The 72089-nt window shown below is 40.9% G+C and overlaps 1 protein-coding gene across 3 annotated transcripts; it reads right to left on the bottom strand.

Moving 5' to 3' along the window:
* Positions 1 to 1535: 1535 nt before the first annotated feature.
* Positions 1536 to 37213, bottom strand: tp53bp2.L (tumor protein p53 binding protein 2 L homeolog). Of its 3 annotated transcripts, none has more exon segments than NM_001093615.1 (18): positions 1536 to 2189; positions 3038 to 3237; positions 5393 to 5559; positions 5687 to 5820; positions 6083 to 6220; positions 6987 to 7774; positions 8702 to 9128; positions 9245 to 9378; positions 9696 to 9803; positions 11684 to 11918; positions 13041 to 13205; positions 14687 to 14868; positions 14994 to 15165; positions 17727 to 17828; positions 17917 to 17996; positions 24737 to 24850; positions 27588 to 27735; positions 37112 to 37213. In NM_001093615.1, coding segments are annotated over 17 exon segments (3336 nt in total). In that variant the 5' UTR covers positions 37112 to 37213; the 3' UTR covers positions 1536 to 2147.
* Between the last annotated feature and the right edge of the window lie 34876 nt (positions 37214 to 72089).

Raw genomic sequence — 72089 nt, forward strand, 5'->3', positions numbered from 1 at the left:
TATTTTGATTGGCCTGCCAGACCTGGGTTTTACAGCAACTGTGCCTGTGGCCTTCCATTTCCTGATTCCATTCCTTACAGTTGAAACCTCTGAGATAGCTTTTTGTACCCTTATGCTAAACCATGATACTGAACAGTCTTCGTTTTCAGATCTTTTGAGGATCCCATGCTGTCATTATTCAGAGCAGAATCAAACAGAAGTACAACTTGCAATTGGTCACCTTAAATACATTTTCTCATGATTGGACACACCTACCTATGAAGTTCAAGATTTAACAAGATAATCCAACCAATTTGGTGTTGCCAGTAATCAGTATCGAGCAGTTACATGCATTCAAATTAGCAAAATTACCCACATTTTTGCACAGCCAGTTTTTCACATTTGATTTAATTCCATACAACTGAATACTGCTTCACTAAAAATCTTTGTTCAGAAAACACCCCAGTACTCAGGTGTTCCTGGGAAATGAAAGGCCTACCACTGTTATCTTTTTTGTTGAAAGTGGAGTAAATTATTATGCAGTGTGAGAGGGGTTCCTAAACTTTTTCATATGACTGTATGTAAAGGATACAGTGCTGCCCTCTGCTGGTCAAAGTGCAGATCCCAGCAATAATAAGCGACCAACCTGTGTATTTGAAAAATTTGTCTTTAAAAGGGTGTGATCATTTGGGAGCATGTGTATGAGTAGCAAAAGGCAGCAATTGCTGGGCACTAGGCAAGAAGGTAGGAGTCCATGTTATATAAGGGATACTCTAGCTTGCCTTATGCATCCCAGCGGGCTCCTGATCAACCTCTTTAAAAGATCAAGAAAAATTTAAATCTCGCTGTGCTTTCTACTGACATTTTTCATACACTGTAAACAAAGCCCCATCCAGTCTTCTGCTTAGGAATATTAAATATGCCCAGAGTAAACCAAGTAAACATATTGTATTAATTCAAAAACAGTGAATTGTTTATGATCCTAGTACTGTTACTAGTACTTTATCTGTTATATTCCAGTACAGGAATCAGTTATATTACAGTACAGTTACAGTAAGGGATAGATTTGGATTGAGCACTTGCTCCTCCAGTTAGGAGGAGATTTGGGGTGAGTGCTTATTTGTGCCCTGGGTACCACTGGAACTATAGCAGGGTGACTGTTACCCCAATGTTTCTATATATCTGTAACCTTGTTATGAGCTAAGGGGGCCCAGGCTGAAGGTCAGTTAGGGGGAGATTTGGGGTGAGTATTTATTTCTGCCCTGGGTACCCCTGGAACTATAGCAGGGTGACTGTTACCCCAATGTTTCTATATATCTGTAACATTGTTATGAGCTAAGAGGGCCCAGCCTGAAGGCCAGTTAGGGGGAGATTTGGGGTGAGTGTTTATTTGTACCCTGGGTACCCCTGGAACTATAGCAGGGTGACTGTTACCCCAATGTTTCTATATATCTGTAACCTTGTTATGAGCTAAGGGGGTCCAGCCTGAAGGCCAGTTAGGGGGAGATTCGGAGCGAGTTCTTCAGCAGATTAAAGAAATAAAAGTGACCAGATAGAAACATTAACTATATTTATTTTTTCCCACCCTATAAGTGATACATTCACTAACTATATGAAAATAACAAAATAAATATGATATTTTAGTAAAATATTAGGATTCGAAATTCCTAAATCTACACGGTAATGCTGGGTAAAGGCTGCGCTTTATGTTAATGAAAAAAAAAAAAAAAGAAATCCTTTTCAATGGATAAATCCGTTCTGGCCAAATAGATCCATTTCAGCAGATGACTTCACTTCATACGATGCAGCAAAAACATCGGCAACGTGAAACAAAGAACTAGAAAAATGGGCTGAGAATGCGGTTAGTGATCAGTCAGGTGTCCAAGATGGACGTATAAAGTGTCTTGAATAAACCGCAAAGGGTTAAATAAAGGGTGCCACCTCATCAGTTCAGGTTCAGAGATCCTTCAGGCGTTTGCGAATGAATCTAAATGGCGGTTACACTCCGCTCGCAGGTATAAGACTTCCTCTATCTTAAAGCACCAATCAAAATCCTTCATATGGAAAAGACGCTGTTGCTTTCAAGTCATGCGGATCTGGAGATCTTGTGAAATTATTAGACCTAGTTTCTTCTGTGAAAAGTTTAATACTTCATATATGCAGGATCTTTACGCCAGAGATCTTTGCCTTGGCTTGATCCTTGGGTACAGCTGAAAAAAAAAAAAAATGTATTTGTGTTATAGCAAAATCCATTCTTTAACATCTGCTTAAAACAGGATACAACTATGCCTGCATCCCTATACAGAGGTAATGTATACATACAGAGGGCTGCTCCTGCTCAATTGTGCCAAGTACATAGAACTACAAAAAGCTGGTGTAGCCTAGTGCTGTTTCGCTGTAAGGTCTGAGGGCTGTTCCTGCTTAAACTATTTAAATTGATACATTTTGCCATCATGGCACTCAGCATTGGGAAATATGGCACAGGCTACCCTGCGATTAAAGGAGAACTAAACCCTAAAAATGAATAGGGCTAAAAATGCCATGTTTTATATACTGCACCAGCCTAAAGTTTCAGCTTGTCAATAGCAGCAATGATCCAGGGCTTCAAACTTGTCACAGGGGGTCACCATCTTGGAAAGTGTCTGTGACACTCACATGCTCAGTGGGCTCTGAGCAGCTGTTGAGAAGCTAAGCTTAGGGGTTGTCACTAATTATCCAGCAGAAATAAGCTTCCCTGGCTGTAATATAAGCTGATGCTACAGGTTTGCTGATTATTAAATTCTGATGCTAATTGCACTGGTTTCTGTGCTGCCATGTAGTAATTATCTGTATTAATTACTAATCAGCCTTATATTGTGACATTTCTATTCTATGTGTACTGTGTATTGTGAGTGGGTCCCTAAGCTCAGTAAGTGACAGCAGCACAGAACATGTGCAGTGAATCAGCAGAAAAGAAGATGGGGAGCTACTGGGGCATCTTTGGAGACACAGATCTTTACTTCTAAAGGGCTTTGGTTGCCTGGGGCTGGTACAGAAGCTCAAAACAATGTTCACATACCCCAAGCAGGTTGCGGGGGACGTATCCCTCCTTGTCATTTAACCGGGCCCACCACCACTCCGTCTCATCTTCATCTTCCCTGCGCAGGATGGTCATACAGTCTCCTTCCTTCAGAGCCATCTCATCGTCACTCTCTGCTTCATAGTCCCACAAGGTGTAGAGCACCCCCCGGTTCATAATGCCCATCTTCTCTTGGACACCTTGGGAAATACAAGACTTTGTTAATATACGGACCCTAGGAAATTCATTGGTTACATCCTTTCAATGGAAGTTGTAGTCGCAATTTCAACTTCAGGGTTTAAATCCCCCCTTTAAAAGCGTAACCGTTAGTATCTGCTAGGAAGTATTTTGCTGATCATTTTTCAGCTTAAAGCCAACAGAAAAAAACAGCAGCAACTCCCAGTGTGCCCAGATTCCAGGAACTCGCTGTGACAACTGCCTGCAGCTTCTGGCACAAACACGGGAACAACAACAATTGCCCTGAAATGCCCAACAGGCACTAGCTAGGAAAAAAAACATGCTAAATAAATTAACAACCTCTTATTTAATAGTGTTATTTACTTTTAGTCAATACACACAGCAGGCAAAGTTACAAGAGGCTCTTTATATCAAGCACTTCACTAGCCCTTTAAAGGAGAAACAAACCCTTAATAAAAAAACCCTACCCCCCTACCCTACATAGAGCCCCCCTCTTCCCCCCCCCCAGCCTAGCTGCTACCCTGGGCAAATGCCCCTAATTCTTTACTTACCCCTCCATGCAGCTTCTGTCCAGTGGAGTTCACGGCAGCCATCTTCTTCTCTTCGGCAATCTTCAGAATGAGACCGGCGTATCGGCGCATGCGCAGTTGGAGCAAATTTCTGTTCAGCGACAACTGCGCATATGCCGATAACATTTCCGAAGCACCGGTCTCATTCCAAAGATTACCAAATCAGCTAAAGATGGCTGCCGTGAACTCCGCTGGACAGAATCTGCACGGAGGGGTAAGTAAAGAGTTAGGTGGCTATAGACGTAGAGATCCACTCATTTGGCAACATCGCTCCTCAATATGCACACATTGAAGTGGGCGATATTGGGCTGATGTGATCATGGGCCCTAGGGCCCAACGATTGGATCATAATGGACCCGATACGGGCAGCGGGTTGCATACACGCATAGACGCAACCGCAATCCGATGGGATTTTTTAACTTGCCAGTTGAGATCTGCCCGAATTTCGGCCAGAGCCCGTCGGATGGCCCCACACATGGGCCAATAAACTGCCTACTTGGTCTGCCGGCAGCTTTTATCGGCCCGTGTATGGGGGCCTCAAGGGGCATTTGCCTATGGTAGCAGCTAGTCGGGGGGGGGGGTCTATGCAGGGTAGGGTTTTGTTTTTTTTAAGGGTTTGTTTCTCCTTTAAGAATTATGCAATTTTGTTTTGTTTGACTTGAGACGGTTGAAGTACAAAGAGGCTCAGGAATGTGGCCCCCAGCTTGAGAGGTCACTGAGCTCCCTGTGTGTTTCTGGGGCTGCTGCCAGAAAGGCAAAAAAGAGCATCGTTTCAGCACTTGAGATTCTCAGATTAAATTCCGTCCCGGGGCCGCTCAGTAACAGAACGTGTTTATTGGTGCATGTGTAGGGAATTTATAATATGCATGTGAGGTAAGAATTCATACTAAACACTAGCAGCCACCCAATCAAAACCCTCATTTCAATGTGATGGGACAAGGGAACATCACTGAACCAAATCACAGAGATGAACAAAGCAGGTGCCACAGACAGCAACATTGCAGCTCCTATTTAAACTAATAGCAATGAAAGATGATGTCTGTAAGCTGCATATAGTAGCATTACTATGCAGGAAATAATGATGTTATTAGAGTAGCAAAGGTGACACTATCTGCCAGATACAGCCATTTTTACATGTAAGTGGAAAGTCTTGCCCTTTAACTGAATCACAGAAAACTTGAGATCTTCTGCTTGTAAAATTTCAAACTGTTATCTTCGCCCCTGTAACACTGTATCTCATTTTACAATAAAGAAACTAGAATCAAAGGCTGACCATCTCCCTCCGTAATACTTTATCACTAGCCATAAAGATACTGGGAGTGATAGTTGTAGTCCCCCTCCATCATGTCCCCATATCTCAGAACTACCATAGAGAAACTAGGAACAAAGGCTGACCATCTCTATCCTTGTAACACACACCAGCCATAGAGATACTGGGAGTGCTTCCTGTAGTCCTCCATCTTTTTTCCCATATATACAAGAACCACCATAGATAAACTAGGAGCAAAGGCTGACGATCTCTATCCTTGTAACACACACCAGACTTAGAAATCTTCTTGTAGTCTGAAACATTGTATCTCACACCTACCATAAAGAAACTGGGAGCACTGGCTGTAGCCCTCCTCCATCTCCTCGCACTTGTCCGCAGCAGTCTGTCGATCACTGTAGGTTGTAGCAAACACAGCCGCTCCAGACTCTACCAGGAACTTACACACTTGCACGTTATTGCACGACGCGGCGCAGTGTAACGGGGTCCTGTAGAAAAGACAAAATATGGCCATTACAAATCTGTGTCAAAGTTTAATGATGAGAATATTCTAAGAAGAACCAGAGGTCAGGAGAAGAACCAGGTCAGGAGAAGAACTGAGCTTTTGCTGCTTACCAGCCATCACTGTCTGCTGCATTTACATTCACCCCAAACTGGACCAAGAACTTCACAATCTCGGTGTGACCGGCACACACTGCGTTATGCAGGGCTGTGATACCTTCATCATTAGGCTGGCTGGGATCATCAACCTGAAAGCAGAATTGAAATGATATTATTTACTCATATATTGAATATTATACAATCTGACATCCCATCACCTACATAAACATACAGAGCTCAGCAAGTGACTGCAAGTGAGCCAGATGCCTGGGTCTGACCCTGTATTAGCATCAGGCAATTCCTTGCTTCCTTGATCAGTTTAATCTAAGCGGGAAGGGTGGTGCCAAGCACTTTGTGGGGATAGGAGTAGGTACTTGGCAAGAAAACAGAGCTTCGATGTTGGCACCTTACCTCATAGATTATTCTCTGTACAAGGTCGAATTCACCTTCTAAAGATGAATCAAGGAGCAAAGCCAGTGGGTTAAATTTCACTCTCATTCCATGACTAATTCGCTCAGATCCATTCTTCCTCAGGTTCGTCCTTTTACCCTGGGAGAAGAAACACTATTAATGACCACACTCCATGCTGTGCAAATACAAACTGAGACTGGGGGGTGGAACACAGATTTTGTGACACAAAGCCCTTTGAATGAAAAAGGAACTCTTTATACAGGGTGCACACGCTTGGTTATTGGTTTACTAGAATAAACCCAACCTTCCATAGATCAAAATGACATGTTCATTAATGAGAACCCAGGGACAGACAGCCAGTATTACATCCACTTTCATAAATATTAAACTCTTTATGTTTATTAAAGAACTAAAGCTCAAAGGTTTTGCTACAAGTGATCTTATGTATTTCTGCATAATGCAGACTTTTAATGAAGATTTGTGCCTCTGAAGATGCCCTGTAGCCTCCCCATGTTTTCGGATGACTTACAGCACGGGCTCTGGGCTGCTCCAGGCTGATTAGTAATTAGTTTAGGGTCTCATTACATGGCACAATAGAAACCAGTGCATTCAGTATATTTATCAACAATGAGCCCCGTGTCATCAGCTACAATAAAGGGAGTATCCAAAAGGGACCTACTGTAATTTTAACTCCAATAATACAGAGAGCATTCTACACTTGTACTGCAGATCCTATTTATTCTTTGAGTTGAGAGAATAATATACCCAACTGGTGGTTTTCCTACTGCAAAGAGTCCCAGCATCCTTTGCTAGCCAGTTACTACATATATCAGGCATTAACAGGTCATGAAAAATTGCAGAGTGTTGGCTAATAAAGCCTAAATGAGCCTCAAGTAGTACTTACAGGAGGAAGAGAGAAATGGCCAGTGATCTCTGGAGGTCGCATGTTGGATAGATCTTCAACCAGACTGTCTTGTTCCCCAGAGGTGGGATAAGGAGGGGGAGGATATGGGGGGTACTCCTCTATGAATGCGTCAGGGGGCTGGGGTGTAACTACATTCAGCTCTTCCGGAGGAGGTGGAGGGGGGAGAATATCCCCAGGGATCCCCTCAGGTACACAGTCAGGACCCAGCACTGGCGACAATAATTCGATTTCTTCCGGAATCACAATTGGATCTCTTGTTTCAGGCTCAAGAACCTGTAGGGAAGTAGCACTTTCCTCATGAAATTCTACTTCCTCGTCTGCAGTCACATGTACCTCTTGGCCCTCCCCAGAGTTCTCAGAGATGGGTTCCACAGGGCTTTGCTTAGGGGCAGATATAGTCTCCATTGCAGCCAGAGTAGTCCTCTGGTACAAAAGCTTCTGAATATTTGGTCCATTGGGGCCCTCGGGCTCCGTGATAGAGCTCCTCTTCTTTAGTGGTCTGGGTGCATTATAAAGTTTCTTTCTTAATGCTTCCAAGTCAGCATCACTCTGGTTCCGGTAGGGATTGGAAAGGAATGGTAAGAGTTTTGTAGGGCTAAGTGGGCGAGGAATTCTCTCAGTCTCTTGGCTTTCCTGGCCAGTCACTGGGGTATCACCCTCTGGCTCAGGGCTGTTTGATTTAACTCGCCCATCTATACAAGTGCTGTCTGCCAATTGGTTCATTGTCTGCTGGCTCTGGGATCCATTAAGGACTGGTTTGCCATACACTACAATTAAAGAAAACAGTGGATATTTTATTTATATACTAAAGCCTGAGATATACACAAGACAATCAAAGCAATACTTTTACTCCAAAATGTCAATGTTTCCAATACTTCCATTTAGTCATGCTGTTATGTAATAAGTGGGGTTCAGAGAGATCAGTCACACCACAGAAGTAGGGGATTTTATCTTATAGCTAGAATCTCAGCCATAAAGCAAGGCAGGGCTTGCTGCTAACAATGGGGATCAGATAGGATCTGTACAGCCACTGGGACAGAATGTTCTGTTATACAGATAGCTAGAATCTCAGCTGCCATAAAGCAGGGCAGGACTGCTGCTTACAATGGGGATCAGATAGGATCTGTGCAGCCACTGGGACAGAATGTTCTGTTATACAGATAGCTAGAATCTCAGCTGCCATAAAGCAGGACAGGACTGCTGCTTACAATGGGGATCAGATAGGATCTGTGCAGCCACTGGGACAGAATGCTCTGTTATACAGATAGTTAGAATCTCAGCTGCCATAAAGCAGGACAGGACTGTTGCTTCCAATGGGGATCAGATAGGATCTGTGCAGCCACTGGGACAGAATGCTCTGTTATACAGATAGCTAGAATCTCAGCCATAAAGCAGGGCAGGACTGCTGCTTAAGTCCAAGGGTTGCCAGCACTCTCGATAAAGTTGCTTGAATTTGCCTGGGTGCAGTGCCAATAAATTATCCATAACTACTACAAGAAGGTCCGCACTCTCAGGACTTATAAAAATGATAATATTTATTATAAATGACTAACGTTTCAGCTAGGTCCCTAGCCGTACTTTGAGAAAGGCTAGGGACCTAGCCGAAACGTTAGTCATTTATAAAAAATATTATGATTTCTATAGTCTTATATACAATATTTATACTCTGATAATTTAGAAAAGCAATACTGTACCACTGGAGAAGGGTTGTCTCGTCTGGGATCGGGAGAGGGCGCCTTGCACAGTGTAATTCTTCCCGGGGTTTTGTTGCTGTGTGTACATGGAGTAAATGGAGCTTGCAGCGACTGTCTGGGGCTTGCGGAAGGGTGGAGGAGGGGGTTCCTTAACAGGTTGAGGGGTAAAAGGACGTACTGCTACAGCTGGTGGGTTATCCACTTTGGGTGCAGGGACAGACTCAGGGTTTATTGGGTTGGGAACTCTTGCTTGCTGGGCTGCCCTTTGCTTGTTTCCTTGTAGTGAAGCAGGAGGCTTCTGGGAACTGATATCAGACTTGGGATCAGTTACAGGGGGCTGGCCGGGAGGGCCATATTGATTAAGGCTGATCTGTTTTGGTTTAGATGGTACAGGTGGAGGTACTTTTGTCACTCCTTTTGTCACAGCCTGAAAAGTAAGCAAACAATGTTTCATTACTTGAGGATTAATTAAGTTTAAATCAACTACAATCATTTTATGAGCTTCACACATTCAATCATTAGGATCTGTATTTCCCAGGATACCTGTGGGTCTCTCAGGAGGTCCTCGCTACTCTGATTTTTACGCAGCGTTCCATAATTTGGAGGCCCAGGAGGAGGCACGACAGAATCAAACATTGAACATGGTCGAGTCTTCTTATCTTTTTCTGCACTCCCAGCTGGAAATAAAATATTGGACTCAATCAACAGAAATTCCTAAATGCAGAATTGTTTCTAGTTCTTTCTAAAACATATTCTATGCAAAAGCAGCCCCTATAAGATATATTGGATCATTCATCTGACACCCAACTCCTGCATGAAGAGAAACAGATGCCGAGAGAGGAATAGTGAAGATAAACGTGATTATTTCAGAAACAGTCGAGAATATTTAGTTTCTTCTTTCAGTATGCTGAAGCTTTTATTACATTTTTACATAGTTCCCCTTTAAAATCATCTAAGGAAGGATGCTGCAATGGACTCCCACCTGCACACTTACCCTGTCCAGCAGTGCCGAGAGCGCCTTTGGCTGTTCCCCGGATATCACCATTTGCATCACTCCAATTAGTGCCGCCAGGCTGGGGTTTGATACTGTACCCACCTGAACCTAGTTAATGTAAATGACAGAAACAAACATTACAAAAAGGCCAGTTTATTCCTAAATGAGCACATTTCTGGCTACATTCCACATAAAAAAACAAAAAAAAAAAACATTTGCTTCAAACTGAAGCCAGCATAAATCCCCTGAGGTTGTACAAGCAGCAGCAGCAGCAGTTGGGATCACAATGAAGTGATGCTCCAGTTTCTTCACTAGAAGTGAATGAAAGGGCTCATATACAATACAACTACACGTTTATCAGTTTATAAGGTAAATGCCCAGAGGAGCTCCACCAAGGGGATTTTAATAAAAGCTTGTGTAGGTTAAGCTTTCAAAACCAAAATAAAAGCATTTGGTTGGTTCATTGTTCTCTCGTAATTGTTTTATTTCTTCAGGATATTGTGTCAGCTCTTCCCAGTCATAACAGGATTTATAAGCTAAAGTACCAGTAAAAGTCAGATGATGGCACATTGCAGCGCATATTTATTGGGCAAGTTGTTCTGGGGTATTATACATGGAATTGGCACTGTATTTATCCTGCCATGTGTTCTGGGGTATTATACATGGAATTGGCACTGTATTTATCCTGCCATGTGTTCTGGGGTATTATACATGGAATTAGCACTGTATTTATCCTGCCATGTGTTCTGGGGTATTATACATGGAATTACCACTGTATTTATCCTGCCGTGTGTTCTGGGTTATTATACATGGAATTGGCACTGTATTTATCCTGCCATGTGTTCTGGAGTATTATACATGGAATTAGCACTGTATTTATCCTGTCGTGTGTTCTGGGGTATTATACATGGAATTGGCACTGTATTTATCCTGCCATGTGTTCTGGGGTATTATACATGGAATTGGCACTGTATTTATCCTGTCGTTTGTTCTGGGGTATTATATATGGAATTAGCACTGTATTTATCCTGCCATGTGTTCTGGGGTATTATACATGGAATTAGCACTGTATTTATCCTGTCATGTGTTCTGGGGTATTATACATGGAATTGGCACTGTATTTATCCTGCCATGTGTTCTGGGGTATTATACATGGAATTGGCACTGTATTTATCCTGTCGTTTGTTCTGGGGTATTATACATGGAATTGGCACTGTATTCATCCTGCCATGTGTTCTGGGGTATTATACATGGAATTGGCACTGTATTTATCCTGCCATGTGTTCTGGGGTATTATACATGGAATTGGCACTGTATTTATCCTGTCGTGTGTTCTGGGGTATTATACATGGAATTAGCACTGTATTTATCCTGTCATGTGTTCTGGGGTATTATACATGGAATTGGCAATATTATCCTGCTGTGTGTTCTGGGGTATTATACATAGAACTGGCACTGTATTTATCTGCCATATGTTCTGGGGTATTATACATGGAATGGGCACTGTATTTATCTGCCATATGTTCTGGAAATTATACATGGCAATAGATGTATCCTGCCACGTGTTTTGTGTAAATCATATGCACGAGTTACTTTAATTAGTTTTCCCAAAGACTTAAATCACCCTCTGCCTATGAACACTGCCAATAATGACAACATGAAGCACTAATGAACCGTATAAAGATGGCCACAACCAAGGTAATATTTTAACATACATATTATGGCAGATAATTATAGCAGAAATTAAAAAAAAAAAAAAAATAATACCTAAAAGTGCTGAAAAGAACAAGAGAAGTCATTTTACAATAGCAGATTTAAATTACATTTAATTTAGGGTGATGTAGTTATGTTCTAAAGCAATTTGCACATTAAAACAGTGCTCCAATTTAAAATGTAAACTTGTTGCTATGGACCTACAGGCCCTAGTAGTCAGGCAGTGGACTGAATGACAAACTGGTAGAGAAGCAAGAGAGGAGCTGAATACCTACCCTGTGAATTTTTGCCCTGGGATGCAGTCCTCATGTTGGGCAGCGTTTGGGATTTCAGTGGCACATCAGGTACTTGCGTAGTGCTGGTCCCTTCAGGGAACGCTGGCTTAACAACCAGCTCCGGCCTGGTGGAGGGGCCCCTGGGCATTGTGGCCGACTGAATGTAAGGGCCCACAGCAGCCACTCTGCTGAGAGTGCTCACTACCTGCTGAGGTAGATTCCCATCAGATGAAATCTAAATTAAAGAAAGGTTGCAAGCTTTTCAACACAAAAATGCAATAAAATAGAAGAAATGCAAAAAAATAAAAAATCAGCAAAAAATAAATAAAAAAAAGCAGAGCAAGGGACAGAACCCATAACCAAAAGTACTGGAATCTATAAAGCTGAAATCCAGCAAACCCCCCAAAATGATACTGGAAGCACAGAGCTAATACCATGCTTTAAGCATGACAAGACTGTAATCTTCCATGATATATATCTATCTATATAAATTCAGATACAGCTCATACAGCGCATGTACAGAAGGCTGAACAACAAGGAGCAAATACTATTCTTTCATAGCTGTGAAACATTATAATACATACTATGTTACTGCTAATTCATTAAGAACACCCTGACTAATAAAGATATGCAGGTCATTCACCTAAAGGGCCCCATGCCCTCAAATTGAGATTTAGAGCATTTACAGAAGCAGGCTGTTGCTCCAGAATTTAATTTGTACCTATTTCACAATAGTTTTATGGTATCTCTATGTACAGGCTATGATCAAACTTAGGGGCTGTCTCTGCTGAATTGTGCTTAGAACAGGGGAATACCTATGCTGCCATAGTTTTATGGGTTATCTCTGTACAGACTATGAGCAAACTTAGGGGGCTGTTCCTACTGAATTGTGCTTAGTACAGGGGAATACCTATGCTGCTATAGTTTTATGGTACCTCTCTGTAGATTATGAGCACACTTAGGGGCTGTTCCTGCTGAATCATGCTTAGCACATCCTTCATGCTACCTATGCTAACCAAATTTTGTTCTATGTGACTGTACAGCTTTTGAAAAAAACCTAGTGAGCTGCTCGTTGTTGGGGAGGAGTATTAAAACCCTTGGAAAAACAAACGCACCAGTGTTGTCCTGGCTAGCCTGCAAGTTAAGAAATGGCTGTGAGGTTATTAAATTAGCCCCATAATAAGACTACAACTACCAGTATCCCCAGGCAAACATATCTGCTCAGCAGATGCTAAAAGTTGCAGTTGAACAGCAGCTACAAAGCTGTACATATATTTTTGTAGAGCGCCCCCACGATGCACAGACCACTCTAAAGCAGCCACTCCCCATAAGAACTCAGCTAGGGTGTTGCACTTACCGGTACGTTTTCCTTTTGTTGCAGGGCCACCTTCTTCTTCCACAGGCGCTCACGCAGCTCATTCACACGTTTGTCCATGGCTGCGACCTCGGCGTTGCGCTTGTTCAGATTCTCCCTGTGCTGCTGCAGCTTGGCATTCTGCTCCTGATTCAGCTTGTTCCTCAGCTGGGGGAAACAAAAATGACTTGAGGACTAACGCTGCCAAGGCTGAAGCAGACAAAGCTACGCATGCTAATCTGGGCCCTCCGCACACACACACACAGGGACTCTTTATTCCTGCATTACAGAGAACACTGGGAGGTTTCTCGTGCAAGGAGCGCTCATCCAGAGCTTCCTCTCTATAAAGGGCCCTGTGCTGGGCCTTACCCACAATGCACTGGGAGCACTACGCTGCTAACAAAAAGGCAACTATAATTCTATGTGACAGCACAGAGGGCAGGCTTGCAGTTGGCAACTCAGTCACGAGGGGACAGATATTAAAGGGGAAATTAAGGGCATATTTACAAGGTTATAGTGATTCTATCATGACTTCTATGGTGTCGTTTCTATTTCTAAATGACACTGTTTACACTGCAAATAATTCACGCTACAATATAAAATGTAATTCCTGAACCAGCAAGTGTATTTTTTTAGTTGTAATATTGGTGTGTAGGTGCATCTCAGATCATTTTACCTGGTCATGTGCTTTCAGAAAGAGCCAGCACTTTAGGATGGAACTGCTTTCTGGCAGGCTGTTGTTTCTCCTACTCAATGTAACTGAATGTGTCGCAGTGGGACCTGGATTTTACTATTGAGTGCTGTTTTTAGATCTACCAGGCAGCTGTTATCTTGTGTTAGGGAGCTGCTATCTGGTTACCTTCCCATTGTTCTGTTGTTAGGCTGCTGGGGGGGGGGGGTAAAATCACTCCAACTTGCAGTACAGCAGTAAAGAGTGAAGTTTATCAGAGCCCAAGTCACATGACTGGGGGCAGCTGGGAAACTGACAATATGTCTAGCCCCATGTCAGATTTCAAAATTAAATATATAAAAAAAGAAATCTGTTTGCTCTTTTGAGAAACGGATTTCAGTGCAGAAGTCTGCTGGAGCAGCACTATTAACTGATGCATTTGAAAAAAATAATTCAAGTTTCAAACTGGAAAAACTAAGCACAAACAAAACTTCAGAAACAGATAACATCACTCCTTAGTATAAATGATATGTTTCACTATTCCATTATGTTGGATATTTCAAAAAGAAAAGGAGAGACTTAACCCTACGTAGAAATGCATTATATTTTCTCTTTAATTTATTATTATATGTCCCCCCCATCCCAGCTCTTCTGGACTGCATCTTCCTTTAGACATTGGCTCAAGCAGATGCTATTGAACTAGGAAACTCTCAGGGTTTTTGGGAGTTGTAGTCCAAAAGCATCTGTGGTAATGCATAAATTCCTTGAGCCTGTGCAGCTCTTACTTTTAAGCTATTACCACAAACCGGATTGATTTATAAATATGTGCCACACTTGTCAAGCATCACTGTACTGCTGTATCTCCACCCAAACCCGCAACGGATTCACGTAAAGTTCATTTGCCCCCAATAACACCCCCCGCCAATCACTATGAAAAACATGTGCAAAGCAAAAAAAATATATAGTTTTCCCTGGGTACCTGAAGTTCTTTATACAGTCTATCGAGCTCAGAAACGGCCGTCTGGTTGTCATGGTAACCCTCAATCCGTCCATTCTTCAGCATTTCCAACTGGCGGCTAAGCTCTTCCACCTTGGACACGGCTGCCGTAAGCTCCTTCTGTTTCTGCTGGAACAGGTTACTTATCTGCTCAATTTCCTCCACTGGCACAAGAGAGAAAAAAAAAAGGGGGGGGTGTAAACTGCACTGCTGATTGGTTGCATTTTTGTGTCATTTGGGGAATTAAAAGCAAAAGAAACAGAGAATGAAGAAGCAGCCAATTACTTACCCAGTCTCCCGTTACTGATGCGTTTCCGCTCCACGTGGCCCTTCAGGGCTCGCACTTTCTTCAGCTTGGCCTCTTGGTTCTCTGCAATATCTCGGAGCCTCTTTAGCTTCTCCTGCTCGTTGGCTTGCTGCTGCTTCTGGTCTTGCTGCTTCAGATACTTCAGCCTCTGCTCCTACATTATTAAAAAAAACTCAGTCCAATCCATTGCAACAGTCTTATATTAAACTGCCACTTTAAACATCTGAACTGCTCTCCTTCACAAAGATGGCTGCTAACTTCCTCTTGAGTTCAGGAACCAACCAGGTCTCAGATTCCAAAAACATGGCTGGTGGTACTTTATCTATGGTCTGAAGTTCTGAGGGATTACAGTGTCCCAGCTCAAAGGACTGTTGCACTGGAGGAGCTGCTGTCTCCCCAATAAAAGAACCCTCTTAGTTTAAAGGAACAACAACACCAAAAAAGAAAGTGTTTTAAAGTAATGAAAATATCATGTGCTGTTGCCCTGCACTGATAAAACTGATGTGTTTGCTTCAGAAACACTACTATAGTTCATATAAACAAGCTGCTGTGTAGCAATGGCGGAAATTGAAAAAAGTCTACATGGCACAGGTTAAATAGTGTATAACAGATAACACCATTATGTTCTACAGAGCTTATCTGCTGTATAACCTGAGCCTTTTCTCCTTTAAATGGCTCCCTCATTGCTATACAGCAGCTTATTTATATAAACAATAGTAATGTTTCTGAAGCAAACACACCAGTTTTACCAGTGCAGGGCAACACTGCATTATATTTTTATTACTTTAAAAATGGGGTCCCCAACCTTTTTTAACCGTGAGCCGCATTCAAATGTAAAAAGAGTTGGGGAGCAACACAAACATGAAAAAGTCTCTTTGGATGATAAGTAAGGGCTGTGATTGGCTAGCTGGTAGCCCCTATGTGGACTGGCAGCCTACAGGAGACTCTACTTGCCACTTTACTTAGTTGCTATGTGATTAAAACTCGCTTTCAAGCTTGGAATTCAAAAATAGCACCTGCTTTGAGGACCCTGAGAGCAACATTCAAGGGGTTGGAGAGCAACATGTTGTTCACGAGCTACTGGTTGGGGATCACTGCTTAAACACTCATTTTTTGACGTGACTGTCCCTTTAAAGGCAGCGACAGGACTGCAACCCAGTGATAACCCATGTCCTTGAGGCTGAAGTCAATGGGCAGAAGTTCTTTTTGTGGGGCTAAATATGGTTATGTGGGCCCCTCATCTGCAGAGCGTATTTGTGGTTTTAAAAGCCAACTATTAATCTAAGTTCCACCTATACAGCTCTGTAAATAATCAAATTCATTATATAGGCAGAATGCCAAAGCAGATGGTTCTATTCTTACCTGCTGTGATAAGGAATTAATTATGAAACTATCAACGGTGTCCTAGAGCTGACAAACACATGCTTCTTTCCTACAAGCTGAGCTGGAGATATAAAAGATCTGCCATGGACAGTTCAACCCAACTTAAAGGGGAACTATCGCAAAAATGAAAATTTAATAACAGCTTCCTCATACTGAAACATTCTAAATACAATCAATTAAATATTCTAACATTCCCAACATTTTGGAAATAAAAAGAATGACAAAAAAAAGTTGGTGCACAATTTTTTGGATTATGCCAATTTTTGTGGCCACACCCCTAATTACCATGTTCATTTTACAAAATTTGGCAGGTTATGAAAGTTTGAACATATTTCTGTGGTTTTTTTTTTCCAGTTATTCCAGTTTTGATAATGAAGTGAATTGCCCTTTAAGCTGTGAGTCTTAAGTTTTCCCAAGGGACCTGTTATCTTATATTGTTACAATTACTTATTTGCTTATCTTGAAATTGTTACAAAAGTATCTTATCTGTTGCTCTGGCTTTTGGCAGAGAGCCCAGAACAGCCAATTAAGTTAGAAACTGTTTATTTTTCTGGCTGTTGTGCACAGAAAAAACAGGACTTTCCAGAGGGACTGTGGGTTGAGCTGTCAAAAGAGGGAATGTTCCTCTAAAAACAGGACAGTTGGGAGGTATGCATTGTTTTTGAAATAATCAGGTTTATATTCACTATTCCTCTCTCAGCATCTGTTTCTCTTCATTCTGTCTTCATGCAGCAGTTGAGTGTCAGATGAATGATCCAATATATCTTATAGGGGGGCTTCCTTTCCTAGCAGATGTATTAGAGCTCACTCAAATAACGGATACCAGAACGAACAAAGTAACTGCCTTTTGCACAGATTCTGCATGTAGAGAGACAGGATTTCTGGTGATTTTAATAGAGGGTGCTCTAATACATCTTCAAGGCAAAGGGAGCCCCCCCCCCTCCTTTAAGATATATTCATTCATCGGACACCCAACTCCGGAATGATGACAGAATGAGGAGAAACAGACGCTAAGAGGGGAATAGTGAAGATAAATGATTATTTCAGAAACGGTACAGAATTTGATTGTATTTAGAAAGTTTATTATTTCAGCATGCTGAAGCGAACATTACATTTTCACGATTGTTCCCCTTTAAGATCTTTGGCCAACCAGGTCACAGGCACTTGTGGTGGGCAACAATGTTCACATCTGGCTATTGATACTATTAATAATTATCAGTGAAAATTGGCCAAAGAAGCAACCCTGCTGATCACTGCAGATTCTTGCTAGACACGAGCACAAGATGACGAAAGCAAAAGCAAACAAACATGGCTGAATGAGGAAACACTAACCTTGGTGGCCAACATCCGTTGCTGAGCTTCAATCTGCTGCTGCTGCCTGGCAGCCATCTCCTGCAGCTCTGCTAGAGTCATGTCCATCCTAGGGCCATTTACCTGCAATTAAATCAAAAGTGTAAAGAGTATTGAGATTTGTTCTTATCCCAATAATTATGAAGTAGGCCTCCCTCTCGCATGTACCTACCCCGTTCTCCATTTTTCGCTCGCTAGGCATCTTCACACCGTTCCTTTTAGCATTCGGGTCGTGGACTCTCTGAACATTCACTGTAATAGAAGAATGGAATGGACTGGTCATTTAAAAAAAATCTTTTTATGGGTTATAGCAGGAGTGCCTATAAGTTACTAATGCAAGGTCTACTTTTAATGATGTCTTATTAGGATCTACATCCATAAAAGCATTGTTAGTATTCTGTTCCATGGAAAATATTACTAAAATACTGATTAATGGGAAAATGTATATTGCTATATTTAACAAACAAATATTTCTTAGGTAACCACATAATAAATATCTGAATGAAAAGCATGAAAACAGGAGGGTGATATAGACAAGCGGTTTGCTGACAGTGTCTTGAGATCTACTGATCACCAGCTAAAGGTTTACTGGTAGATCCCAATCTTTCTTTTGGGCACCCCTGGTTTATAGTTTTATTGGTTTGGGCAGAGTCAGACTGAACCGGCAGGACACAGAGAAAAAAAAAAAAAAAAAAAAGTGGGCCTCTTCGACCATGATCAGCTCCCTACTCAGACTATGGGTGCTGCCCTCTTACCTCTCACCCAGGCCCAATTACGACCACAAAAAGAATAAGGATCATGGGGTGGGGGGGTTTTTGTGTCCCAGAGGCAGCAGCCTTAGTGGGCAAGGACCCCCCCAGCCTGATGCTGGGTTTGGGTTTACATTGCCTTTAAATCACTATATAAGAAATTATGAGCGTAGACTCAAGGTTGGGGTTGTTTTCTCTGGAAAAAAGGCACTTGTGAGGGGACATGATTACACTTTACAAGTACATTAGAGGACATTATAGACAAATAGCAGGGGAACCTTTTACCCATAAAGTGGATCACCGTACCAAAGGCCTCCCCTTTAGACTAGAAGAAAAGAACTTTCATTTGAAGCAACGTAGGGGGTTCTTCACAGTGAGGACAGTGCAGGGCCGGAACTAGGGGTAGGCAGAGTAGGCACATGCCTAGGGCGCAAAGCTGGGGGGGCGCCAGGCACGTACCTGCGCGCACACCATTTGTTTAGTACTGACCCACTTAGGGTATTAATAATCCTCTACAATGAATTTGACAATGAGAAGTAACTTGTACATATATTCATATAAAGGGAACGAGGAATGAAAGGTCTGAGAAACCCGAATTTCTGTTAATCTTTCCACAAGCACATGGATCAATCAGTTATCTAGAAAGGTGGAGCATTTACTGTAATGCACAAATAGGTTTTAATTGCTTGCAAAGGCTGCTCCACCCAATAAACACATCCCACCTTGCCTTAAAGAGAACATATACTCAATTGCCCTTCTGTTTGCCTTACAGTACAGTATGTAGGTACAGCTATGGGATTTGTTATCTGGAAACCCGTTATCCAGAAAGCTCCAAATTACAGAAAAGTCTCCAATAAACTCAGTTTTATCCAAATAATCCAATTTTTAAAAAAGTTTTTCCCGAGCATTCTGTATTAGAGGTTCTATAGCTGTATATATTTTTATTTATACATAGAAGGGACCTGCCATATTGTTTTCCTTAGAGAGTGCAGTATAGCTTTTGCATATCCAGAACACTCCTCTGCTTGCACACTATTAACATCTGTTGAAGTGGTCTACATAATGTTCTATATAGAATTGCACCATTCAGTGTTAATAACAAGCACACGTGTTTCTCTTCTATTGGGAAGACTGTTTCACGGGAACAAGTTTGGCTCCCATGAGGACCTGTGACAACACCTTATGCAGTGATCCCCAACCAGTAGCTCGCGAGCAACATGTTGCTCTCCAACCCCTTGGATGTTGCTCTCTGTGTCCTCAAAGCAGAAGCTTATTTTTGAATTCCAGGCTTGGAAGTAAGTTTTAATTGCATAAAAACTAAGTATAGTACCAAGTAGAGCCTCTTGTATACTGCCAGTCCACATAGGGGCAACCAAAGAGCCAATCACAGCCCTTATTTGGCACCCAAGGGACTATTTTATGCTTGTGTTGCTCTCCAACTCTTTTTACATTTGAATGTGGCTCACGGGTAAAAAAAGGTTGGGGACCCCTGCCTTATTGCCTTAGGGCCAGGGTTGTAATGTAATGTAATGTAATATGGGACCCTCTTTGCAGGCTTGGCCTTGCCTCTGATTAACAGAACCCCTGCCCTTGCTTTAGGAAGCTCCACTCATTTCAGGCACGCAGGCACTGGACAGGACTCTTGCCCGACACCCGTCAGACGGTGGCATAGAATTTCAAATTTTTGGTGTAGACCCAACTGTTTGGTACATACTTCAAGTACACAAATAAGAAGAACTGCATTAAAGGAGAATTCAACCCTAAACTTAAAAAAACACTACCCCCTTCCCTACATAGACCCCCTCCTCCCGCCAGCCTAAGCATTACCCTGGGAAAATACCCCTAACATTTTACTTACCCCCTCGGTGAAGATTCAGGCATCAGAGTTTACGGGCGCCATCTTCTTCTCTTTCGAAATCTTCGGAATGAGACCAGCATGTCGTCGATGCGCAGTTGGAGCAATTTTCTGTTTTGCGATAACTGCGCCTGCGCAAAAACTGACGAAAATTGTCAAAGCGACGGTCTCATTGCGAAGATTAAACGTCTGAAGATGGCGTCCGTGAACTCCAATGCCTCAATCTGCACCGAGGGGTAAGTAAAACGTTATGGGCATTTGCCCGGGGTAACGCTTAGGCTGGCGGGAGGAGGGATGGGGGTCTATGTAGGGAAGGGGGTAGGGGTTTTTTAGGGTTGAATTCTCCTTTAAGGAGTATGATCTGGTAAGGAGCCAGCTACATGGCAGCTAAATGTGTAGCAATAAACGACACTGCACTATTACAGTTCAACCTATTGCTGCAGTGCCCTGTGGCCATTAATAAAGCTTAGGTGGGGCAGCACCCCCTAGACTACACCTCCGCCTGCAGTAACTCACGCTTGTCTGGCTGCACTGCTGCAGGCACTTAAAGGGCAAGTCAACGGCAAAATAAAAATTTGCCTAATAAAAGAATACACAATTATTGACAGCGGCAGCATTTGCACAGCTTGGTTCCCCAGCAAAGACAGATCTGTTTATCAGCTGCCTTGTCTTACATTGTATCAAAAGTCTGAGCCACCAGTGCAGAGAACACACACACACACAGACCTTGAAACCAAGGAAATTTTGGAATTACGCTGTATTGCTAAATTGCTTAGAATTAGGATTCCTTTGATGATCTGTATTAAATGCAGTTACTGCTGATGCCATTCTATCTCTTTCTTCTTTTCTCCTCTTTACTGTTACTTTTCTTAAGTCAAGTATCAGAAAATTCTTTAATAAAAAACTATAAGTTACAAAAAAATAATTAGGATTCCTTTTATTAAGCAAAAGGTTAACAGACCCCCGTCTAGCCCTTACACCAAAGGCAACAAACACTGTTCTCTGTACAGGGAATGCCTCATAGGTATAACAGTACAACATGCTCATACATGGCCAATAACAGCTGCCAAATCTGGTTGTTGGGGACAAGTATTTATTGGCCTATATATGATCCTCTTTGCCAGTCCAACAGATATCTGGAACAAGCCCACATGGAAGAAGCAAGCCCACACTAATTAATCTACAAAATATACTGCGCAAACAAACCCAATAGCGACAGGTATTTAGCTTGCTGTGTTCATTCATTATTGAACTTTTGCTGTCAAAGAAAATCAATAAAAAATAAAAAAAAGAAAGATTAAGGAGAAAAGGAATGAAAATGCAGACAGTTTTGTAAATTGAATATAGATTGAAATTGAATATGATTTGAAATTGAAAGCCTGGGGAGCAGGAGGGAGAATGAAGGGTAGCTGAGCCTGAGCGAGGGGGGAGTGGAGAGAAAGGAAATTATAATGAAGGTGCCTGGTTGGTCCTCGGCACTTGGTGAAACCTGTCACTTGACACCTTTACTGGGATCTACAACAGAAACTACAGCCCGAGACAGTTCTGCAAGTGATACTGGGACTGGGCTCATGAGTACTCACAAGCCAACAGTGGGCAAACATTAGCCACAATGTCTAGTCAGGGAATAATGGTCAGTGCGCAGAGCTGTTGTACAAGGGGACTCCTAGAGCAGCTGTGTGTGGTCTAATAGAGATCAGAAAATAATAACACAATGATTTATATACACATAGCCCACCATTTCTTGCATCCACCCTAGATAGGATAAATGTAGGGGGTTGCAATGGTCTAACCTATAACTCATACATCTGGCTCAACCTGCTTTTTCCCCCCACCAACCCTTTCTCGGAGACGCCTTTCACCCATGGATACCCTATACATTCTCACCTCATGAGAGTCTGGAAGGAGGCAGTGTGGTGGCAGCCTCTCCCGTGTGTTTGTATCCTCTATATTCCACTGGGTCTAATGATCAGCCTGCCTTGTCTCTCCCGATAAGCACCCTTCTCCCTCCCCTTCTCCCAGCCATACAGAGCAGCCCACTCCCCCTGCTCCGTATTGTTATGCTAACAGTACAGCCCTACGGCTTGAGGGGATTAAACCACCCAGTTTACTTTTCCATTATCTTGACCCTCCAAGGCCCCCATAGCAACAGTCAGATTAATAGCTAGAATGGGCATTGTTCCCTTGAGTCTGCTTCCAAAAACATTTTGACCCTTCCCACTACTCTAAAGGGATATTAAACTGTACTGAGTATGGCAATTAAAAACCAAGCAATAAATAAATTACATTTATTGTACCGAGCAGTGATTGTGCCTCTCCTTTACTCTCCAACTGCTGAACTAAACACTCACCATCCCAAAAGCAGCCAGAGCCAACTAGGCTACCATTATTTTGCAAGCCAGTTGGCATCTTCTGGATCTCATCTAAGGGGACAAAACACCTTGTTGCCCATGGCCATTGTGCAAAAATTAGGGTAAATATCCATCAGATGCATACTGCTGTTGTAGGTATTTCCCTGGCTTCTATAAAGGAGTAATCAGCTTCAATGTACAACATAATCCTTAATCCTTATGTCTTCAAAAAGCCATCCAACAAAACTGACAAAACTGGGGTGCCTACGGCGGCCTGAAAAATTACAGATAAGGAAACAAATGTGTGTGGGACACAAAGCAGCCGCAGACAAAGCAATGCACTATACTTGCCTCAACACAAAACTATGTAAAGACAAAGATATAAACTTTAACACATTTATCAAGGGTTGAATCTCAAATTCATGCGAGTTTTTTTTAAGATGCCTTAAATTTAATTGAGGGAAATTTATTTTAAAAAAATCAAAAATTGTTAAAACTCAGACAAATTTTATCGATCTGAAAACTCGATTTGAACTATACAAAACGTGATTCGAGTTTTTTGTTCCAAAAAAAAAAACTAAAACTCGATTGTCAGGAAGGCTACAAACATCACCAAATTGATCCCTGGCCCTCTCCCATTGACTTATACAGTAATTCGGCAGGTTTTAGGTGGCAAATAGTCGAATTTGAAATCCAATTCAAATTTTTTTAAAAACTCAATTCCCTAGTCGAATTTTAATTTTCAATTCGACCCGTAAAGAAGAAGGCAAGGTTAAAACGAAGTAAGCCTTATCAGAAAGGTCTGTATAAATACACCATTAAACTCTCAGTAATGCTGCTCGGAGTCCTCTGTCAAAAGAAACACAGCATTTCTTTAATTCTATTTTTTACACATGAGATTCTGTATCAGACCTTCTGCCTTCAGCTTAAACCTCCTTCCCCGGGCGTGAGCATGCTCAGTTTGCTCCTCTTCCCCCCCCCCCATCTCTGCTGTTATCTGATCCCAGAGCTATGAGTGAGCAGGGAGAGACTCAGGCAGGAAGTAATGTCACACCAAGCTAATACTGCAGCTGCTATCCTAAATAAACAGAGCTTCTAGAGCTTTTTACTTAGGTATTGTAAAACATTTTACAGAATAAATATAGCATTCTAGCTTGCACTATTGCAGCTAATCTATTGGCAATAGAATGTATCTGTAGCTTTCCTTCTCATTTAATAAATGTTAAAAATATATTTTCAATATACGGTTTATAAAGGAAAAGCAAAATCCTGTCCTGAGGACATAAGGGATAGCATGTGCGGAAAAGTGCCTGTGTCCCTTTCAACAGAACCCAAAACTTAAACAAAAACCAAGGCAGAAGAAATCTGCATGGAATTCCTGCTTTGAACAAAGCAAAGCCGCAGTATAGTGGGAGTCAATAAAGCTAATCGTGTGTAAGCAGGCAGCTAGGTGCAGAGGGATTAGTTGCCACCAAGTTCAGAAATGACCCATTTCTGCGGATCAGCGCACGGAAGCTCTGTGGCCCAGTATTGGCATTCGCTGTTCAGACTATTCTAATCCCAGCAATTCAGATTCATGGCATTTCTGTTATCTACCAGCTGGGTTTGGCACGCAACACACCCGCAGAAAGGAAATTAGCATGTTTTTACCAGGAAGCCAGAGTTTAGAGAAAAAATGTAGACGTTCTGCAGCAAATGAACAAGAATGCTTGGAACCTGGCGGTTTCCTGATAACGGATCTTTCCGTAATGAGGATCTTTAGACCTTAAGTCTACTAGATACGCATTTAAACATTAAATAAACCCATTAGGCTGGTTTTGCTACCAATAAGGATTAATTATATCTTAGTTGGGATCAAGTACAAGCTACTGTTTTATTATCACAGAGAAAAAGGAAATCATTTTTTAAATACGTAGATAATTTTGGTAAAATCGAGTCTATGGGAGATGGCCTTTCCGTAATTTGCAGCTTTCTGGATAATGGTTCCCATACCTGTATAAGGACAGTACGGAGGAGAGAGAAAGAGAGGTCGCCTACCTGATTCTCTTGACGGGAGGTGTTCATGGCGCAGGTAAAAGTGTGCTTCGTTCCTCTGCGTGCCATACTTGTGCAACACCTCACACATACGCTCGTTATCTGCCACAGGCCGCTCTGAAATACAGCAGGGGGTCAGGATTTAGGCAGTGGTTACAACAAGGCACTTAAATAAAAGCAGAGCAACCAAGGTTCCAAGCCCAAATGTATTCCACAAGAAGAGTGCAAAGGGGAATTCTGCAAGTCTGTTGTTATGTGATGCCGTTACATTGACCAGACAAAGAAGAAGGGAGGGGGAAAAACTGCTTCCAGCCATTTCATAAAATAGGCACAAGTACACAAACCTCTCTGGGAAAGAGAAGTCTATAAATGCAAATAATACTATCCAAAATCTGTATACAAAAAATGACACCCTGAACATGACCCGCATGGCTTGCTGTAAGCTTGGAAGAGAATGCCCAGGGCCCGGCAACAGCCAGGCTAGTAATTACAGTCACTAGGGAAGCCTAATAAATGGACACCTTAAATACGGTATGTATGTATGTATGTATGTATGTATGTATGTATGTATGTATGTATGTATATATATATATATATATATATATATATATAAATAAATTTATTTTAGTATACAACCTATTGCTCAATTATCCTGTATTTTTGAATCATGGCGTGATTTTCTATCTATGCTTGGTACAGGGCTTGGTGGTTGGATGCCTCTGATCACATGGTGTGGGAGGTGATACTGGATTGGGGGAGTGCGCTTTGCTTTTACCTGTTTATTAGGCTGTTTTTAGTGCTATGAAAAGATCGAAATGGTGGCCCTTTAATATGTGATAAATAAAACATTTGTATTTTTTAAGGTTCTCAGTGTGCACTTAGCCTTTTCTAAGAGTACGTGTATATGTATATATATTATATACACCATTTAAAAGGATATAATTTACAGGATATCCATGGCTCTTGTGTATTATAAGGATATTATAAGTTACAAATGAGTTCCATGAGCATATAAAAGCACAAGGCCAAAGGCTTTTGCAATCTACATTATTTCCCCTGCTCAGTTCTATCACTCAATATTACAGGAGTTACAGGGCAGGGAAAATAATTTTTTTCCCCAGTTAAGTTCTGCCCAAGCTCTGCCCAAGCTGAACAGCAGCAGGTAAGCCAGTTGTACATTTGTATTAATTTCATGACTGCAAATATAATTAAATCTAAAAATGAACTTACAAATGTAACCAGAAGAGCACTCTGAGCAAAATACGTAGAGTTAGGGTGGTGGCACATGTAGCGTTCCAGGAGATTAGTCACCCAGCGACAAATCTCCTCTTGTTCGAGCGACTAATCTCCCTGAAATGCCTTCCTGCTGGCTAGAATGTGAATCACAGGCAAGATGGCACTGATCGCTTAGTTCTCTGAAGTCGCCGAAGTTGACTCAGGAGGGCTAATTTGGAAAAACAAAGCTATTAAGAGTGCCATCCTGCCGGTGATTCACATTCTAGCAAGCCGGAAGGCATTTCAGGGAGATTGGTAGCCGGAACAAGAGATTTGTCGCCATGGGAGGGTTTAAGGTTCCTGCTGGACTGGGATGATTTTTTCCCATGCAGCTTACAGATAGTAGGCATGGGATCAGCTCAAGGCAGCTATGCACACACTAAAGGTGGCCATACACGGGCCGATAAAAGCTGCCGACAGACTGTGTCGGCAGCTTATTGGCCCGTGTATGGGGGCCCCCGACGGGCTTCCCCGATCGAGATCTGGCCGAAAGTCGGCCAGATCTCGATCGGATGGGACAGAAAATCCCGTCGGATCGCGGCTGCATCTGTTCGTTGATGCGGTCCCGCGATCCAAACGCCCGTTTGCCGAATGCTAGGATCCGATCGTTGGGCCCTAGGGCCCACGATCGGATCTGCCCGATATTGCCCACCTCAAGGTGGGCATATCGGAGGGAGATCCGCTCGTTTGGCCAAACGAGCGGATCTATCCATTTATGGCCACCTTTAATCATTTAAAGAGAAGCCAAACAATGAAGCCTATAAACAGCATTATGCAAAGCTTTTTAGCAACAATAATACCCAGGATAAAGGGATATGGTGGGGAAGGAAAACAATCTTGCTTTAAAGGGGAAGTTTAACTTCCAAAAGTAGCAGATTACTTGTTCCAAATAAAACAATGACAAGGATTATAAGGCATCTCTACTCTAAGCAATCTCTTCTTGTGACATAAACCCAAACAATACCAATTGTGTTTAGTGAAGATCTCAGGACAGAAGGGCTAACCTTTGGTCTTCTTGCTATTGCTCGACTACAACTCCCAAAACATTGGAAAAAGACTGGTCTGCCAAGAGCAAGGCTGTCTGCTATTTACTTTGTCTGTTAGTCTTCCTTGTACTCAGTAAAATTCCCCGTCAGTATTAAGTTTCCTTTTTATCTGTCAAAGAAATCTGAATACAACACGCTGAACTCCTCCTCAGGCATGAAACAGCGACACACCACTCATTAACCAGCACTGAGTCTGCTTCTGACGCTGATAGAAACCAGCCCTGTCCATGTGTGAGACGAAGGGCAAATAACACTAGCATTGTAAATATTTCTAATAAGTTTGGAGAGAGGAGATGACATCATGTCGTTAGTATCAGAACAGAACTGTCCAAACATGAGTGTGTGTGTGTGTGTGTGTGTGTGTGTATTATTTACGGATACAGATTTACTGCTATATTACATTGAGAACCTGTACTAGTCAGGTGCTGCCTTCATAGCGCTGACGTCTAACTTTCACTTTAAGGAGTACACAGGAACAAGGTGAGATTATTGTGTGATTCATAATAAAATTGGTGAGAACCAGTGAGCCGTACCTGTGCCTCGCCACACCTCTGCTAAATGACAGTCTGTTTCCCCTGGCTCCTTGCAAAGCTCTATGACATCCCGGCAGGTGGTTTCTGGTGTGATCGGCACCTCGGTAAAATGTTGCTCGTTGTTACTAAGGTACACGGTAAGGAACATCTGCAAAAGGTTAAAAAGACATGGCCTGTTAGATCATAACTGGAGAAATTGGTAACTGTGACCATATAAAGGCACAAGGCTGCAGGCTGAGTTATACAGGGAACTCTGAGTATCACTCATGTATTATAAGGGATAATGTACCCCCTACTGTAAATGATAAGGATATTAGAAGTCACTGAGGGGTTGTTCTGTGACCATATAAAGGCACAAGGCTGCAGGCTGATTTATACAGGGAACTCTGAGTATCACTAGTGTATTGTAAGGGATAATGTACCCCCTACTGTAAATGATAAGGATATTAGAAGTCACTGAGGGGTTCTGTGACCATGCAGGCTGAGTTATACAGGGAGCGCAAAAGGATCACTAGTGTATTACAAGGTATTATTACTCCTACTGTACGTTATAAGAATAGTATAAGTCACTCGGGTTTATTTGCCAGTACCTCGTTGGAATGCTGGAAGTTGCCTCACACAGGCAACTTTGGGCGACTATAGAAAATGCATTGCCGCGTGTGTATTAGCGCAGGTGACTTTTCATTGTAGCCTATAGGAAAAAACGCTGAGGCAGTTCAGGGAGATAAGTCGCTCAGAAGATGAGGCGATTAGTCTCCAGGCGACAAAATCTCCCCAAATCTCCTCATGTGAACCAGGTCCGGACTGAGAATTCAAATAGGCCCTGGCATTTCAGGTACACAGAGGCCCAATCAGCCCACAGAGAGGACCAGACAGCCTCACCAGCCAACTAAATACTGACTTTCTATGGCACCTTATAGCAGCCCCTCTGGCATTTGCCAGAACCCACAGATTGAAAAGTCCGGGCCTGGTGTGAACTAAAGCTGGCCATAGATGTTGCGAAAAATCATAAGATGTACGATCGTTCGAATCCCACTAATCGCATGATAATTTCGAAGGATTGGTCGGCTTCCCTAAAATCGGTCGTTTGGCAAGAAGAATCGTCGTATCTTTGGGGAGCTTAACCCTAAAGGGATAATATGATTACAGAGTCCTATGCTGAAAGTTCAGTACATCACGGGATACGGGGGTCACGGGATATCAACTCCCTGTATGTAACTAAGGTCTCTGGTTACGTTTGTGATGGCTTTCCCCAAGCAAATATCTTCTATCCACGTAAATAACCAGAGGAACAACAAACAGGCGTGTGCAAATCCTGTGTCTTGTGGACACAGAGGAGGGGCAGTGACTGTCGCACACCATTATACACACTGGATGGGATCAATTCGGAACCCCCCACCCCAATAAGTGCTTGAGATCATACATAACCCTCCCAAGGTAATGTTCCGCTCAGCACGGCATGAGGCAAAATTATTCCTGATCGAAGCACTTTAGCCAATGAGGCAAGATCAAAGCAATTGCAGGTAACTACGTTTGACTAACGATTAAATCTGCAGGTCAGACAGTTCCTTTCATTAAAAAGTAATTCTGACGTGAGCCTTCAAAGGACGGAGCATTCAGCCTCGACTTTATTGGCACTTGTATTAAAATGTGACCTCTCTGCTACTGCCTCAAACGAAGGGACTCTGCTGTGGTGCATAACAGCACTTCAACCTGTTGCTGAGGGCAGTGACAAAGATTTGGCGGAGATTAGTCGCCCATTGACAAATCTCCTATTCTTTGGGTGACTAAACTCCCCGAACTGCCTTCCCGACATCTAGAATGTAAATCGCCAATGGGATGGCACTCAGAAGATTTTGTTTTCCAAAGTCGTCTGAAGTTGCCTCACGAGGAAGCTTTGGGCGACTTCGGAAAGCCGAAGTGATCCGAGTGCCATCCCACCGATGATTTCCATTCTAGCTGGCAGGAAGGCAGTTCGGGGAGATTGGTCACCCAAAGAGGAAGCGGTTTATTGCTGGCAGGGGCGTAACTACCGGGGGTGCAACTGGGCCAGGGCCCGCACCCCCGCAGGACCCCCCCCCCCCGGTAGATCGCGCGCGCTGCAGCCGGCTGGAGTCGGCTGCAGCGGCAGTGAAAAATCACGCAGACGAGGGCGAGCCCGGCTGCACGGCCCGCCCCCACCAAGTTCCGTTACTGATTGCTGGGCAACTAATCTCCCAAAATAGCAGCGTGTGCCCTGGCCCTTAAAGTGATCCAAACACTGTGTGACGCCACATATTGCTGCCCATTGACCACAGGCCTCTCAGTCCTAAATGTGAAGCTTACAATCTAATGCCCCTGACACACACACGCCGGGACTTCTCAGAAACCGATTAACCAGCCTGTATGATTTGGGAGTGTTGCAAGAAGCAGGAGAACCACCAACACACAAACTCCCTGCGCTGTTTAGAATGACAGGCATGGGACATGTTATTCAAAATGGTTGGAACCTGGGGGTTTTCCGGATAAAGGTCTTTCTGTATTTTGCATCCCCATACCTTATGTCCACTAAAAAATCATTTAAACTTTAAATAAACCCAATTGGATAGTTTCACCTCCAATAAGGATTAATTATATCTTAGTTGGGATCAAGTACAAGCTACTGTTTTATTATCACAGGTATGCGATCCGTTATCCGGAAACCTGTTATCCAGAAAGCTGCAAATTACAGAAAGGCCGTCTCCCGTAGACTTCATTCTATCCAAATAATCCAACTTTGTAAAAACGTTTCCCTTTTTCTCCTTAATAATAAAACAGTAGCTTGTACTTGATCCCAACCGAGAGACTATTAATCCGAATTGGAGGCAAAACAAACCCACTGAGTTTATTTAATATTATATGATTTTCTAGCAGGCTTATGGTATGAAGATCCAAATTACGGAAAGATCTGTTGTCCAGAAAACCTCAGGTCCTGAGTATTGTAGATAACAGGTCCCATACCTGTACTGAGAAAAAGGAAATTATTTTTAAAAATTCTAAATTATTTGATTAAAATGGAGTACAAGCTGGGTGCTAACCAAAAATAGATACATGGCACCATAGAAAGCACTCGCGGCAAAAAAATTAAAAAAAATTATATATATATATATATATATATATATATATATATATATATATATATAAATATATATATATATAAATATATATATATATAAATATATATATATATAAATATATATATATATATATATATATATATATATATATATATATATATATATATATATATATAAATATATATATATATATATATATATATATATATATATATATATATAAATATAAATAAATATATAAATATAAATAAATATATAAATATATATAAATATATAAATATATATAAATATATATATAAATATATATATATATATATAAATATATAAATATATATAAATATATATATATAATATATATATATATATATATATAATATATAAATATATATATATATATAATATATAAAAATATAAATATAAATATATATAAATATAAATATAAATATATATATATATATATATATAAATATATATATATATATATATATATATATAAATATAAATATAAATATATAAATATAAATATAAATATATATATATATATATATATATATATATATATATATATATATATATATATATATATATATATATATATAGTTTGATTTAACCCTGTAACCACCACTATTCAAGAGGAATATGGAATTGGAGTGTGGCTGCTGATATATAAATATATATACACACACACATATACTGTATAAGGAGACCTTTAACCGCCCATATGAATGTACGCCTGTATGTTATTCAAGCATTTATGAATGCAAAAACATTTTTTAAAGAATGCATATTTTAGGTGCTGCACTGGCTATTTTCCTGTGAGTCCGGGTGGGGAGGGCCGGGAGCAATGCGCAGCCAGTCACAGCATTTGGATAATCACAGTTCAAACATAAACAGACAATTCCGCAGAGCTCAGAAAGAGAGCGAGTTCAGTGCCTGTAGATACAGAACAAAGTCCATACAAACTGGCTGCGTATATATATCTAACAAATACTCACTGTTTCCTATCCCTGCATATACATGGCTTATACGGGGCCCAATATATCCCATATTCTGCCAAACTGGCTGATATTTGCCCCGTTTAACTGGCTCAAATATCAGTTGCACCCTGCAATGCAGACACAATGGTCTAAACCGCACAGTGCATTTGTTCATTGGTTAAAAGAATAAAGGGCAACCCCCCTGCTAAAATAATATGTACGACAGCAAAATAAGCCGAGCAGGGAATCTACTGCCCAATTAATGAGATCATAAGTGAGCACATGAATGACATCACTCAACTTGATCAGAGAGATGATGCCATAAAGTTTAGCAGGATAATTAAGGACAGGTAGAAATGTTCATTACATGGGGCTACTGTAAATCAAAGCGATATGCAGTGATTTCAGGGAGTTTTTTTGCCAAGAGAGTTCCTATTAGTGGACTGAAAGAGACAGGGAAGGGGGCAGGGAGTTGGAGAAGCTCCATGTATTATCCACAAGTCTGAATGGTAAGCAGGGTGGGGGATATGGGGGAAGGGTACAAGGAATCTAACCTGTCACATGGATACAATTACTGCACTTGTTGATGGGATAACAACAAAGCAGCAGCAAGTGCCCATTCCCACCATTGTCCTATGTGCGCTGCTTACCAACTGTACACTATCTACAACTCCCAGCACCCCTACAGCTGTAAGTTATAGATCTGCTTTTGTTTCTGTTTATAATAGAAAAGCCAACAAAGTCAGTTATATCCTTAAATATTTGAAACTAAAGGACATCATTTCTGTAAAATGTATATAAATGTATCCTGGGACACTTTCACGCTGGGGGCGAGGTCAGCAAGGGATTTAAGAAATAAAAAAAAAAAAAAGATTTTTTTGCTGGTTCAATTAAAAGTAATCAGCTTAATCTATGAATGCAAAGATGTTAATACAATCAGCCTAAGAAGGGTTAATCTCACATGAAACACATGTTATCAAGGAAACCCTTTGTATACAGGCCTTTGTCCCAAAGGAAGCCAACTGCATTGTTTTGCCTGCCGATGGCTGCAGCGATACCAATAAACACAGGAACTAAACTCAAGGTAAACCCTACTGCACCCCTGCCGTAATAATACATTTCCTTATGATATTGCCTTATTTGATTCATGATATAAACATTGGCCAGTTTACCATATACATGTATGGGACCTTTAAATTAACTTTCCGTATGTAAATTGTAGTTTTTTGAGTTATTTAGCTTTTTATTCAGCAATCTGGTTGCTAGGGTCAAATACCCTAGTAACCATGCACTACTTTGAGTAAGAGACTGGAATATGAGCACAGAGGGTCTGAACAGAAAGATGCATAATGGAAAAAAAAACAGCAATAACAATAAAATGTGTAGCCTTACAGAGCATTTGTTTTTGTTTTTTTTTTAAAATGACCCCCCCCCCCCTTTAAAAGCCAGACAGGGCTTTTGATTCAACAGTTCTCCAGTTAGGAATTTCAGCAACCTGGTTGCTAGGATCCAAATTTCCCTAGCAACCATGCATTGATTTGAACAAGAGACTCAAATATGAATAGGAGGGGGTCTGAATAGAAATATGTGTAATAAAAAAAAATTGCAATAACTATACGTGTCACCTTACAGAGCATTTGTTTTTTTAGATGGGGTCAGTGACCCCCATTTTAAGAAGAAGACAAATAATTCAAAAACTATATAAAAAACAAAAAATAATCAAGGTCAATTGAAAAGATGCTTAGATTTAGCCATTCTACAACTCGCAGGTGAACCTCCCCCTTTAATTACAAACTCTACAAGGAACCCACGACTCTGTCTAATATTCACTGCTTTCCCATCATACAGAAGAGAGACTGTCTCATCCCTAGGAAAGACATGTGAACCCCCTGCCCACATAGGAAGGTTGTTTATGGCTATTATATATATATACTAATTAGCTACAGGGAACATTTAACCACATCAAGTGAAACTGACACTTATGTAACTGCCTACTAAACACCACTGTGGCAATGCCATGATTAAAGAATAGTATTTTTCACCTTGCGTACCCACAGTCATTGATACCAACACATGCACATTAACAGTGAAACCAATTAAAAGACGTATAATGCGGACCACTAGCATATTAAAGGGGAACTCCACCCCAAAACTGTCTTTTGACTAATGAAAGAGTGTCTCAAGAAGCTTCCCAATCTACATTCAGTACACATCCCCAATGGTTTTACGTGCAAATTAAATTGCTATTGAATAAAAAAAATGAATGTGTCTGGCTGTTAACATTTTCTGCACTGGTGGTTCTGACTCCTGAAACAATGTAAATTGAAGAGGCCTCGAAGTGAGTTGACAGTTTCAAGAGTCAGAATCAGAGATGGGATACTGTTTTCATTTGCAATTAGGAATATCATAAAAACAGCTGAAATAGTTCAATGAGTGTATATTTTAAAAGGTGATTAGAATATTTTTTATCAACATGACATAAGATAGTTGCCCTTTAAGGGTCTGGCCACACAAGAAGATTCTGGGAGATTAGTCGCCCCCTCGTGATACAACTTTGGGCGACTTCAGAAAAGGAAGCGCTGTGTGTGCCTTCCCCCAGGCAAATATTAATTTTAGCCGGTGGAGGGCAGGGGGAAGGCAGTTCGGGGTGGTTTTCGAATCCGAAGAAGAGGAGATTTGTCGATGGGTTGGCTAGTCTCCCCGAATCTGCTTGTGTGGCCTGAACCAAACCAAGCTGAAGAGATAATGAGGAGATTAAGAGCAATGCATCACATTAACAGACACATCTTTAGCAGCTGCCAAACAGACAGATCACCCCCCAACACACACGTATATATACAGTATATATCAATGTATTGTTACTCACAACAATACAGGGGAATAATGTTTTTATGTCAGTATCAGAGAGACACCCACTGGCTCATCATGTAAACACCAGGGATGTCCTCACACTGGCCCTATGCTGACAAGCTGAAATTCAAACACACCCCCAGGGCCTTTTCTCCATCAGTCGCCCAGAACGGAGTCACCCTATAACTCCAGAGTCACATGGGGCCGCATGGAACACAACAGTGGTGTAACTAGATGTTACTGGGCCCCACAGCAAATTATTTTGCAGGCCACAAAAATTTCTAGATATTGACCTATACCTCCTGGTCCCCCCAGCAGCCGCAGGGTCTGCTCCTCTATAGAACACAAAGTATAACTAATAAACCCGCTCCACTGCAATATATTACTGACAGGGAAAGGTGACCAACTGCAGCTTTCCTCATGATATAAAATCCAACCCAGTGGGTGTGGCTGATACTATATATTCTTCAGACATGATTGCAAGCACAGATACATATAAAAAAATAGATTATCAAACCCTGTCCAATTACAAACCAACATGCAGCTGCTTTCTACTAAATACAGGGCAAAGATCACAACCTACCTGCTGCCCTTAAAGGAGAACTATCGCAAAAATGAAAATTTTATATATTCGTCAACATAGTGAAATAAAAAAACTTTCTAAACATGATCGATAAAAAATGTTGTACTGTTTCTGAAACAATCAAGTTTATCTTCACTCGCAGCATCTGGTTCTCGGCATTCAGGAGTTGGGTGTCAGATATTCATTGACAGTTACATCCAATATAATACACAAAAGCCATGAATATCTTGTAAATTATATCCTTATAAATGGTGAGTAGTGATGTCATCAGTTATAAACTGTGAGTAGTGATGTAATTTCTGTCACATGACTCACTAAAATTTGTGTATTATAATTAATAAAGTTCCCCCAGTTGTAAAATATAAGGATATTATAAGTTACCTCGGAGTTCCATGACCTGTATAAAAACACTCGGCCTTCGGCCTCGTGTTTTTATATGGTCATGAAACTCCTCAGTAACTTATAATATCCTTATATTTTACAAGAGGGGGTCCTTTATTCACTATATATCTTATAGGGGGCTCCTTTCCTAGCAGATGTATTAGAGCTCACTCAAATAACTGATTCCAGTACAAACAAAATCTAGCAAAATAACAGACTTAGGTACAAATCCTGCATGTAGAGTGGGAATATGTCTGGTGATTTTAAAAGAGTGAGCTCTAATACATGTTTTAGGCAAAGGGACCCCCCCCACCAAAGGCAGCATTGGACTGAACTGTCATTCAAAATCCAACTCCCAACTCCTGCACGAAGAGAGAATGAAGAGACGAATAGGGAGAGCGAAGATGAACTTGATAATGTCACAAACGGTTTAGAATTTGTATTTGATATTTAGAAAGCTTCTTACTTCTGTATGATGAAGTTTATATTATAGTTCATTTTCGTGAGTTCCTCTTAGAAGGGGTGGTTCACCTTCGAACAACTATAGTTGTTTTCAGATAGATCACCAGACTTTTTCCAGTTACTTTCTATTTGTGACCGTTGTTCGAATATTTAAGTGTCATTTTTGCAGCTTCTAAAGCAGCTCTGTGAAGGAGGGTCGCCGACCTCCCAAAACTGACCTAAATTGATACAATTAATGGATACATTTGTTATCTTTGTCCCTATCGAGCAGGCGGCTGTTAGAACTGATACAATAGTTACTAATACTCCACAGATGCTGCTGAGAAATGGATCAACTAATGGAGTAAATTGTAACAGTTCAGAATCTGCACCTGAATTACTGAGCTGCCAGACTCAAACACCAGAGACATGAACATTCAACTTTAAGGGGGTTGTTCACCTAAAAGTTAACTTTTAATGTTATAGAAGGGCTATTTATTTCTAAGCAACTTTTCAATTGGTCCTCTGTTTATTTTTCATAGTTTTTTTAATTATTTGAATTTTTGCTTCAGACTCTTTCCAGTTTTCAAATGGGGGGGTCACTGACCCCTTCTAAAAACATATGTTCTGTAAAGCTACACATTTTTTGTTATTGCTACTTTTTATTCCTCCTCTTTCTATTCAGGCCTCTCCTATTCATATTCCAGTCTCTTAATCAAATCAATGCAGGGTTGTTAGGGGAATTTGGACCCCAGCAACCAGATTGCTGAAACTGCAAACTGGATGCTGAATAAAAATAGCTAAATAACTCAAAAACCACAAATAATAAATAATGAAAACAAATAGTTCAGAATATCACCCTGTAGCAAATACTGGAAGTTAATTCAAAGGAGAACAACCCCTTTAAACTTAGATTTTGGAAAAAAACAGTAAAAAAAACCAAATAAAAGTCTTTATTTCTGGGGAACAATCTGAAAACAAATGAATTGAAAAAAGTGTCTGGAATATGAACAAGCCCTTTAAGGGAAGAGTAAGGCAAATAAAGTAAAGAAAGTAATGAAACAATAAGAAGCAAGTAGCAGAAATCCTGTATAATCCCCAGTAACACAGAGCCGTGGCTAAATGGCTACAGGTGTCCCCAGCCCAGGAGAATATAAATATAAGTCAACCTCCTCCCCTCAGACTGACCCCCCTCACCAGGCGGAGTTGACTGATCTCATCGCGGTTCATGTGGTTAAGAATATTCCTGATGGTGACTGTGGACACTGGCTCCGTAGGTGACGCCGATCCCGAGCTCTTCCCATCCGTTCTGTCGCCAGCAGCGGCAGACATCTTACTTTTTCTCCAGGGGGCGCGGCTTCTGCGCGGTGCATCACTTCCGTAGGGCGCGGCTTAGCTCCAGCGGACGCTACCATTTGTTATTCCCGGTGACGTCACTGCGATAGGATCCTTGGATTTGCTTCATGTCAGCGGGGGAGGCGTGTTGCTGGTATATCGCCACCGAACGAAAGAAAAGTGACCCTATTTGCCTCTAGATTCCTAGTTATATATTTGTTTATCTCATTTAGAATTCACCTTTAAATATTGCTGCAGGATTTGTTGTTTCTGCACTGCTAAACTTTCTTATCTGCATGGAGCCCTCGCTATTGGCTAGGGGTGATGCAGCAGTGGGGCAGGTGCAAGAGCTCAGGAATTTACTAGCTACTAATGGCAAACCCCAAGATTTCCCTGAATGCTAATTGCCTGGACCCTACAAAAGGGGCAATTCCCAGCAGTTTGAAGCCTACCCATGTGCCATTGCCTTAAAGGGATCCTGTCATGGGAAAACATGTTTTTTTTCAAATGCATCAGTTAATAGTGCTACTCCAGCAGAATTCTGCACTGAAATCCATTTCTCAAAAGAGCAAACAGATTTTTTTATATTCAATTCTGAAATCTGACATGGGGCTAGACATATTGTCAATTTCCCAGCTGCCCCTGGTCATGTGACTTGTGCCTGCACTTTAGGAGAGAAATGCTTTCTGAGCACGTCACATGACTTGGGGCAGCTGGGAAACTGACAATATGTCTAGCCCTATGTCAGATTCCAAAATTGAATATAAAAAAATCTGTTTGCTCTTTTGAGAAATGGATTTCAGTGCAGAATTCTGCTGGAGCAGTACTATTAAAAAAAAAAATTTTCCCATGACAGTATCCCTTTAAGAATGGATGCACTGGGGTCACAAATAAGGGAAATACACTCAAAATTGCCCCAGTATTGTCCAGATGATTATCACCAGGAGAGGAAGCAAACCCTGCGACTGCAGGGGGACCCATGAGTTCCTACTTAACCAACAATTTTAATATAAATTAGTAAAACTTGACAACCTCTGGATATTTTGGGGGCCATGAAATAAATATGCTGTGGGGTCCAATAACATCCACTTACGCCACTGATTATCAATCAGGGCAATATAAGGGGAATTTTGAGCATTCGAAGTTGAAGTTCCGAAGCCATGAATGGATCCAAAGCTAAAGACCTGAAGCCACAAGTTCAGTTCTACTGAACACCAATGTGTTTTTTTTTTTAAATTTTATTAAACCCCTGGCCACCAATGTATTATTTTAATATTCTATAGGCCTTGCCACCAATGTTTTTTTTAAAAAAAAATATTCTCTGGGGCCCGAATGTTTTTTTTAACATGTAAGGGGGGGGGCATGGCCACCAATTATTATTATTATTAACATGTATTTATATAGCGCCAACATATTGCGTAGCACTGTAAAGTAAATGTGATTATACAACTACATCACATGAATTACATATATAGAATATATGGAGTATCAAACATCACAATCAAAACAGGTACAAAGAGGTGAGGAAGGCCCTATGCATAGGCATACAGTCTAAAGGGAAGGGAGTAATACACAAGGTGTGGGAGTGGGCAAAATCGAAGTAAGTGGGTGAGAAATGTGGTGTTGTATGTGGTGTTGCGTTTGGTAGTTAAGTAGAGTGAGGGTAGGCTTCTCGAAAGAAGTGCGTTTTCAGAGATTTTTTGAAAGCAGAAAGGTTGGGAGAAAGTCGGACAGACCGTGGGAGAGCGTTCCAGAGGAGGGGTGCAGCCCTTCCAAAGTCTTGAATGCGAGCATGTGAGGAGGTAATGAGAGAAGAGTTGAGTAGCAGGTCAGTAGAGGAGCGTAGTAAGCGAGTGGGTGAGTATATAGAGATGGTCCAATGTGTTTTAAAGAACTTTTATGGATGGCCCTGGCGCAAATGTTTTTTTTTTCTTAACTGATAGGGTTGCCCTGTTCACCAATTATTATTTTTTAACTTGTGGGGGCCCTGACCACCAATGTTTTTTTAAAAACTTTTATGGGAGGCCCTGGCGCCAGTGTTTTTTTTTTAACTTATAAGGGGGTCCTGACCTTCAATGGCTTTTTATAAGGTGTGTAGAGGGTTTACCGTTTTTAGCACTGTCTGTGTGGCCAGGATCTGGGATGAGGCCCATAAAATTTTGTTGTACGGGGCCCCGTGATTTCTAATGGGGGCCCTGCTTACAAGTGAAAATGACAATAGTGCTGTTGGGTTAATAGGGTCGGTGCTTATTGGTAAATATCAGCACTTACTGGAATGGAGGACAAATGCAACACCAAGCCTTGGATCAGATGTTATAGGTACACTGCAGGCAACCTGGTCATGGATAGGACAATGTTATATCATGGTTCAGTCAGACACTCTGTAGTTGATATGAGTTGAAGTTCAACTGAAGAGCGACAGGTTGGACACTATAACATAAATGATGGAGGTGTGTCCAGTGCACGGCCCTGAGTGGTGTATTTTGTTAAGTGTGAACAAAAGGGAACAGATTTTGACATAGAATTACAATTGTGCTGCTTCTGGTCTTGTAACCTATAGTAACCAATCAGAATAATAACATGACCTGCATAACCAGTTTCTAGTTGAAACAAGACAAAGTTCGGCATATTTTTGCTGAGTTACTAAACTGATATCTACAGAGCCCCAGTTAAGGGGTGATACATAGGGATGCTGTTAGGGGCCTCATAATGGTGGGACGGTCAAACTGACCAACCAAAAGGAAATAGTGTTTGTGGTGGAATGGACAGGGTTTGGGCAGTTCATGGGTGTGTTTATAGTGGCCATTGGACTGGGTGCAATGCTGTATTAGTTCTGAATTGGAGCCCCATTCTACAGGTGGTCTGTGGGGAATGGGCTAGTAATCGTGGCCATCTGGAAAGATTATATGTCTAACTAAGTAGTATGGGGCATCCCTAGATAATCTTCTTACCCCATTACATACATCCATTTATATATTTAATATAACAGCTTCCACGTATTTACATCCAGCCATGCCTCCAATCAACCCCAAACACAGCTCGCTTTCCGGTAAGTCCTTATTTGGGTCTATAAATAAGAGTGTGTGCTGCCCAATCAGGGACAATATGGAGGAATGATGTTATAAACTGTAAATGGAATTTAGGTGTGAAAACCCCCAGCAGTGATGTGTCATTACTGATCCTGGTACATTATTATTCAGCCATGTGCATCTGTTACATACACTGCACTAGCACATACGGATGCAGCACACGCATTTACTCTGAGGTTTATTAAGTCATATCCTTATTTTTAGCAGTTTTTGGAGCATTATCTGTGCCATATGGAGGCTGGCATCCTGGCAGAAGAATAAGGAGGAAGCTGTGGGCTGCATTGTGACTCAGGAACCAGCAGAGATGCTTCGGATATTCACCGTTACAGTGGCAAATGTTTGTTCAAATTCTTGGTCAGATTTGTTTTTTCCCAGTTATTGGCAGCTGTAGTTGTTTTTTGACATTTGACCCCGCCAAACTATGGCATACCCTTCCGTAAAGCTGATTGCACACTTAACGTTCCAGTCCTTTGTATTGCCAGTTTAAAGGGGGGATAATCACATATAAAACTTGTAAAGGTGAACCAAGTTTTCTGAATTACAGATATGGGACCTGGGGGTTTCCGGATAACGGATCTTTCCATAATTTGTATCTTTATACCTTAAGTCTACTAGAAAATCATGTAAACATTAAATAAACCCAATAGGCTGGTTTTTGCCTCCAATAAGAATTAATTATATCTTAGTTGGGATCACGTACAAGTAGGGTTGCCACCTTTCCTGGAAAAAAATACCGGCCTTCCTATATATTTATCTTTTATCCCTATTAATAACATAGGGCTCAAACATCATTTTTACCGGCCAGGCCAGTAAAATACCGGCCAGGTGGCAACCCTAAGTACAAGGTACTGTTTTATTATTACAGAGAAATAATTTTTAAAAATTCTAATTATTTGGATATAATGGAGTCTATGGGAGACGGTCTTTCCGTAATTCAGAGGTTTCCGGAAAACGGATCCCATACCTGTACAAGTAGACTCACCACATCACACTGGGGGTCCAGGTGAACACAAAACAATTCTTGCATAAACGGCCCCTCACAAACAGGACCAAATGGATGCAGTGCATTATTTTATCTAAAGGTTCCGACACCCTTTAATTTTGTTTAAAAAAAAGCCTGATGTGGTTTGTGTTTCCATAAGGGCACTAAAGCTGGCCATAGATGTAAAGATTTTTAAAAGATCTGATCGTCACCGTGAGACCCCGATTATCTCGAAACGATCGTACGAATTGTTCATCAACTAAAAAGACCAATTTGCCAGGAAAACAAAGGGGTGCTGCCTGCTTGGCCCTGCAAACATAGATAGATTGCACTGGGACCGACAACGATTTTATAACCTGGCCGATCAATTTTCTGACAGATGTCGGCCAAAAAATCGTAAGATGTACGATCGTTCGAATCCCACTAACCGCACGATAATTTCGAAGGATTGGTTGGACGTTTGGCAAGAAAAATCTTTGCATCTATGGGGACCTTAAGTCATAGGCTATTAACAAGCAAGCTGCACACAAAATTTCAATGAATTTGATCCAATCAGAAAATCACTTTTGTATTTTTCAGGCATTACAAGATGTGAATTTTATTCTTATTTTTTCCGTTTACAACTTTTATTACATTTCCCCGCTTAGGAGAAAAAAAAATCACAAGTAAGAATAAAAATTTCACCTTAGGGGGAAATGTAATAAAAAATAATGTAATGTAATGTTCCCCCCTTTAGATTATAAGCTCTCACTATGGAAGGTAATGGAAATAATGTATAGTCTCAATGGATGTGTAACTGCTCTCTGTCTGTTTATGTTACATGACTGTCTCTTTATAAATAGATGTGTGGCTGTTCTCTGTCTTTGTGACAGTTGATAACAGTGTCTCAGTGTTTGATGTGCTCCAGGCACGACAGCTCTTATATCACTCGGGCAATTCATGATGCGTGACTAACGTTTAAAAGATTCTTAGTGGCCCAGCAGGAGTGAATCTCTTATATAATACAATTAGAGGAATGAATATTAATTTCTGTTTTTGAAGCTTTGTGTGATTGCTGATTGCAGCCTAATCTACATAATTAGAGGGAAGTGCTCTTAGGCTGAACAGAAAATAGAAGGGCTGTAATTTTCCACTGAAAAGAAAAAAAAATATTATTCTCATAGGAAAGATGTACAGAGAAGGAGTAGGGTTACTGAATAGAGAGATTATACATATATTTCACTTGTAGAAGGACTGCCTGTAATTTCCCTAAACAAAAAGTTGCCTAGAATGATATTTTCTTTCACTATGCAAAATACTATTTTTGGGTGAAGTTCCCCTTTAAATCTGTTCCGTTTGCGTGATTGAGGCCAATACAGAAGCTTCATTGGACAGTGCTTTAAAGGAGTGGTTCAGTTAACTTTTAGTATGTTATAGAATGCATAATTCGAAGCAACTTTTCAATTGGTTCATTATTATTTCTTATTTTTATCGTTTTTTAATGATTTGCCTGACACTTTCTGGCTTTCAAATGGGGGGGGGGTCACTGACACCGTCTAGAAAGCAAATGCCCTGTAAGGCTACAAATGTGTTGTTATTGCTACTTTTTATTATCCATCTTTCTAATCAGGCCTCTCCTATTCATATTCCAGTCTCTTATTCAGATCAGCGCATGGTTGCTAGGGTAATTTTAACCCTAGCAACCAGATTTCTGGAATTACAAACTGGAGAGATGCTGAATAACTCAAAAAACACAAATCAGAGTCTCTTCTTCATGTTAAGGGTTAAGTCAAAGGTGAACAACCACTTCAAGATGGGTGAGACTCAGTAGGGAAGTGTCATTTCCAGGATTTGCCAGCCCCATGTGACCCTGCACCAACAACTGGCAGTTAGACAGATGCTGGAATTGGAGTTTGACTCCCATACGCCATACACTCGGCATAGGAATCCTCCATTGGTAGCACCACATTCCTGACTGGTGACTCACAGGCATTGACTCACAGTGAATGCAGATTAGTGAGAGCAGGGTCACCACAGAGCTCACGAGTTGAATGGGCTGCTGGGAAATCTGACGCCTCTGTATGTGTTGATGCCCTAGCAACCTGGCACCTCCGATTCAACCCCGGGGACAAAGGAAAATCAAATAAATGAAGCCAAGTCAATATTTATGTGGCTCTTCACCTTTCAAAGGGAATTGTTCAGAGCCAACTGCATCCTACTTAGTGACTCAAACAGGGGAATAGTCTTCCCAGCTGCCACTTTAGGAGATTTATTATTTATGAGCGACTGCAGGCGACAAATCTCCAGAAAATGCCTCTCCAGAAGTTTCCTCCAGAGGCAGCTTGGGGCGATTTAGCGATATGTTGATCATACCGCCAGGGATTCCAATTATTTCCAATGGAGAAGCATTTTCAGGAGATTTGTCGCCCGCAGTTGCTCTTAAATAATCTCTTTATCGCCGACTGTCCTTAGGCGTGTATTAAGGAAAGGTGGTAACAGTAGGGCAGTTGCAAAAATATTTAGGGGGTTATTTACTAAACCTCGATTTTTAACTGGTCAGGCTTTTATGGGACAAAAACTTGAATTTTTTGTGAATTAAAAAAACTGGAATTTTTTGTGAATTAAAAAAACTGGAATTTTTTGTGAATTAAAAAAACTGGAATTTTTTGTGAATTAAAAAAACTGGAATTTTTTGAGATACTTTATACCCCGATGCTAAAAAGCTGCCATCTCAGACCTGGCGGGTCAAGTATAATCAATGGGAGATGTCCCTATCCCAATTGGAAGATACTGAGGTCTGCGTTGGGTTAGCTCGATAATCCAATAAATTCTGGGTTTTCAGGCAAAAACAAGAAAAAAATCGAGCGATTCAGGGGGGGGGAAAAAGTCAGAAAAAAATGTAGGATTCGAGTTTTTGCTCGATTTTATAATTTTTTTAACCAATCTGATTTTATTCGAGTTATTTTATTAATAAATAAGGTAAAATAGGGGATGGGAGTTTGGTCAAGCTTTTTTAATTTAAATTATGAGATACATTCAGATTTTAGTAAATAACTCCCTTAAGCTGGCCATAGACGCAAAGATCTCATTGTACGAATCGAGGATTCGTACGATTTTCGGACCATGTGTGGAGAGTCCTGATATTTTTCGTCCGGCGGAGATCGGTCGTTTGGTTGATTGGACAGGTTAAAAGATTTCTGTCGGCTGCCGATAATATCTCTGCATGTATTGCCGATCGTACGATTTTCAGAGGGAGACTGTCACGAGCTTTGGTCGGACATAACTTTCGTACGATTGCTGTCAGGGGCAGAACATCGGCTGATCTGTTCTTTTGTACTTTATTTGGTCAGAATGGTTAGTGGCAGGTCAGGGGATGGAGAAGTCCGATTGTACGTTGATTCGTATGATCGGATCTTTGCGTCTGTGGCCAGCTTTATTTACAGTCCCTGAAATGTGCAATGAAAGTCGCTTTCAAATACATATGTAGAAACAGGTTTTGGGTGGAGTTCCCCTTTAAATTTCTATTGGTCCTTTATATTTTTCGAATGGAGAAATTAAAAGATGATTGTATAATTATTTCCATCTTAATTTGTTCTCCCCACTATCTAACAAGGTGTGACGTGCAGTTTCACTTTTGCATTAAATGCCATTGTTTTCATTTACAAAATTCCTTACTAGGTCCCATAGACTGTCCCGATTTTTGACATCTCAACCGGCAGTCCTGGATTGTTACTGAAATGTCCCAACTTTCTCTTTAATCTCCTGCACTGAACAGCCAGAAAAAGATACAATGTTTCTAAAACTTAACGGGGTGGTTCACCTATAAACAACTAGTTGTTTTCAGATAGATCACCAGAAATAAAGACTTTTTCCAATGACTCTCTATTTTCAATGTGTGACTGTTTTTCTAATATTGAAGTGTCAAATGTCTTTTTTCACCTTCTGAAGCAGCCCTGGGAGAGGGGGTCGCCGACCCTGTAAACTCTTCTAAATTGATACATTTAGTTGATACATTTCTTATCTTTGTCCCTGCTGAGCAGAATCTCTGGGTTTCATTACAGGCAGCTGTTAGAATTGATACAATAGTTGCTAATACTCCACAGATGCTGCTGAGAAATGTATCAACTAAATGTTGCAAAATTGTAACAGTTCAGAATCTGCACCTGAATTACTGAGCTGTCAGACTCAAACACCAGACAGGGACATTCAAATTTAAACTTAGATTTTGGAAAAACAATAAAAAATAAATAATGGAAAGTAATTGAAAAAGGTCTTTATTTCTGGGGAGCAATCTGAAAACAACTGAATTGAAAAAAGTGTTTGGAAGGTGAACAACCCCTTTAATTGGCTTTTTGCAGAGAGCCCAGAATACGTGGCAGGTGCACTTCAATACATTTGTAACAATTTAAGATAATCAAATAAACAATTGTAACAATTTAAGATAAGCAGGTCTCTTGGGGGAACTGGCTTGAAGCTTAAAGGGCAGTTCACCTTCATTAGCAAAACTGTAATAACACATAAAACCTGACCCTAAAACCCCCAGAAATGTGTTCAAACTTTCCATAACCTGAATATTTTGTAAAATGGACATGGTAATTAGGGGGTGTGGCCACAAAATGGTTATGGTCAAAAAATGTCAATTCTTTTTGTCCCTCTTTATGCTTTAAGCTTGTTGAACATGTTCAAATTTCTGCATGTTTGACATCCCTGATACTAAATAATCTTAGAGTGGGCCCCTGGTCTAAAGGGTTTTGGGTGGGCCCCTGGTCTGAGGATCTTTTGTGGGCCCCCGGTGTCCCAGTCCGACACTGTGCCCTACCCTAAAGCGAGGGGCCCCTCGTGTTTCTACACTCTCAGCGAAACTGCTACACCCAGTTATCTGGCCAACTCCAGTTATACATTCTGTAAATACCACACATTCTATATCCTCTGTACACAAACAGAACAAGGGCCGGCCACATGGTGAGAGCAGCAAGGGATACACATCCATTGACATTCTCACAACAACTGTCATGTCAGGTTATTCAGCTTTTTGTATGGGGCTCAGCCCTCTCTGTGGTTTTATAATCCCATTGCACTAAAGTAAATACAAGATACTGGGCCCTACAGCCAAAGCTTTTAAGAACGCTTATAAAATGCAATAATTTAATCGTATTAACATTTAAAACTTCAAAATATACATTTTAAAGTTGTAAAGGTATTTGTGAATGTAACTGCTATTGATATTGAATTAAAGTATCTGTCTGGCTGTTTATATCCTCTGCACTGGTAGTTCTGACTTCTGAACAAGTTAGCTCTTTAACAAACAGACCTGGTGGAGAACTTGCCTTCCATTAGATTTTGAGAGTCAGAACAGGGACAAACAAATAAAAGGAGTTCTCTGCACCCACCGTGGTTAATTAAAGTATACGTAAATTAAATACCTTTTTTAGGGCTCTTACAGACGAGCGTTTTTACCTGCGCTCCCCTGCGTTCCGTTTTTCTGCGTTCAGCCGCAGGGGAGCGCAGGAATAGACGCATTACATTTTTTCCAATCGGGCTGTACTCACACAGGCGCCGAACGCAGGTTGAGACGCAACATGCTGCATTTTCCCTGCGTTCGGCGCCTACACGCGCCTGTGTGAGTACAGCCCATTGCAAAAAATGTAATGCGTCTATTCCTGCACTCCCCTGCGGCTGAAAGCAGAAAAACGGAACATAGGGGAGCGCAGGTAAAAACGCTCGTCTGTAAGAGCCCTTATGCAAATTTGGTCAGGTCAGTCATTACTTAAAGGAACAGTGACACTCAAAAATTAAAGTGTTTTAAAGTTATGAAAATATCATGTAGTGTTGCCCTGCACTGGTAAAACTGATGTGTTTGCTTCAAAAACACTATTATAGTTCATATAAACAACCAGCTGTGTAGCAATGGCGGAAATTGAAAAAAGTCTATATGGCACAGGTTAAATAGTGGATAACAGATAACACCATTATGTTCTACAGAGCTTATCTGCTGTGTAATTTGAGCCTTTTCTCCTTTGAATGGCTGCCCCCATTGCTACACAGCAGCTTATTTATATAAACTATAGTAGTGTTTCTGAAGCAAACACAGCAGTTTTACCAGTGCAGGGCAACACTGCATTATATTTTTATTACTTCAAAACACACTTATTTTTTTCTGTTTTCTGTTCCTTTAACCTCGGAATTCTCCCACAGTCCCCATAGTATTTCTGCATAAATAAATCTTATCTGCTAGTGTAGGGGCCACAGAGCACCAGGTCCAGCCGCATTCTAAGCAGTGCTAATCACCGGCGCATGTACACTCACATGTAGAGGAGGGGATTGCACAGGAGCTAGGACCCTGCGGCCTAGGGGCGCCCAAGATGGAAATCTGGGCCTGGAACTGCCCTGTCTTGTGTGTGAACTGACAGGCATGGGATCAGCACCACATGTAGGTGTGAAATTGTATACTTTCATGATTCTACCATCTGTAAAGGTTGCACTTCTGTTATAACATGATTGGCGTTACCCATAGAGAGATTGGCATACATTGAAAAGGGATGCAAATTAAATTTTGCTCATGTTTCCAACTGCAAAAACAACCAAATTCTGTGGCACAATATCTGTTCACATTGTTTACTCAACACACACGCGGGGGTTATTGTAGGAAACCTTGTATCCAGGAGCGTAACTGTAGAGGAAGCAGACCCTGCAGCTGCAGGGCGGCCCCAAATGTATAGGGGGCCCCATGAGGCCCTAATTAATGAGATTTTCACTCATATTTCACTATATATTGGTAAAACAGGACAATCTTTGGATATGTTGGGGGCCCTAAAATTAATTTGCAGTGGGGACCAGTAAAAATAATTACGCCACTGCTTGTATCTGTGCATGTGTGGCCCACTTACCCAGGAAAGTCCAGAAAATGGATTAAGCCACTAAAAAGTGCTGATAACTTCTCAGTTTTTAATTGACTTTAAAGTAAAACTATATTACTTTACACAAGGGATAACCAGAAGGTAAATTGTGATCTAACAGTAGATCTTGAGCCGGTGAGTAGGACACAACTCTATCAGAGTATTTCAATCAGATTTTAAAACAAAAAAAACTGGCTAGAGGAAAGGACAGGGTCAGACTAAACTGGTCTGTGAACCCGGGCTCGTCTATTTATTGTGGCTACATAGTTCCTCACTGGTGTGAATGCCACTATCCCATATTTCATGTGCACCACCAGTCTTTTTACACTTCTCCCATTCCCGTTATTGCATGCTGAGCAGGAGACCCTCTAAGGCAAGTATTCTTTGGGCCCCAAGTGCACAGGCTGCACCGTGAGAATATTTTTACCAAACAAATGTAAAATTTTGACCAACTCAAATACCATCCACAGTACCCAAAAAACCACAGCTGGATAAAAATAGGATATCTTAAATGAAGCTTGCAGGGAAGTAAAAAGTAGCCAGGAATTGACAGTGGCACTGCAAGTGATATTCAGGAACACATTCAGTTCCTCTAGGTAATGATGTAACAACAAACACTGTGTCCATAGAATTCATAGGTACCTGGAGGGAAACTTTCATCACCTGTTGGCTGATCAGGCACTGCACAGCCATATAACAGGTTCTCCCAGTTTCTCCAACACAAACAGCTGTAACAAGATCAGGACACAACAGGCAGCCAGGAAGAACCTCTATCCAGCTCTCACATTAACCCTAAAGCTTAGGGCTAGTTCTAGAAGCAGAAGGGGTGTGGGTGCCAAGGGGCCCATTGGAGGGGCAAAGTTAGGCAAAAACAGTTTCTTCTTACTTTGCACTGCCTTTTAAAGGGGTGGCTCACCTTTAAGCTATGTTATAGAATGGCTAATTCTAAGCAACATTTCAATTGGTCTTCAGTTTCTCTTCTTTATAGTTTGTGAATTATCTGCCTTCTTCTCCTGACTCTTTCCAGCTTTCAAATGTAAGTCACTGACCCCATCTAAAAACAAAAGCTGTGTAAGGCTACAGATGTATTGTTATTGCTACTATTCATCTTTCTATTTAGGCCTCTCCTATTTATAGAACAGTCTCTTATTCAAATCAATGCATGGTTTCTAGTGTAATTTTGACCCTAACGACCAGATTGCTGAAACTGGAGAGCTGCTGAATAAAAAGCTAAATAACTCAAAAACCACAAATAATAATAAATGAAAACCAATTACAAATTGGCTCAGAATATCACTCTCTACATCTTACCAAAAGTTAATTTGAACAACCCCTTTAATAATTACCCTTTGTGTTGTTCACCAGGCATGGTACCCGGCTCAATATTTGACTGGGGGAAAGAAAAATTCTGATTGGTTGCTCTGGATTAACTGATTTGGAGCAACCTTTGTGCCTATTGTTATTATTAAGTATTGATCTGGGATACAGTGCATGGCTGCCAGTGCAGATAATGAGGGTCGGAGCCCACCAAGAGGGCAGCAAGGTCAATAATTATTAACTAGTTAGTAGTATAGCTCATTAAACACAACATTTTCTGTTGTTTAGCTAAGGTTATTGGGAATACAAGAAATGTCCCACACAGCTCTAACTAACTCTGTATAATCATTAAGCAGCATCATAGCTCTGTCTAGCCTTCTGTGACAAATTAAATTTGGTTCCACTAATTAGCAAACCAAAAAAAGAATGGGCACATTATACAAATTTAGGCCATACAGTAATAAGTGCTGTGGGCACTCAGGCTATGGGCAGTATCAACAGGTTATGGGCAGTACCAACTGCTATGCACTTGGTGTGGGCAGTGCCTACTGCTGTAAACTTGGGCTATGGGTTTTGCCTACTACTGTGCACTCAAGCTATGAGTAGTGCCTTGGGCTATGGGCAGTGCCCACTGCACAGCCCTACACTCAGGCTATGGACAACATTTTACTTAAACAGACAGTGGTGGCACTGCCCAATATACCAGGCAATACAAAAGCAGAGAAATATGTCAAATTAACAAACAGCTCATCAACTGTTCCCACAACTGGCATTTTATCTCTCTAATATCACCACATTTCAAAAACAAATACGATCAATTTTCAGAACATAAAGTCATAACATAAGGTGGCTGATTTACAAACACAGGGGAAAATGTATAAATATAAAATTTGCACAATGTATTATTCTTTGTAAGGCTTTTATTGCTTTGTGAATCTTAATTGCGCATTACGAACCTTTAACACCTGGCTGCTCTGGAGTGTGGCTGTGGCAAAACGTTCACAAAAGCAATTTGGTTACAAACTTTGCGAGAACGTCAGTAAGGTCTTTAATCTGCCAAAAATGGACCAAAATTGGTCACTAGCATTCACAAGCTCCTTTGCGACCATTTTTTGCACTAGCAAAACATATTCTCCCATAGTGCTTTATAGCACCAGTGCAGTTACCCATAGCAACCAGTCAGACTTCTACTTTTATTAGTCAAATGTTCAAGGCTAATTACTGGCTGGTTGCTATTGGCAACTGCATTTAGCACCTAGGTTAATAAAGTAGCTCTAAGATGTTGTTAAATATGGCTATGGAAATGTACCTTGAATGTGCACATTGTTTATTATTATTCCTAATAGCTGCCAGCTGGTAACAGATGTTTATGGAGTCACAATCAGCCTGCAGCTCCGAGCTGGGAAGCACCGCATCTGACACTGGTATCTAACAGATTTATAGCCAGCGTGCAAATTTCTCATAACTGCTTGGAAATGATTCGTGGCAGCTCTGTTTGCTCTTTGTTTTTTTCCTTTAAAACAGCATATACAGCAGAACCCATTCCAGCTGTGCACCTTGCTCACCGCCCATTATAAATGGCTCTATACCCTGTTTCATAGGGCATTTGAGTAATAACTATCATGTCTGAGAGATGCTCCTTTGTAAATCTCACCAAGCACCATGTATTCTAATATTTTCCATAAAGGAGAATTCAACCCTTTAGCAAAAAAAAATCCCCTACTCCCCACCCCACATAGACCCCTCCTCCCTCCTTCCCCCAGACTAACTGCTTCCCCAGGGAAATGCCCCTAACTTTTTACTTACCCCTCGGCACAGATTCAGGCATCTGAGTTCCACACAGCCATCTTCCACGTCTTAGGTAAGCAGAGACGGAGACCGGCGAAGCGGCGCATGCGCAGTTGGTGCAATTTACTGGTTTGCGACAACTGCGCATGCGCCAAAATGGACAGAAATTGCAGAAGCGCCAGAAGAAGACACGAAGACCCGGAAGATGGCTGCGGTGAACTCTGATGCCTGAATCTTTGCCGAGGGGTAAGTATATACTTAGGAGCATTTCCCTGGGGGGGCAGTTAGACTGTGGGAAGGAGGGAGGGGGGTCTATGTGGGGTGGGGGTAGGGTTTTTTTTTGCTAAAGGGTTGAATTCTCCTTTAAAGAAATACTGTCATGGGAAAAAATGTTTTTTTCAAAATGCCTCAGTTGACTTCTGCACTGAAATCTGGTTTTCCAAAGAGCACTGGTTTAATTTTGAAATCTGACATGGGGCTAGACATATTGTCAGTTTCCCAGGTGCCCCCTGTCATGTGACTTGTGCTCTATAGAGTTCAGTCAATCTTTACTGCTGTACTGCAAGTTGGAGTGATATCACCTCCCTTCCCACAGCAAACTATTAGCAGAACAATGGGAAGGTAATCAGATAATAGCTCCCTGGTAGATATAATGACAGCACTCAGTAGTAAACATCCAGGTCCCACTGCAACACCTTCAGTTACATTGAGTAGGAGAAACAATAGCATGTCAGAAAGCAGTTCCATCCTAAAGTGCCGGTTCTTTCTGAAAGCGCATGACTAGGCAAGATCCATTCATTTCTGTTCTCCTGAAACAGTGTAACAGAAGTCAGTTATTCTCCAGGTCTGCAGATGGTTTCTGCTGCACTGTTTCATGAGTTAGAACCAGCAGTGCAGATGACCTTCAAGTATTTGTCTGCTGGAACAGATTAATATTTAACAGGTTGTTACGAAGAGAAACAGTATGGCAACTCGTGAGAAATCACACAGATGTTTAGATAAAAAAAGCTTCTGGGCAAGAATAACCCATGACAATATAGCCAAATTACTGTGGAATTATGGTAAAAAAAAATGCCAACTTGTATCCAAATGCCAACTTGTATCCAATACTGTACTAGCATTCATAAATAACCCAAAATAGTTTTTCTTCATGCGTGCAGCCAGCACAACCCAGGTGCCAAACTGCATGGGTGCCAAGCAGCAGAGGAAATGCGATAAGTGAGGCCGGTGCTGCAGGAAACACGTGGAACTGGTTGCAGTTGCTTATGGGGTTGGAGAATCCAAGACAGCTGTTTCCTTTTAATTGTGTCGATCAGAAAGACATGTTTTCTCCTGGGATCAGGTTTGTATAGTAACTACAGGTTGCCTGGCACCAATACAAACATTACAGACTACCCGTGTAACTGGTATTACCAGCTTTATCATCTCGTTATTTATAGTAAGATTGTGCAAACACCCCTGAAAGGTTTTTCTTCCTGCTATTAATCTTTTTTCATTTTTACAGATACTGACTCAGTAAAAAGTCATGGTGGGTGCCAGATGAGATTGAGGGACCCAACAAATGGTGAAAATGTCAGCTGGTGCCAATGTTAGCGCATTACATCTGCCTCATGCTGTCCAATCACTATATGATTATGAAGTCTTCACTAAAATGCAGCCAATCAGAGAATTATAACATTTAACATGAACCCAAGCAGAGCTTCAGGTTCAGGTTGGAATGCAAGGGCTAGAGCAATATGTAGCCAATTAGAACATTAGAACCATTACAGGACTAGACCACTTGAACCCAATCAGATTTTAGATGATTCACAGAGCTAGACCAAGCTGTATCCAATCAGATCATTGAATCTGGGGATCTTCTTCCTTAATTCCTGCCCCCATGTAATATGGTAGAAAGGTGCCCTTTGTCTAGGAAACTGGACCACCTTGATCAACATATCACTGGGTAACACAGTATGGATCATTTACAATGATGCTGGCAGTATCACACTGGGCTGACAGAACACTGGGAAAAAACCCAGTGGGCCCACTGACCCACTCCCCTTGTGCAGTGCTGCCCAGACCACAAAGGCCCGGGCCTAGGGAGGAACATATTAAAGCCGCACCTTAAGTTTGCATGGGGCACTCAGTTTTAGGTGTCCCGAGTCAAATTGAAGGCTGCGCATGCACTCTATCAGATGGGAAGACAACAAGAAATCCGGTCCTGCACCCGGCACAATTGTGGCCACGAGAAGAGGAAGGTACACGCCTGAGAGGGTTTTGGTTGGTGCGGGGCCCAGTGGGGTTGTGGTTGGTGTGGAGAGTCCAGGGAAATGCAGTTGGGACAGGGTGACCAGGGGTGGTTGCAGTGGGGGTATGGGTGAGGATGTGGGGGGCCCTGAAGTGGCAGCCCCAGTGGGCCACAGACCCCCAGCCCAACGATGGACACGAGTGCTAAAGCGCCTAGTGCCAAAATGGCTTGTTGCCCTCTGCACCTCATGTTGGGTAAAAAAAAAAAATCTGGTGCTCCCTAACTATGTGTGTCTGAGTGATTTGAAGGGTTAAATAGTCATAATGTAGCTGATGACTTCCGTTAACTTGCCATATTTACCCTTGGTGAATTAAAAACCCCTACATAGAGTTTATCAGTCAGATTGTATGCATTGTGTTCTATCACTGGTCATTAGTCTCCTGGGCATTACACTCAGTGATGTCACAAGGAGAGGGAGCAGGGTGACTGACACTGTATTTCCGTATCACTCACACTGCAAGGGAAATATATCATACCAAAACTCATCTGGCACATGGAGTGCCTCACATCTGATTTATAGGCGAACTCCACCTTTTTCTATGAAACTATCCACATCTGTCTTCCAACCCAAATGGTATTTACTATCCTTCTTTAGAAGTCACTCCCACTGTGCAACGATAAACTATTTATAGGGACTTGCTTATGGACTGGCAGAGACAAAACTTTCTAGGTCCCATTATTTATATAAAGTAGGAATTAGATTGTAAGCTCTACAGACAAAGGACTTACCCTGTTTCTTAATGAGTGGTACCTAGTCTTTGTATTTACATACAGTATATTGATATTTGTTTATTGCAGATTATCCCCTTCTGTATTTTTATTGTAGTGTAGAAATGTACAGAGCTGCGTAGTATTAAATACAGATATATCGACTCATGGACAGGCAGGCGGTTCCTGCTCTAAATTTTGCAGGTGAATACAATATGGCAGCCCAGGGGTCCAGTTATGCTGATGAAAGTTTAATGTTACAGTGTCTGGCAGAGCCCAGATACATTACACCTGATGGATCCCACTAGTGTAACAGAGCCTGTGTGCCGCTGCTATTTTTCTACAGAGCAAACTTTAAATTATTTAAATTATTTGCCTTGTTTTCAGCCCTTGTCCAGCCTAAAGCAAAGGTTGGTTACCATAGTAACCAAAAGGTTGATAGATTTAACCACTTTATTGTGCTGTCTTCAGTGACTCCACCAACCACAGACACCAAAACAACAGAACCCATCCCCCACACAAAAAAGATGAATTATGAGTGGGTTTTTTTCCACCATGAACTTCCCCTTTAATAATATTAATAGAATGTACAGGAGAAGACATTATACAATGCTATGGAATATGTTGAAAGGCTATCGTAAAGGTGAATAATCATGAATGAGAATAAAGCAATCCTGAAATACACAGGAACTACAACACTTTCCGTAAAGAAGGCACACAACAGGGATTTCAACATGTGGCTGCTGAGAGCTTGAACAACAACCACAGTTCCCTGATGCACTGAACCCAATATACAGAGGGTACAGACATATATATATATATATACTGTATATTACAAGGTACTCACTGGCATCATCTTGTCTGTGTGCTCCTGGGAATGAGGGAGGGGAGCTGGGTGCAGTGCTGGGCAGAGGAGGAAAGTGAAGTTGGGGAGGGGGTGAGGATCAGGTTTCTAGAGATGACCTGGATCAAAGGTTTTCTACTGAGGGTTTGAAGCTGTTGATGCAGGATGGAATTACTCACTTGTCTGTTTTTATGGACAGCCTGCCCCCCACTCATTGCAGCTAGTCTGTCTTTTCCCCTTACCTTGGGCTGCCAGCCTACCCCTCCTCTCCTGGAATTTCTCTCAGGATGGGCCAGCTTGCCCCCTTCTCCCTGTGACTTTCTCTCAGGGTCACCATTCTGCCCCCTCTCCTGGAATTTTATTCTCAGGGCTAAAAATCTCACCTCTCTCTCAGGCAGTGGCGTGACTAGATATTAGTGGGCCCCACAGCAAATTTTTTTTCAGGTCCACAAAATGTCTTTATGGTGACTTTTTCAGAATATTTATTAAATTGTATATGAATACAAATGGCCTCATGGGGCTCCTATACCTCCTGCCCCCCCTGCAGCCGCAGGGTCTGCTTCCTCTGTAGTTATGCCCCTGCTCCCAGGGCTTCCATCCTTCTCCACCCTGGAGTCTTTTTCTCAGAGTTACTAGTCAGTCCTGCTTCTCTCCTACCCCCTTTCAAACATGCTCCTTCTACCTGATTCTCTCTCTCTTCTCTCTTAAGGCAACCAATCTTCCTCCTCTCCTGGATTCTCTTTGCTGTTGCTACTACCAGCCTGAACCTCTCCTGGAATCTCTCTCTCTACTATTATCCTTTATTTATGTAGAGCGGCTCCATTTAGACAGAGATCTTGTGGCCCAGACTCCCAGATTTGAAGCTTTAGCACAATGATCCCCAACCAGTGGCTCAGGAGCAACATGTTGCAAACCAACCCCTTGGCTGTTGCTCCCAGTAGCCTCAAAGCAGGAGTCTATTTTTAAAATTCCAGCTTGGAAGCAAGTTTTGATTTTGGTTGCATAAAAAACAGGTTTACTGCCAAACAGAGCCTCTTTTAGTCTGCCTGTCTACATAGGGGCTACCAAATAGTCAAATAAAGCCCTTATTAGGCACCCCAAGCTAGCGTTGCTCCCCAACTCTTTTCACAGTTGAATATGGCTCATGGGTAAAAAACATTGGGGACCCCTGCTTAAGCCCAACAGCCAATAACGGGATCACATGATAGGCCAGAGAAATACCACTTGTCTAGGACCTCATCAGGACTGGTCTGGGATTCAAAATAGTCTGTGGCATTCCAAATACACAGAGGCCCAAACAGCCCCCACCAGCCCACTTAATAGTTACTTTCTATGGCATTTTACAGCAGCCCCTCTAGCATTTTCCGGAACCCACAGATTGCCAGTCTGGGCCTGGATCTCATACACAAACATCAATCTGGTCCTTGGTTGAGGATTTTCCATCAGCCCAATCAGTATTTAAACAAGCCATGATTACATATTGATGGGGTGGGACAATCTTCAAACTCTGTTGCCAGAATCCTTTTGCTCTCGTCTCCTGGCTAATCCTTACGGCTCCATATCAATTAAAGAATAACTTACAGAATCCTTTTGAGTTTGACTTTCAAATCCTTATCCCTCTACATCCCTTCCTTTCTTGCTGCTTCCATCTCTACATTTCTCTGTTAGGAACTCTTATATTTACCGTCTTTTACTGCTGAGGATCATGCGTTTATGAATCGTAGACAATGTTCAATCTAAATTATGAGTAAATGGGGCCACAAATATGCAGAAGGAACCTCGCAATGGGCAAATGTTATATATGTATTTATCCCATTTTACCCCACAGAATAAGACTGTCCTCTCAGAATCTCCCAGTGGGCCCCACCCTAGGATAATTGCTATCAGCCAATTTTTCAGCCTAAACCATTTGGCCTTGTTAATGTAAAAATTGGTGTAGAGGGTGCTCAGGGAGTAACTGTTGGGCCCTAGTAAGACCCAGTCCTACACTGCTAAGGATCACAGTCCCATGGACAGTGGTTTTATATGCATTCACCCCACCTATCTCATAGGCATTAGAGAATTTTATATACATGTGCCCCAAACAACCCCCTGTACTTTTGCCCATGGGAGTGTCAGTGCCGATCAATCATTGGCACATGGGACTCATGAAAGTGTTAGGACTGCTGAGCTGTTGGAACATCTTCTTCTCCCTCTCCCTTTATTATATCAGCAAGTATATGAATAGCATGGGTGTGACCATAAAACAGATCCATTTATAACTTCACATATCAAACACGTGTATTACTTTACTATTATGCAACTTTGCCTAAAAGTCCCACCTTGTCCAAAGAATTCTAACTTCAAGAATTGGAAGTTAGTGGACCCCACTGCAAAATCATTTTCGGGCCCCCATTATCTGTGGCAATAAAGCTGGCCATGCATGGGTCAATAATAGCTGCTGACTCATCCCTCCAGACTGTATGGGCTCATGTATGGGTCCTCTCCCTGATATCTGGATGAAAATCACATATTTAAGAGCAGGTGCAAACCCCAAGATCAAAAACTGTGCATTGATACGGTCTTTGCTGAGGGGTCACCATGGGCCCTCTGTATGATCCAGTCAATCGCCAGCTGAGACTATTTTCATAAATATATTGACACTGCTTATCTGTCATATAATAAAGGCTGCTGCAGGGTGTTCATATGGTACATACATTGCTGGCAAAGCTTCAAGTTGAGGGAATCAGATAACAGAAAGGGATAATATAAGATAAAAGGAAGCACACCCCCGGCCTATCATAAAACCTTTATTTCACATCTGGCATGATCAAAGCAACAGAAAGGGCTTAACATGTTCTGTTTTCAATTACAAATACCTTGAATACCAATGAAAATGTTTAATGAATGTACATGTAAAGTTGCTCATGAGGCCCTAATTCATATCAAATTTCAATAAATATTGGTAATACATTATTATCTGGGTTCCCTAACCTTTTTTACCCATGAGTCACATTCAAATAAAAAGTTGGAGAGCAACAAAAGCAAGCAAAAAAGTTCCTGGGTGCCAAATATGGGCTCTAATTGGCTATTGGTAGCTCCAGTTGTGGACTAGAAGCCAACAGGAGGCTCTGTTTGTCAGCACCGATAATTTTTATGCCCTTGTGAGTCTTTAAGCCAGGAATTCAAAAATAAGCACCTTCCACTCTCTACACCTACATGGTATTCTCAGCTTTCCTTCCACAGTACAAAACCTACTGTTACTTACCAAGGTCATCTATCTTTTCATTAAACTAGTGTCTAAAGTGCAATCCCGGACTTGCCATCCAGAAACTCTGGCCCCAGGCTTCCACAAACAAGCGAATACAATTGAAATGTCAGGACTTATTTTGACTCTGTGGTCCAGACATTCTAGTGGGTGCAGGGCCAACACTGATAACGGGGTGCTCCTAGGTCTCCATCCCTCCCCTATTACAAATATACTGGCAACGTGCTTGTAATAACCTTTCGTTCCATAACTGGCTTGCCCACTTGATCCACCCAAGTCCAGCTCCATCTTAACCCTTCTCATAGTTGGCAATTTCATCATTTTTTAGAGGAGTTGTACAATTTAGGCCCTTTTCCCTTCAACTGCAAAGTGATGAGATTGGGTCCCCAACAAGCCAAGCCCACAATATTTCCCACAGTTAGTTGATTGGGGTTTTCTCTGTCCTGATCATCCAAAGTCCACCAAACAATCTTCAAATCATCAGCCCTTAATGCCACTGACTGCCCCCAGCACATCCTGCCTAGGGCTGCCACCTCTCAAAATAAAACTAACCAACCGGGAGGGCAGTGCAGGTGTTAGGGGCCAGGTTGGTGACTTTGGTGGGCAGAGTGATGGTGCCAATAAGCAGAGCGATGATGTATGTAGGCAGAACTTTGAAGTAAGTAGGTGTGTTGTTGATGGATTCATCACCAGTGTCAGACTGTCCTACCGGGATACCAGGAAAAGTCCCAGTGGGCCCACGTGTTAGTGGGCCCTCCTGCTGCTAAACATTTGGTCTATTTCATGGTCATTCCCTATTTGTATGAGAACAAAGAGACTAAATAGATGGAATAATAAATTATGGTATGTAAAGAAAAGAGACTAGGAGAATAGAGGTTGAGTGAGGAGAGGAAGAATAATACTACTAAGAGTGGGCCCCTTGTCTAAGATTAGTTGGTGGGCCCCTGGTCAAAGGTTTTTGGGTGGGCCCCTGGTGTCCCAGTCCGACACTGTTCCTCACCAATCAGTAGAGAAATGGATTAAGGATTAAATTGGTTGGCATGGGGTAGAACAATTGCAAATTAATCGGCAACTAAATTGCTGATAAATTTGTAATATTCCAGCTTTGACAGATGCTATACCAGTTAGGGCAGATACACATGCAAAGATTCAGGGAGATTTAGACGCCCGGCGACTAATCTCCCAGAAAAGCCGGCTACAATCTAAATCGCCGGCGGGATGGCACTGGGATCGATTCATTTTCTGAAGTCGTCCAAAGTTTCCTCGGGAGGCAGTAAATTTTGACAAGTATGTGAATCTCCCACCCCATGTCTAGTGCAAATATACCTTATGTGGTATGCCATCCATAGAACCCTACTCACCTGTGCCCGGATCTTTGTGACCTTCCCACAAATCAGCTCCTAAACAGACATTAGCCTCCTGCCTGCACCCGGAATTGTTGCGTTGGGTTGCAAGCAGGCACACATGGCTGATTTTGGCAAAAGAGTTTACATTTTTGCACCACATGCCTGCACACAACGTTTCTGACGGCAGGCAGGAGAGAAGTCTAATGCCCACATAGGGGCTGATTTTAGGCCTGTGTATTTCAGGCAGATTTCAGCCCAGTGTAGCACTTGTGTGTGGCTGTGTAAGTGATAAAAGGGAAATTGGATTATATAAGTTTAAAATATTATGAAAAATATGTTGGTTCCATACACAACATCATAATGCTACAATTTATTAATGGAAGCAAGATGAATGTGGCCTTTCTTTATGGGCCTGGTCTGGTAAATCATTTGTATGACGTCATCATTTTAAAATAATTGAAGAAATTCAAGCACTGCCTAGTACTGGTATATGGAAATATCCTCTAGGTTTTGAGGGTCTCATAATCCATCTAAAGTAACATTACAGGGGTCTGTAACTCATAGATATGTCATTGTTGAAGACTAAATAAAAGAAATCTAATAGCAGTACAGCGCTGCGAAATATGCTGGCGCTATATAAATAAATGTTAATAATGTTAATAATTGCCAGAGTAGAAAGTGAAAAAGAAGTAAAACACAGAGGCTTTGCTGGATGCTGTAAGGACACTGAAATCTCATTTGATGATTGATAGGATTAACTAGATAAATCAGATGGGAGGAGTGGGAGTCACGGGGAGAAGAAGGAAATCAAGGAGCAGTCGACATAACGTGACAACTCCCCTTTCTTTTTTCTTTCTTCTTATGAAATTTCCTTGCCCAGTCCTGTAGGTACAACAGCCAGGAATGCAGAGGGGGAAGATTCCATTTACCTGGCAGGAATGTGGGAGTATCTCTGAAATACCTGCTGCTATGTATCATACTTGTGATATATTGGGGCACAAATGCCATGAAACTGAATTCCTAAATAAAACTAATAACGTTTTCCATAAATAGGTCAGCTGCTATCCAATGGGTGGGTCCCAGCCAACAACTCTGCTGAGCATGATTCATTCAGTTGAGTTTAATAGGTTTCTCTCTTTCCTTTAATCCCTACTGGATACAGTATGATACAGGCAGACCCTGGGCTTTTTCTCAAACTCTAAGATGAATTTTAATACAGGTATAGGATCTCTGATCAGCAAATCCAGTATCCAGAAAGCTTTGTATTGCAGGAATGTCATCTTCCATAGACTCCATTAATTAATCAAATAATTCAGATTTTTAAAACATAATACCCCTTTCTCTGTAATAACAAAAGAGTAGCTTGTACTTGATCACAACTAAGATATAATTAATCCTTATTAGTGGGGAAATAATCCTATTGGTTTATTTAATGTTTAAAGGATTTAAGGCATGACGTTCCAAATAACAAAACCCCCCGAGCATCCATGATAACATGCCATGCCTGTACCTTGTACATTTCAGTGGGGTTTCACTATCCTTAATATTCAGGATTATTTATTAAACCTCAAATTTTTCTGGTTGGGCTTTATGGGGCAAGATTTATTATACCCTGATGCTGCAAAAAGCCCAAATCCAAAAATACACCATCTTTTTTTTTTTTTTTAATATCTTTATTTAAGATTTTATCCATACAAAAGTATTCAAGAGGGGGGGGGGGTTACAGAAGGAAGAAAAAAAAAAAAAGGGAGGGATAGGTGGGGTTTTGGGGGTAGATGCCACATAGCTTATCATATCAATTATACAAAAATACACCATCTTAGACCTGTCGAGGTCCTGTATAAATCAATAGGAGAGGCCCCTATCCCAAATTGAAGTTATCATTGTCTTCGGAGTGTTTAGCCCAAAAAAACTAACCTTATCGATGCAGTTATAATGTAAGGTGGGGGGAAAAAAGCACACACATCCACATGAGGAAGAATATGATCAAAAATAGATGAATCATAAGAAACCGCTCTTCATGTAAGAAAGACACAGATTGGACCGGCGCATACCCCAAGTCTCCAGCTCACCCATCCGACTCTGTATGGAATGATACTCAAAAACTGACGACACGGTCAGTCTCACCAATCTGACATAGGGTAAAGTTAAAGTAAGGGGCAGATTTATCAAAGGTGGAGGTGAATTTTCCAATTAAAAAAAATTCAAATTTCAAGCTATTTTTTGTGTACTTCGACTAGGGAAAAGTCCCAATTCGATTTGAATTTGAAAAAATCAGAAAATTAGAATTTAGAAATTTATCATGTACTGTCTCTTTAAAAATTCGGCTTCGACTATTCACCATCTAAAACCTGCCGGATTGCTGTTTTAGCCTGTGGGGGACCTCCTAGAACTAATTTGGAGTCAACTGATGGACTTTGAAATATCAAAGGGGTTTTTTGGGAAAAACTTTGAATCGAATTTGATCGAATGCGATATTCCTTCGATTCGTACAATTCAGATCGAAAATGGACCTATTCGACCAAAAAAAATTTAGCCTTCATTTCAGTTGGTCTTTTTGGATTCGAATTTCGAAGTTTTTTCAATTTGAAATTTGACCCTTGATAAATATGCCCCTTAATGTTGGCTTTTCTCCTCCTTTCTATAAGGGTAGTAGCTCGGGTTGCCACCTGGCCAGTATTTTACCGGCCTGGCTGGTAAAAATGATGGTTGATCCCAATTTTATTAATAGGGAAAAAAGATAAATATAAAGGAAGGCCGGTATTTTTTCCCAGAAAAGGTGGAAAACCTTGTAGTAGCCTATGGTGTATAAGGTACAGCAATAACAATACCCTTTCCCTACTATATTTATTCTTCGTAACCAGAACTTTTAGGATACTGACCTACTGGTGGCATATATATATATATATATATATATATATATATATATATATATATATATATATATATATATATATATATATATATATATATATATATATATATATATATATATATATATATATATATATATATATATATACAAGAACTCAGAGATATAAGTAAAGTATCCTATAAATAGTGACTGATAATTTTACAAAATTGTATAATGAAAAGCAACACACATATGTTGTAGATCAAGAATTTATGTTTTATTTGTATGGCAAATTATAAACACAAAAAAATGAATAAACATTGGATATGAAAAAAATAAAATATGAGCTAAATTTGGATTTTAGTAAATAACCCCCTCAATGTCTATACCACAATGGCAGCTATACCAGGTCTGAATTCATAGGAGGAAAGCAATGAGAGCCAACTGCTGACACTCCAATATTCTGGAACCACTTTTGTCCTTTTTTGGTAAATAATCTACTGATTGCCTGGTTAAACCATGCCTGGCCACCTGCCTGTTTCTGTCTATGGCTTTGGAATATCTGCTGGTACATCTCTGTGGTTTTCCCAATTAGTTAGGATCTTTTCTTCTGTTGCTCAAAAAGGAATAGGATTGTTCTCCTATCTGCACAGTATCAGCCTGAATTGCCTCAACCCCTGGGTTATTTACTATCCAGTGTACAGGGCAGTCCAAAGCATTTCAAGGGGATCTATTGTAAAAATTAAAATGTAAAGGAATTCTTTCATGATTTTTATGGTCATTTTTATTTTTAAATTTCACTGTTTACACTGTAAATAATTCACTCTACCAAATAAAATTGCTTTCAGAAAGAGCCAGTGTTGCACTGTGGAACTGCTTTCTGGCAGGCTGTTGTTTCTCCTACTCGATGTAACTGAAGGAGTCGCAGTGGGACCTGGATTTTACTATTGAGTGATGTTCATAGATCTACCAGGCAGCTGTTATCTTGTGTTAGGGAGCTGTTATCTGGTTACCTTCCCATTGTTCTGTTGTTAGACTGCTGGGGGGAAAGAGAGGGAGTGATATCACTCCAACTCGCAGTAAAGAGTGACTGAAGTTTATCAGAGCACAAGTTACATGACTGGGGCTCCTGGAAAATTGACAATATGCCTAGCCCCATGTCAGATTTCAAAATTAAATATAACATTTTACTCATTTGAAAAACAGATTTCAGTGCAGGTCTACTGGAGCATCGCTTTTAACTGATGCATTTTTTTAAAAAAAAAAACAAAAAACATGTTTTCCCATAACAGAATCCCTTTTAATGTAAGCTTTGTCTCACTGAAATAAGATACTTTCCAAATATGATGAATTCAAAATTCTGTACCATTTATGAAATAATCAAGTTACTCTTCACTCTCCCCCTCTGAGCAACGTATCTCTCTTCATTCTGTCTTCATGCAGGAGGTGGAGTCACTTTTTGGTTGACAGTTAGGAGACTTTAGAGGAGGAGACTTTGGAGGGGGTTCCCCCCCCCCTTGGCCTAGGTGCTAACGTTTTAAAAATAACCAGCTCTAATGTAAATCACGTTTCTCTGTATGCAGGGTGTGTGCCAGAGTCAGTTATTTTGTTACCTTTTGTTTGTGCTGGAGTTGGTTATTTGCGTTACATCTGCTAAGAAAGGGAGCCCCCTAAAATATGTATTAGACCTACCTAAACATAAAAGGATATGTTTCCCTTTAGCTGGTATGGCTGCACCCTTTATTCATGTTTGAGTCAAGTATTCCAGCCAGCCAATGTGCATGATGATATCATTCATGACAATGTACCATATAATTACAGTATTTGTCCATGTCCGGCACTCGTGTTTACGAAATAGTTACTTAGTCACAAGCCAGAAAAATAATAGAACACCCAACACATTATGTAAGGTATGCCCACACCTACAGTACAAAAACAAAAAGCTTGCATTCTAATAAGGAACGTGCAGAGTATATCCCTGAAGGGAAGAACACACACTTGTAACATCAGTGGCATTTTATTGCACTAATTGTACCCAATTCTTGCAACAAACTGACACATACTTGTCAGAAAAGGAAGCAGAGACCTATGGCAAATTTTATACGTAGAGAACAAAGTACAAAAAACATGACAGATTGCACCCATTTTTACACCGTACCTTGCGGATAGTAAATGACACCCATAATTTCTGTGGCATAGGTCAGCGCTACATAAATAAGCAATATTATAGGGGTGGTTCACTTTTAAATTAACTTTAAGTATTTTATAGGATGGCTAATTCTAAGCAACTTTTCAATTGGTCCTCATATTTTCTTTTTGAATTATTTGCCTTTTTATTCTGACTCTTTCCAGCTTTCAGATGGCTTTCAGATGGTGGTCACTGATCCCATCTAAAAAAAACAAATGCTCAATAAGGCTACACATTTATTGTTATTGTTTATTGTTATTGATTTTCTATTCAGACCCTCCCATATTCATATTCCAGTCTCTTGTACAATTCAGTGCATGGTTGCTAGATTAATTTGGACCCTAAACCAAGACTGCTGGAGAGCTGTTGAATAAAAAGCGAAATAACTCAAAAATCACAAATAAAAAAATGAAAACCAGTTGCTTCCAATAGGGATTCATTATATCTTAGTCTTAGCCATTGTATTCTTTGGGGCAAGCCACAAGAACAAAACACTGTAACACCATTTTCAATTTACGAAACAGGCACCTATTTTTGGCCCAGCTAACAGCAGTTAAACAGGTTGCTCAGGTGGCTTGGCTCTTACTTTCCTTTTCAAAAACTTTTTTTTCTGCATACATGGGTCAGATCATTTCCTGGTGGTAATTTAGTCCCTGCCCTGTTCCTTGGCACATTGCATGATGGAACTTGCATAATTAGGGCAATTAAAATTTCTATTAACGGCTTATAGCAAATTAGACTGATTGATTGGATTGATTAATTGGAGAATATATATATATATATATATATATATATATATATATATATATATATATATATATATATATATATATATACACACACACACACAATTATGGGACCTGTTATCCATAATGTTCGGACCTTGGGCTTCCCGTAATTTGGATTTTTATATCTGTCTACTAGAAAATCATTTAAACATTAAATAAATCCAATAGGCTGGTTTTGCCTCCAATAAGGATTAATTATATCTTAGTTTGGCTCTAGTAAAGGATACTGTATTATTTTACCGTATTATTTTACAGTATTATTTGTTTCTGGATAATGAATGGATATATATAATATCTGATAAGAGGTACCAGATTCAGGGGCTCATGGGTATACTGTATATACTGATCATTGAGGGTCTTAAATGTGCTGCATGGGTGTGATATCTTTTCCCAATGTTTTGAAAGAAGGGGCCATATAATGATTTAACAGGTATTGCATGGCAATATTGAAAATATAGAGCGAGTAGAGCAAGGTGACAGAGATAAGGCAAAATGGAAAGAGTTGGGCACACTGGTGGCTGTAGGCAAGTGTGTTAAAGCAATAGTTCATATCACTTTTTTTTTTCCAACCTCTGGCCTTTCAGCTGTGGCTAGGGTTGCCACCTGGCCGGTATTTTACCGGCCTGGCCAGTAAAAATTATGGTTGATCCCAATGTTATTAATAGGGAAAAAAAGCTAAATATATAGGAAGGCCGGTATTTTTTTCTAGAAAAGGTTGCAACCCTAGCTGTGGCTGACTTATCATGCAAATGAGAGTTGCCAAACCAAATCTGAATCTGAATCCTTAATCATGAATCATGTGACTTTTCATCTCACAAACGAGGAAGTAAAAAATCTCTTTACCCATCCTGTCCCTATTTTGAATATGTAAATCAGGGTTCAGATTCAGTTTGGTATTTGTCTGACTCTTTCACAAAGTAATCGGATTTGGCTGAATCCCAAAATCCTAGCTTTGCTGCAACCCTAGTTAGGCTAGAAACAAACTGTAAGCCATCTCTCCTGGCTATATTGTCTGGAGAGCAAACACCAATCAGGGCCCCTTTCCCATACATTTTAGATTTAAAAATCAGCATATTTCTTTATACCCATACATGCTCATTAACAACCTCATTTACCACTAAAACCAATAGATTAATCTTTTAGGGATCTGATTTTGTAGACTGTCCCACAAAGAATACAAATGGAGTGTATGATGAATGGTATGACATTTGCTCCAGATGGTACAGATGGTACAATGGCTGTGGGACAGCTGAATTGTATTAAAAATCCACTTACACTAGCCCTTATGCCGGACCCCCCTTTACTGGTTTGGGCCACCCCAAGATAAGCTAGTCCCACAGTTAAGGAATCAGAAATTCAAGTGCAAGTGCAGGTATCTGACTTTTCTGGTGGCTCTTTGCCACCCACCCTGGCACAAGTGATGTCTGAGATGCTTATACTTCATTATCAGACAAAGACAATCTGTGCCTAATCATATTTTCTGTGGTTGTGAGCAAGCAAGTAACTGATAAATCTCGGCTTGTAGTGACACCAGGAATCAGCATATAGTCTTAACTGCCTCTTCCATTTGGGAAACAAGCTGAGCAGAAAGCATCCCGATAAAGAGTAGCTCATGTACTAACTGAAGTGCTGAGTGAATAAATAGCACCTTAGATCACATAGTGGGTAAAAAACAAGCATGTGTCACCTTTTGTCATTTAAGCCATGGGCCAAATAAGGCTGATATTATTGTCTAAGAGGCAACATCACATTGGGTGACTGTAAAGACCCATCTCACAAGGTTGGTGCCACTTTGTGAATGACAAGGGACTTCCTCTATTCTAATTCCAGCCCTGTCCATGTATTGATACGTTCTTGTTTTACTAATCAAGAAAAACATACAAAATATGTACATTGTGTATGTCTAATACCCCTTTAAGAGCGAATGACCAGAGAACAGATCCAAGCTAAAATATATGTGAACGAGAAAAAGCATGTATTGTATAAAAACCCCTATATATATATATATATATATATATATATATATATATATATATATATATATAGTGAATAAAGTACCCCCTTTTGTAAAATATAGGGATATTATAAGTTACCGAGGAGTTTCATGACCATATAAAGACACGAGGCCGAAGGCCGAGTGTTTTTATACAGGTCATGGAACTCCGAGGTAACTTCTAATATCCTCATATTTTACAACTGGGGGTACTTTATTTATTATAATACACAAATTTCAATGAGTCATGTGACAGAAATGACATCAGAACTCACCGTTTATAACTAATGACATCAGAACTCACCGTTTATAAGGATATAATTTACAGGATATTCATGGCTTTTGTGTATTATATATATATATATACAATTCCAACGTTTATGATGCACTAATCCCAATGTATATCAGAGTCAAGGGTGCTGATCCCAATAGCAGTGAGTAATTCCGCTTCTTAGTTATATTGGTCCAACCAGATCGCACTCCATATTTAAAACATAGCTTTTATTAGCTTGTTAAAATGTATCAAAAAATGGCATTCTTCACAACATAGTAGCAGCGTCATTTGTATCAAGACACTTATCTGTTAAAAGTCCAGCATAAACGCTATATTCATCCACACTCACGCGACGTTTCGGGACACATGAGGTGAGGAAGCATCATCACAGTTACTTACCACGTATGCCCCGCCTAACGAGGAAGCAGAAAGTGTGTGCAATGGAGTCCTACACGCTACTACACGATACATACGCTTGAGAAAGGGAACGGATGTGTCCCGAAACGTCGCGTGAGTGTGGATGAATATAGCGTTTATGCTGGACTTTTAACAGATAAGTGTCTTGATACAAATGACGCTGCTACTATGTTGTGAAGAATGCCATTTTTTGATACATTTTAACAAGCTAATAAAAGCTATGTTTTAAATATGGAGTGCGATCTGGTTGGACCTATATATATATATATAGGCATTCACAAAGTACCTGCACTCCTTCCTTGTTGCTCAGATATGGGTGCTTGGTCAATCAGCGTATATAATGTTCAAAGTGGACCAGCACACCGAAGTTTTTCAATCAAAAGAGTTTTATTTTAACATCACTCATGTGTCCAACGTTTCGGCCCACATTAGGGCCTTTATCAAGGTCCCTAATGTGGGCCGAAACGTTGGACACATGAGTGATGTTAAAATAAAACTCTTTTGATTGAAAAACTTCGGTGTGCTGGTCCACTTTGAACATTATATATATATATATATATATATATATATTAACCTAAAACAGATGGTCTATTTGATCACACTTTTTCTAATGTTCTTTCCTTCCCTCCCACCTGCTTCCCTTAGGTGTTAAAACTGCGCTGCTGCTATTTAAAGTTATAGTGTTGGGTCTATGTGCGTCAGCAATGGAATGTGAAGTTCGATATTTAGATGGCATTAAAAAAAAAAAGAGCTTTAGATTGGAGGGTTTATATTTAGAAGCTATTGGCATTTTCCAAATGTTTTGTCCTTTCTCCTGCCGACTCAGAGCAATGTTTATTGACATTTAATTGCACTGGTTGACCCTAATCAGTCTAAGTCATTACATAAATACATAATTTAGTGGGAATAAACATAAAATATTGTCACATAAGGATAAATCTGTCAATCTACATATCTCTATTTGTCTGTGTCTGTCCATCTATCACGTTGTCTCTTTATTGTACTCTCTGTCCATCATCTAATTACCATCTTATTTCTGTTATTATCTCTTCCTACCTCCTAATTTATCAGAGACGGATCATCTCTCCCTTATCCATATCTATTTAAGGGTAAGGTCACACTGAGCGTTTCGGGGAGATTTAGTCGCCTGGCAACTAATCACCTTGTCTTTGCGGCAACCGATCTCCCCGAACGCCTTCCCTCACTCTTGCGCTGGCTAGAATGAAAAATCACCGGCACTAAGCACCCGTGGCAATTCGTTTTCCGAAGTCGTCTAAATTTTCCCGAAGCCAGGGATTCTGTGGGTTCTGGCAAATGCCAGAGGGGCTGCTATAAGGTGCCATAGAAAGTCAGTATTTAGTGGGCTGGTAGGGGCTGTTTGGGCCTCTGTGTAGGCTGATTGGGTCTCTGTGCACCTGCCAGGGCCTATTTTAATTCTCAGTCAGGACCTGGTTAGGCACCCCCAGTGACTTCTGAACCCATCCTTATAAAGTTCCCCAGTAGCACCAGCACAGGGGAAAAATAATTCCAGGGGGGTAGGTAGCCTATGATTATGGGGTGTCCCAGAAACGTGTCAGGCTTTATTCCGCAGCAGCCACTTGTGATTTTAATGGATCAATAAACAGTGGTTATAATTTTTTGAGAAGGTGTGCCCTATAGCTTTCCTTATTTCGGTTTTGAATGGTGTTGAGCCCTGCATGAATGGATACATATTTAACTTTATGAAGGCCTTCCCTTGTATATACACTGGAGGAGGAAGGGGTGAGTCTTAATAGGTTACTAAAGTAAATAGGTTACTTTTGAAGTTTTGATCCTTGTCATTAAACCACATGGTTTATATCTTGACTAATCGTCTCAATGCGGTTATAACTGTCTCTGCTCACTACAGCTGCATCTTACCTCTGATATGAACTATTTTATTACTAACCTGTGTCTACCTACCTGCCCCAGAGGATCTAGCTTAGGAAACCCCCACCACATCCTTGTATTATATGCACTTCTCCATGATAACCAGGCCAAAGAAACTCTTCATCTCTCTCCATTCCCTTATATAGATTCCAGGGCCTAGGTCTTCCACCATGCTATAACCTTCCCAGGGGAATATCTGTCTTAGCGAATGCTGCCACCTACCGACTACAGAGCAATTTACACTTTCTGATATAGGTACAAAGTCTATTTTGCCGGTTGTGCAGAATCCACCAATGAAAACGCATTTTTTATTATGTTACTCCGGTCAACACTGTCACACATTCCAGTCCATTACAAGGAAAAACAATTTAGGTGCTTTAAAATATTTTTACAATATCTAGGGGTTCATAGTTACAATAAGTAACAAAAATGTGTTACTTGAGTAAAAAGGTAATGTCTTAGGAGCCACAAGCTTGCAATTTCCTTGTTGTGTTGCCCCAATGGGATTTCTTGCTGACTTTGTAAATACTGGGGAGCAGAGATATGTACTGAAACCGAGAAAAAAACATTTTATTTCTTGTGTTTAGCATTTGTCTCCATTTCTGTGGGTACTGTACCACATTAATGGTGACAAATAACCCAACCCAATGGGGCCAAAGCACTTACGGGTATGAGGATTTATGGAGATGTTTTAAGTAGAGGTGTGACAGTTGAATTCTCATTTCCAATTTGGACATGATTCCAAATACTCTGACCCTTTTTACTGAAGCAAGGGCCTTGATACAAGCATTATTGACCTGTGTCTTCTAGTTTCTGGACAAAATTTGCATTTTTTGATGCATAGCCAGAGTTTAATGAAGCCATGGGGAGGCTAAACCTTGCCAAACCAACAGGGATCCATTTCTTACAGATGGCTTCATTGTTTTCTACATAATTGTTTAGTTATTTCTTCATGTTATTGTGCCAGCTTTTCCTATTAAAAACACCAGTCAGCAGATGGCACAGGGTAGCACATGAAATTGCCACTATATTTATCATATATGGAATTGGCACTGTATTTGTCCAAGTGATCTGTGTATATTATACATCCAATTGGCACTATATGTATGATACTGTGTTTTATGGTGTATTGAACTTGGAACTGTATTTATCTTTTATATTTTCTGGGGGCTGGTATTATACCTAGAACCAGGACCGCCATCAGAAATCGCAGGGCCCCATACGACAAAATTTCCTGGGCCCTCTGGGCTGCGCCCACCGCAAGCCCCACCTACAGGTCCGCCCTCCCCACCCCACAGGTTTGCCCCCCCACCACACAGTAAAAAAACAAAAAAAATATTGGTTCTAGGGTTCCCACATGTTAATAAAAAATAAAAAGATATTGGTGGTCAGGGCCCCCCATGAAAAAAAACATTTGTGGCCAGGGCCCCCCCATTAAAAAATATTGGCGGCTAGGACCCCACATGAGAAAAAAATTGGTGGCCTATATTGGTGGCCATGCCCCCCATTATAAGAAATTTGGTGGCCAGGGCCCCTTAAACTTCCATGCCTTCCCAAAGTCATCAGCTCTCAGAAAGATGCTGGGCCCGGCTAATCAAGTAAGTGTGGCGTGGCAGGGCCCCCTTACCCTCGGGGTCCCCTACAACTCCCCCCCTGTCCCCCCCTGATGGCAGCCCTGTCTAAAACTGGCAGAGTAGTAATCCTGCTATGTGTTCTGTGGTATTATACAAGGAATTATATGGCACTATATTTATTGTGTTCTGGGCATTTTTGAAGACAGATGCTACCATGGGTTTTTACCAAGGAGTTAGAACACACCAACTGTCATACATGGTAACTCATAAACAGACTTTTACGTTATTTTGATTTCTGGTCCAGTGTTTAATATAAAGATGAATGTCAAGGATTATGGTAGGGGTGCTGTGGAGGCAG

This window comes from Xenopus laevis, chromosome 5L, assembly GCF_017654675.1.
Source record: "Xenopus laevis strain J_2021 chromosome 5L, Xenopus_laevis_v10.1, whole genome shotgun sequence".
NCBI classification, from domain to species: domain Eukaryota; kingdom Metazoa; phylum Chordata; class Amphibia; order Anura; family Pipidae; genus Xenopus; species Xenopus laevis.

Coding starts and splice junctions, on each gene's coding strand:
- tp53bp2.L (XM_041562223.1), bottom strand. CDS start 27,735: ATGTTCCTTACCGTGTACCTTAGTAACAACGAGCAACATTTTACCGAG. Junction 24,851..27,587: donor AGAGGTGTGGCGAGGCACAG/GTACGGCTCACT, acceptor GCTGTATTTCAG/AGCGGCCTGTGGCAGATAAC. Junction 13,206..14,686: donor GACTGTATAAAGAACTTCAG/GTACCCAGGGAA, acceptor TGTTTCCCCCAG/CTGAGGAACAAGCTGAATCA.